Source organism: Argiope bruennichi, chromosome 1 (assembly GCF_947563725.1).
Source record: "Argiope bruennichi chromosome 1, qqArgBrue1.1, whole genome shotgun sequence".
Taxonomy (NCBI): Eukaryota; Metazoa; Arthropoda; class Arachnida; order Araneae; family Araneidae; genus Argiope; species Argiope bruennichi.
Genome location: NC_079151.1, coordinates 122,151,777 through 122,223,865, shown reverse-complemented (window position 1 = coordinate 122,223,865; position 72,089 = coordinate 122,151,777). Strand labels below are relative to the sequence as shown.

Sequence of the window (72,089 nt, the reverse complement as noted above, 5' to 3'; positions counted from 1 at the left end):
AATTTTTAATTTTAATTAATTGAAATTCAATCAAAATTTTAAAACCATTCATTGATTACTTTGGAAAATATGGGTGTAACCACTATATCTTTTTTTATTCTACCTTTAAAATTAAAAAAAAAAAAATTATCTTCCCGATGATACCAAACTAATTTAGTGTAATTTTTTTATTTAATGATATATTTGCCAACATAAATTTTAAACGCAATTTGTTGGTTAGTTGGTTTGTAATGATTATTGGCTCAAAAGTTTCGCTTGGCTTTACTAAATTAAACAAAAAGTAAGTTCTAAAAGAATATTATAAAAACATCTAATATTCTTTATAAAAACTTATAATATTCTATATAAAAACATATAATATACATTATAAAAACGTAATATTTTATAATATTCTAAAAGAATATTATAAAACAAGAACTGAGATAAAAATGCATAAAACATGACGATGCATGAATCATTGAGTAAAATTTTAATATATTAAATAATATATTTTATAAAAAAACATTGATTTAAAATACAGACAATGTTCGAACATTGATATAATAAGATATCGAAATAATAAGATGTTAAGAATTTGTTTCACAAACAAAAGAAAAAAAAAGAAAAAAAGAAAGAAAAGAACACTGATGGAAAGGTTTAAATTCTAGTTTTAAAAAAAAAAAGAAACTAACGACTTTTTAAAGGTTATTAGTTTTACCATTAGAGACACAATACGTACATTTTTTTTTTTTAGTCTAAGGAAGTTCAAACTCTTCTATCTGTTTCAGCGTCCAGTTTTAAAGCAACGTTAGAGCTATTTTGGGACGGATCTCGTAATTTTAAGCCGTCGGTCAGATGACAAAGATGACTCCTGAGTTGACAAAGATGACTCCTGTGGTATGGTGTCGCTTCTCCAAGCGACACCATACCACACCAACGGGAAAGCTTTGGCCCCAAATAGCGTGCATCATACCTGCCTACACGACGGTTCTTCGGTGTAAACGGGTCGCGAACCTGAAACCCTCCGGTTCCGAAACCGAGAGCTTACCACCATGCCACTGCGGCCTCGAACTCTTTTATCAATTCATCAAATTTTACACTCGTATTCTTGTGCCAGTATTAATATTTGTTGAAAAAAGTATTATTTTTTGTTGTTGTTTATTTAAGACAAAGATGAAATCTCATTTTTATTTGTATCAACAGGATAATATTTTTTGGACGGATATTTTTATTAAAAATCTGCTAAAGTAAAAATCGTTATTCGCAGAATTTAATGACTGATGTTATGCAGTCACATGAATAAAATTTAAAATCATTACCATGCTTTGAATTAAAAGCCCGGAATTTAAGCAAGTCATTTTAATTCTGATTAAAAACTATTTTAAAGTTGAAAACATCCAAGTTAGTTAATCCGTGTCGAAGAAGTCCCTATTCAAATAAAAATAAAATTTAAAAAGTAAAACTAGTGACTCAAAATATTTTCCTATTTTTCTTTTTCTTTAAAGCCCATTTATATCAGATTTGATCAGTAAGCACCTTTTTTTACTCTAACCCTTCAGCACTAAAAGAAATATATAATTTTTAAAAATATTTATTGAATTAATCTAGAATTTTAACGAAATTTTCCTCGCTTGAATATTGAGCACATTGAACTTACTGAACGTTCAAGTATTAAATATATAAATTAAAAAGTAAGAACAGTCAGGTGCTGTAAGTATAAATTTGGAATTGGCCCTTATCTGAAAATATCAGAGCTGCTTTGGTCTATATATTATGCTATATTTTTATAATTCAGTTACTGCAAAATATTTTATTTTCGAAATTTTTCTTAAATAATTATGATTTCAAGGAGTGGAACTAAACTGAAAAATAAAAGTTCTTATCCTATTGGCACAAGCAGTAAATTGTTCATTCAATACTTATAATTAGAAATAAATCTAGATTCATGTAAATAGTGATAATGATGGTTTAATACATTATTAGTAGATATCATTATTATTAGTAGATGTACATTATTAGCAGATATCATTATTATTAGTAGATGTACATTATTAGTAGATATCATTATTATTAGTAGATATCATTATTATTAGTAGATGTACATTATTAGTAGATATCATTATTATTAGATATTATTATTAGTAGATGTACATTATTAGTAGATATCATTATTATTAGATATCATTATTATTAGTAGATGTACATTATTAGTAGATATCATTATTATTAGATATCATTATTATTAAATATCATTATTATTAGTAGATGTACATTATTAGTAGATAATACATTATTATTAGTAGATAATACATTATTATTAGTAGATGTACATTATTAGTAGATAATACATTATTATTAGTAGATGTACATTATTATTAAATAATACATTATCTAATATCAAAATCGCATTACTAAACTTTTCATTCATCTGCAACTTTATTTAGCTCCTAATTAAATATTGATTAAGAAGACACAGTTTTAAACAAATTAATGAATAATAATTAATGTATATTGATCGGTATTATTGTTTATTAAATTTTTTTTGCTGTCATTGGCAATTTTACGTATAAATGGTCAGGTATTTGTATAAACCAATGGATGTTGTCTCTCCGAAACTTTCTCGCATGCTTTCCAATAAAGGTTGTATTCCCTTTACTCTGCATAAAATTGTGACCTTAAGTAAGGTCTCGAATTATAAGGTCATCCATCGTTCATCACTTCAAGACATTAGGGAACGATAGAAACGAATCGCATTTTTGCTTTCTAGCATTTTTACTGAATTGATGAGAATACGTATTTTCGATGCATTTTTGCCGACCAAATTGACACCAAAATGTGACACAAATCTATGTAGTCACAAGATAATACACAGAATTTCGTTGATTTAAGACATTTAGTTTATGAATTATTGCATTTATATGCATGCAAAAATACAGATCGGCAGATGGTCAGCCATTTGAAATCTTGTTTAAAATTTAATAATTTAATAATTATCATTGTTTTAGATGATAAACATGAGTGCCCTTTGCATTATGTAGCTATCAAGTTCACTTGTACTCGAACAACCAGATAAAAAAATTCCCTGTTAATGAATTTTGTTCAAAATTTCATAGAATACATATTCTACCGTAATTCCACATGCAAAATTTCAACCGTCAAGCTCAAATCGCTTTCGAGTTATTGTATTCACATACAGAGAGTTATAATTGCAAAAATAAGTTTTTCGGATTCAGGAGGTCTGAAACATAAAGATTCATTAAAATTTCTAGTTCAACTTTTTGACTATTACAAAACACCTTCTATACTTCGAATATTAAAAAGTAAAAATCAAAATAATATTTAAAAAAAAAATATTTTAAGGCATATTTGTAGTTTAACGAGAAAGGAAATTATCATAAAAATATCGATTTTAATAAACCTTATCATCGAAATAAAATATTCCCAAGTTAAAAGTTCTGATTTTCGGCTCATTACCTTTTTATAATTTTAGACTAAATCAGTAAGAAATGCGAAATAATGACCTTTAACAGAATAATTAGAGATAATTTCATTTTTTATTTACATTAAAATGGTTAATTTAAATAAAAAGAAGAGTCTGTGCAATAGCATATGTATTGCAATTTTTTGATTTTTTTTCTTCAAATGTTTCACCACTAGATACTTATTATAGAATTATAATTCCATCAATAGAAGAATTTTTTTTGAATATTACCTCTTGTCAATAAAGAATAGCCATATTGGCCACATATTCCAGACTCGGATAAGCTGGAATAGGCATGGTTTCAGACTCTTTTACGTAAAACAAAACAAAAAAAAATACATTTTATATGTGCCCTGTTACTGAATAAAATGTCCTTGAAACTTTTTAAATTTTAAATAAATAGGTCGATGAAATTAAGAACAGTAGTCAGTTTGATTCATTTGTTGAAAATTAGCATCTTTTTTTCTGATTTCTTTACCATGTGAGAGCACATAGATTCTGAGCACCAGGGAATAAAACCAATTTCATATCATAATTCCTTAGAATTGTCATATGAATTCATGCCTAATCTCATATATTGATATAGAATGAAACTGAATAGGTCTTAGATTCGTTGGAGTGAAAATGTAATTATGTGTTGTAATAATTGTAATTTACTCAAGATAATTAATATTTTATTAATATGCGAATTATGATGGATATTTTATTTATATGAATACAAGAGAAGAGTGGAGAAATCTCCATTAAATATTCGTAAATTGGAAATTATTCACAAATTTAAAATAAATATGAATTAAAATTGCTTCTATCAAAACATGTTGATTTTTATTCTGAAAGCAAAGATCGATTTTTTAAAAAATCCTATATTTTAATGCGATTTGAATTATTTTGGCAAACAATTATAACTCTTTTAAAAATATAAAATCTTATAAAATCTTTTCAAGTATAAAATCTTAAGATATACCTATATTTTCTTATAGATACCTAAATAAACATGGATAGTTCATAGATAAAAAAAATTCGGCATAATATTTTAATATAATATCCTTTGTAATCTGTTTTTAAGTGAATCTACTATGCTGCTGTTGAAACACATAAATATGTTTTTAAGCTCTCAAATTAGAACGGTAGAACACACGTAAGTAGAACACACGTAAGAACACACGTAAGTAGAAAAAAGTAGAACACACGTAAGTAGAAAAAAAAAAGTTTGTAATAAAAACAAAACTTAAATCCATTGGAAATCCGTTAAATTTTTGTTGATTATAAAAAAAAGATTAAAAAATGGATTCTAGGCAAGAGTCAAAAATTATTTTAAGAAATAACATCCATAACAATATAGAAAGATAAAGCTTTGTGCTTGTTTTATTGGTCTTGATAATATTTTTTAAAACTTATTCTTAATTCTTTGGGGCTAGATGGATTAAAAACTGTTCCACCTTTTGCTTTGCTTTTTATGCGTGATAGGATATATTTTAACACACTCAAAAATTTGAAGTAATTCATATTCATGTAACGCAATATTTTATTAAAAAAATTTTCATTCTGTTGGCAATTCTATGCACCAACGGTAAATGCGTAAATAAGTATATATATATATATATATATATATATATATATATATATATATATATATATATATATATATATATATATATATATATATATATATATATATATATATATATATATACACAAATAAAAACATCTCAGTAAATTGTATGTACTGTTGTAATTAAAACTGTGTGATGCAGTGAACGTTTTTTTTTGTTTGTTTATAATGGTATAAGCTATTTTATTATGAGTGAATAAATTGCTTTATAATTAAAAAATATGATATTAGATGTTTTATGTTAATTTTGAAATTGTGAAGTGGTGGGATGATTATATCATTGAAATTATTTTTACTTTCTTTCTTATTTTGAATAATGCTTTGAGTAAAGTAATCAAATTTTTTATAATCTATGCAACTAGAATTATTTTATTTAAAACAGTTAATTATATCAATGAAATAAATAATTTTTCATTTCTTATCAATCAAATCAGAAATTAGGTGAATATATCGGAACGCATTACTGTAGAGACGCAATAATTAGAATAAATTAAAAATGTAGTTATAAAATAAGATATTTTTAAACTTTTTAAAATAAGAGAAAAATTTCAGTGAAAATAAAATAAAAAAATTATTAAAAGACTTTAAAATTTTAAAAATTATGCAAAAATATCTGCTTAATAATATGTTTCGAAATTATTGAAGGAAAAGCTTTAATATTTCGATTATCTTCACGATTAAATAAAAATTCTTTGAAACATTTTTGAAAAATTCATTCTTTATTGATACCTACTATTCTAGAAGTAATTCCCTGCCATGTCGTATAGCTCGAAGTTCAATGGTCTGTAAGTTCTTTTGAATGGTTTTTATACCATGCATGTTTCAATTTACAGAACAAGAAAATGTCGAATCAATAGATTAACATATATTAAACAAATGTACAATATTTTTCAAACTTCCTGCAGACATTTTCCTCCCCAATTTAATGGACAGGTGCTTTTTTTAAATTATTAAATTTGATCCTTTTACATTCAACAAGTTTTAATTTTCATTTTTTACGAAGCATTTATTACGCAGATGGTTCAAATGAACCCATACGAAAAACATTATAAAAGGATTACTCCATGTAAAATATTTCATAAAATTAGTCCAAAAATTAATCTAAATTTCGATTGAACAGTTAGAAATTGTTTTGAGATTGATTTTGCTGATTGTTATTTTTGTGTATATCAAAAAAATTATGTGATAGCATGTTTTTATACAGTCACTTCCTTTAAGCATTTCATGTTATGCAGTTATAGAAATATTAAAATATTTTACTATTATAATCATAGTTTTTGATTAATTAATTAACTGTCAATGCAGTTTTCTCTTTCTTAATGAAAAATACACTAGATATTGTCGTTTGACAAAATACAACCTATCTCAATTTTCTATACTTTAGCATTTTAATTAAACTAAAATTTAATTCAGGCTGATTCGAATCATCGGAAATTCGGATAACTGAAAAAGGAAGAATGATGTTACAAATAAGAAAACATTTGTTTAATACATAGAATTAATTATTAGACATGAGATTAAAAAAAAACCTATAAATATCGAATAATTTGCCTAAAAAAGAAATCACAAATTAAATATGTATGAAGAAATAATACATGTATAAACATGATTGATTGCTTGGTAAATTTTTCATGGCACAAGGGTCAGTACTGGTGAAGTTGTGCCAAACGCTATATACATATTTATCAAAATAGCAAATCATGTGTAAGATAACAAAAATTTCAAATATGTGTAATAAGAGACTCATAAAATTTAACTTCAAATAACTGAAGTTCAACTGCAATTTCTAACACAAACGCCATACATACTTAGTAGCTTACTATGTATTAATACTTTTCTTTGTAAGTAATTCCATAAATTCTGTAAATATTGGTGTAGAACTAGATTTAAATTTAATGTTTAAAAATATACCGTACAGTGAAATGAAAGATTTCGTTTGTTTGAGTTCCATAATATTTTGAAGCTCCACCAAGATTTTGGCGAAGGATTATTTCTCAACCATAGATAGGTGATGAAGTCAACATCTAATGGAATAAATAATTTCTCTTTTCACATTAGATCACTTTCAGGATGCATGAAATTAGATCAAATTTAAAGGGGTTGGTCTCAGCTGTAAGGATTTTCGATGGCATCGAAACACGAATTTGATGACAAAGAACCTATGAAAATGTTCTTTTCACAAAAGCATGCCATCAGTTGATATAATCTTTCATGTATTCATTTGTAAATACGTAATGACCAAATTAATGAATTGCTTTAAAAAAATCTGTAATTAAATCTACCCACTTTACAGAATATAATTTTTTACATCAGATGCATAGATAACTTAATTCGCACCAATCCTTCATAATCTTGATAGTCATCTTAAAGAATAATTAATAATAAATTCAGAGATAATATATATTTCTTCAAACTATATGCTGTACAATCGAATTTAGTACAAAATGTCAATTTTAACCTGGCATCATAATCTTCGGAACTCGTTTTTTAAGAATTGTATTCAAGTCTTTAAGTTGCTACATGTATTCCCAGTGTTCGGAAGGATATTTATAATTGTATTCATGAAAAAAAAAATGTTAATATTTTTAAAATCCGCTTTAAAATTTTTCCTACTTAAAGAATGATTTCAATGCTATCAATTAAATTATTTGAAAATCATTAAAAAACAACCTTTCATTGTCTATTCCATACAGAATTCACATATCGACATTACTATTCAACTTTATCGAGAAAAATTATGAACGATAATTATTTATGTATTTATCTTGAAATACAAGCTTTTTATATTTAAGAATGATTACATAAAAATAATTATCATACTGTTATTTCTGAATATTCAAAGCTGAAACTGAATTTTTGGTTCATTTACAAGTATGATACACTGCATCGACAAAAATAGAGGCTATCATTAAATTATTTAATAGTTAAAACTTAGTTTGTTTGAAATTTTAAATATATATTTTATTTTTTCTCTATTTTTTTTGTCATTTTTGTCGTATCGCAAAATTAGATACTGAAATATTTTCAAAATGACATATTAATTGCTGTATGTGTTGCTCTACATCATCCTATAAATTAAAATAATTGAAATCGTGAACCAATGAAATTTCAAAATTATTTCACTTTTGCGGTCATCACTTAAAAAAAACCTTTGACTATCTCTCGTTGATATTACTCAAAAGATTGAAGGGAGGGTGTATTCATATATTGCTTTAATGTGACCTTGGTTGAAAGTTCTGGATTGTCCAAAACATTCACATGCAATTATGGAAGTATATTTTAAAGAAAACTATACAAATTATTTATTTTAAATATGCATAAAAAACTTTCATTTAAATAAGTCTGTATCGCTGCTAAACTGTCATAATTTATAAAAGACTGTTATTACAGCACCAAGTGCATACGCCATAGCATATTTCTATTATTTAGTATAAAAGAAAACTTTTAGGATTATTTTAAAAAGAAATAAATATTTGAAGTAAAATAAATTCACAATGAACTGAGTATATTGACTTTAAAATATTGTTAAAAATCACAAATAAAAATAAAAAGCGTTTTAACACTAAAAATGACTACCATTGATGGATTTTTTTAAAAAGAAATAAACAACGAATTTGTAGCACAGAAGTCTACTGTTTATTAAATCATAACTGATGCTTAAATCCTATATTGTAAATAAAAATCGTTTAAAAGTATCTTCATATGGAATTATGTACTTTTTCACTCAATTTCGAATTATCAGCAGATCAAATGTATCTGCTGCTGTTGCACTACTCAATGCCAGGAATAATTGCGAATACCATTATAATATATTTCGCATGTTTTCTTTGTCAATAAATGGGAAGATTTATTCAATTACAATAATAGCAATAAATTCCGAATTTTTTTTATTACTTTTACTTAAAATTTCTTAAATATAAGTCCATGATGATATAATACATTTCATTCATGCAAATGCATATAAAACATCAAGATGATGAATACATATCTTACATGAAATTATCCGGAATAACATTTAAAATGATGTATTTATTACAGTTATAGTTTAGTGACATAGAGGATGTTCAGTAAATATATTAATTTCAACTGAAAGCATTTTGGAAATATTTTTTACAAAATGACTAAAAAACATGTTGTTTGAAAGCAAAATAGATTAAACGTGTCAAACAAATATATATATATATAAAACAACAAATTATGATTAGATTTAAAATTTTAAAATAATATTTACATCAGAACATTTCAAAAATTACGTATCCATCTTTAATACTTTTCGATTCTGATTACTGATTAAAAAATCAGTTACTTTTGATTAAATTACTTTTTTTATCTGTCAATAACAGATAGTTCTGAGAAAAAATAAATGAGTAAAAATATCAAACTGAATCGCGAGAAAACGATAATTTAAATAATCTTTTTTTTTTATCATTGTCTAATCTTAAAATTTTGCGCTTATGTGAACCGAAACTTCTGAATTATTTGTAGAATGCAGTTCTTAAGATTGCTCATTAAAAATAATTCATAACATTTAAAATAAATAAAATGGATTATTATTATTAATAAATGAAGATAAATCTAATTATGAATAAATACATAGCAAATTTAATTGAAACATCGTTAGACAAGATGGTGGTATCCTTAATAATTTTGTAATACAAATATGAAGAATCTGAAAGAATTTTAGGAATTTCAAACACAGTAGTCTATTGTTTCGTAAAATCTGATTTAAGATAATAAAAATAATAAATAAATGTTTCTTCATTTTCTTTATTTTCCTTTAAGATTTCTTAGAAATTACTTTTACAATTTTTGTAATTCACTTATGGTATTAATTCAGCTTTTTATTAATTGCACGATTTCCCTTCTTAATATGCATGCTAAAAATTTTTAAAATATCTTTCCAAACTAAACTGATGCCATTTTAACAAACTTAGCAGTATGCCATTTTTCTAAATTTAGCAGCATGCTATTTTCCGTAAGATCTCACTTAGGATTTTGATGCATGAATTCAAATAGTAATAAATCAATTATTTTTTTTAGTTTCTTTTTAAATGTTTTATTAAGATTTCTTAAAAATTAACTTTACAATTTTTTCATTTCATTATGGTATTGTTTCAGCTTTTTTAAGTTAATTTCTTCTCTTAATATGCATATTATAAACTTTAAAATAATTTCTTTAAAAAAACCGCGGTAATGCCATTTTTCCAAATTTAGAAGTATGTTTAGAAGTATAATGCCATTTTTCCAAATTTAGAAGAATGTTATGCCATTTATTTAAATTTAGCAGCATGCTATTTTTTTTATAAAATCTCACTTAGGATTTAAATGCATGTATTCATATAACAATATTAATAAATGATGATGGTAGAATAAATAAATAAAGGATTTTATTGCTTTTTGATTTTAATATTTCTTATAAATTAATTTTACAATTTCTGTATTTCACTAATGATATTGTTTTGGCGTTTTTTTAAGTGCATTGTTTTTTCTCTGGATATGCAAGTTATAAACTTATACACAATTTCTTTACAAAACTATGCTAGTGCCATTTTTCCAAAGTATGTTATGCCATTTATTCAAATTTAGCAGTATGCCGTTTTTCTAAACTTAGTAGCATTTTCAAGATTCAACTATTCTCCATTTCTACCCTCTAGTAACAACGCCATCTGTCCCACGCTTTGGTGATGTCTCTTTTGTGAATAAATCCCAACAGCAGCCCACCCTTTCTTTGGCAGAGAGCCAAGACATACCACGCCATGTACGAGATTTACCTCTTCGATACAATGAATGAATTTTTCCTTTCAATAGAAAGAGAAAAATATTTACAATATTTCTTTGTTGTGCTCTATATATAATTTTATGCCAGTAATCTGATCTGCTATTGAAGGATAAAAATTTTTAGTATTTAAATATTTGAAATTAAAATTATTTACATTTTTTTTCCATTTTGGTATGAACTCTATTCTGATGTACTTTTATTAATTGGGACAGTTCCATATTTGTAAGGATGACATTTTATTTTCGGATTTTTAATGATTTCCCGATGTGCAAAAATTTAAAAATGTTATGTAATTATGTAATCTTAGTGATAACACAATGTTTTTACATTTTCAGAATTAATTATTATAATAAATAAATTTCATTTAATTTTTATTTTACTGACCAACCACTTTAAAGACAAATTAATTTTGCTTTCTGGATTTTATAATAATGAATTATGATTCAAACACTAAAAAGTAGAATATTCCAATTAAATTGATTCAACTTTATATTATGCAAATAAATACATGTTTAAATTTATTTTATTATATTCTTGCATACGAACAGAAAGCATTGTAATTATCCAAAAATTTCATGAAAATTTTTGATATATTTGATATATTTTAGACCTCCTTTAGTCGAAAGAAATCATTTTTGGATTTGGATTTGTCTGTATATGAAAGCTATATCTCACAGCTGAAAGAGCTAGACAAATGAAATTTGCCTAAATTCTTCATATCAAAATTTATAATTTTATCTGCATTTTTTTTTCTGAAGAAATATTTTAGCATGCATTTAAACATTATAACACAAAAATGCAACGAACTTTATGGATGATATTAAAATACGATTTAATCACTAAAATTGTAAATAAGAAACAAGTTTTGTATATATGTTCATTCGCGAGTAGAGCATAGGTCAATATTCATGCAGGAGTCATAATTTAAAAACGTACCAAGGTAGTGAAATAAAAACTTATACATAGTTTTGAAGCTGAAATTGTGGATATAAATATATTAAATAAGATTGTCTATTTATGCAAATATCTAATAATTTCATGGAAGGGGACTGAAAATGTAGACTTGATTATTTTCACTATGCTATGAAGCTAAATATAAAACGTGATATATTACGTAAGTGTGCCAAAAACAAAAGGACATTTTTATGGTCATTTTTTATTTGCAACTGCATAAATTGGCATGAACGAGTGTAAGCAATGGTTTTAATAACTTATGGCTCTGGAATCACTGTCTTTTTGTACATAATTAAGCTAAGAAAAATTGTACATGTATCAAAATAAAATATTAAAACTAAGCAGAAGAAATAATATAACTAATATTTTTATTGTTTTGCGTTACCTTACTATTCGCGTTTAACACTAAATACTCGCGTTTAACAGTTTTCTTCATCACGAATCAAAACGAAGTAAAAAAAAAGTCAGCAAGGCAAAAATCACCAAAATATACTGTATCATTAGATTAAAAATAGTTAATATGAAGTTAAATAAATTAAAAACTTAATGCGTTTGGACTTTATCGATTTTCAGTCGACGTATTTTCGCTGTTATTTTCTAATTTTACTATACAAGAACTTAGATATCATCTAAACAGTATGTCTTTTGAACTGTTTAGAAATGAAGATAACGGCGTACTCGCCGTATTATGATAACTTTCTCCTAGAAATTCAGCAAAAGAAATCTCATTAACACTATACATTGCTTTTATTTTTGAAGATGCATATGTTTTAATTTTATTCATAAAAGTTTAATACAGTATAACATATTTCAAATAACGAAAAAAATAATTTAACTGTCAGAATTTAAAAAATAGTTTGCTTTTACTTTAATAATTATATTTAATAAAAATAATAATTTCTATTTTAAAAATGATAGTAAGCAGCTGAATAGTATTGCTACATCTTTATAAAACATTTCAGCAAAGAAAAAAAATATTCATTTTAACTAGAAAAAAGTATTTTTATGTACAATTTTCAACAAATTTCATAGTTAAAATATTTGACTCATGGCTGTATAAATATTACTTTGATAAATAAAATTCTAAAAATAATTCCATGCGAAAAAAAAAAAAATCAGAAAAAAAAGAGCATGGAAAAATATCTGTAAAAATTAATTCTGAATTTAATATTTTAGTTGAAATTTAATTAATAATTATTATTTCTATTTTAAAATTGATTGCAAACAGCTGAATTGCATTACAAATATTTCAAGGAAAAAAAATCAATTTAACTGCAAAAAAAAATACCACTTTTATGCTCGAATTTCAAGAAATTTCATAATTAAAATAGCTTACTCGTTACTCTATAAATATTACTTCCATAAATAAAATTTTAAAAATAGTTTCTCATGAAAATAATGAAAGAATATTCAGACACTTAAAGTGCATGAAAAAGAATCTGTAACAATTAATTCGGAATTTAATATTTTAGTTGAAATCAATTAATCAAAAAATGGTAGTTGCTCCCTTTATACTGCCATATTAAAAATATAAACGTTATTATAAAAGATATAAAATATAAATTACTCATAAACGATAAATTATTTTACAGATTAATTCATAAATTATTGAAAACGATTTTAAAAGAAGTATCAACCTATTTTGCAATGTTGAGTTAAAACCAGAAATTTCGAATTCCTGCACTATTACAATCTATTTAAACGTTGGTATTCGTAGTCATGAAATGTGTCCACCTGGGGATGTGGTATTCGTTGATCGCCGCGCTCATCGTCAGGGATTAAAACGATAATTATCGAACAGAATATTACATACATAATGCATTTAGAAATACATGAAATATCTCAGGCAGATTTTGGGAGAATCTGTCGGTGTCGTGTTCTACATTTTCACCAAATTCATAACCTCGCTGCTATAAATCGATATTACAATGGAACAATTTGATATTATACCATTTTTTTTAGAGTTATGTACTTTATTAAGTACGTTAAAAATAATAATTGCTGAATAACATGTAAATGTAAAAAAAAAGTGCTTACGCTGTAAAAATCAGCATTTCTTGAAATTTGGGTTTTTAATATCTAGTTAATACACACTCTGGTCCATAAATACATGTATAAATATACAAAATAGGAAAACTCTTATTAAACTATAGTTGTTCAGTTTTCATATATATATAAGAGCTCGTAACATTTTGCAATAATTAGTAAACTTTGATTATAAATATACTTTTTTAAACATTTCCAATCTAATTAGAAAATATCATGAAGCAACACTTGCATGCTTCTCATTTACATGTCATTTCATCATAGCTTAGCCATAAGTATTGTAATTATAAAATTCTTCAGCCATACCATGCAAAAAATTATTTTGAATGAAAATTTGCTTTTTTTTTGTAGTTTCAAAAAGAAAAAACGTTTCTGTTTTCAGTGATATCTTTATTTTGTCTCTATTTCAAATAGAATCCAAGTTATAACAAACTATTGACATTTAAGTGATGATTATTTATAAGCATTTAAAAACTTTATATGGATTTTTAGAAGGAAGTAATTTTTTTCATAATTCTACTGCATAAGTATCATCATATCTCAAAAAATAATCAAGATATCTTAATGAAATTTATAATTAGTGCTCGTTGTGTTATGCAGAATGTAATGAACAGAATGCAGAATGTAATGGATTTGATGTTGAATGCTCTAGAAGTGATTTATGAGGATTTAATGTAAATATTGTTGGAAAAAATTCAATAATTTCATATATTACACACAGAAATTTTATTTTTGAATATAATTCTTAGTTAATAGTTAGTTACATTTTAAGATGTGTTACACATTTAATGTACAAAGAAAAATGAAAAAAAATTTAACAATTTTTTTTCTCTAGAACAATTTTGGTTGTACATAAATGTTAAAATTTACATCAAAATATTCATTTTGTTCAAAAGTTGCATATATATTTAATTAATTTCACTTTTATTTATCAAAATATTCATTTTGTTCAAAAGTTGCATATATATTTAATTAATTTCACTTTTATTTATCAAAATATTCATTTTGTTCAAAAGTTGCATATATATTTAATTATTTTCACTTTTATTTATCAAAATATTCATTTTGTTCAAAAGTTGCATATATATTTAATTAATTTTACTTTTATTTAACAAAATATTCATTTTCTTCAAAAGTTACATATATATTTAATTAATTTCACTTTTATTTGTCATTTTATTCATTTTCTTCAAAAGTTACATATATATTTAATTAATTTCACTTTTATTTATCATTTTATTCTTATATATAACAAATAAAATAGTATAAACATTATTATTTTTTTTTGAAAAATTCTCTCCAAATTTTCGAATAACTTAAATGTCGTTTGCTGCTTTCTTAAATCCACAAACTTCCTATTTCAGTCATTATTTCTTCTTTATTAATAAGAGAGGCTTTTTTCTCAACATTTTATAAATAAGCAGAAGAGAAATTATTTAGTGTAATTTAAGCGGTGATGAAGAAGCAGTGAAGTAGTTATTCCACAGTGGATTCCATTGCAAAACTTCGAAATTGTTTTGTTTGTCAAAATATTAATCTAAATAGCAATCAATGAATTCGTTGATCGCTGGATTTTCTTCCACTGTTGAAACTAAAACGCTTTATTATATTTAATATATGTGTTACGGTCAATGTGAACATTCAGTTATTATTAATACTAACTGGTCATTATTAATAATAACCAAACCGGTTAGTATTAATAATAACCGATTGTTCACATTGACCGCACCATATATATAGTTTACATGAAGTATAAGAAAATGAAATTAAGTAAGTGCGTAAGTTAAAAGATTGATAAACTGGGCAATTCTGTTTTTAATACTAGTATGATAACTTGAGATTTGACTCTATCAAGATAATTCATATGCACAATAGGCAAAACGGATGTAAGACTATCAAAATGTCGAGGCTCTGATGTCCGTCATAATTTGATATTTAAAAATATGTATTTCAAGGGGGAATATATACATAATCCTAAGTAATACATAATCCTAATTAAACATAACATGTATTATCGAAGAAAAAAGTGGATGGCAAAAGCGGCACTTTTGTTCATCAAGAAATCAGTTATCCACTCTGGCTCGAAAATAGAGAAAATGATCACAAATTCGAAATCGTTGCATGCGCTTGCTCGATCATCCACACACACTCATTCGTCCTCTACTTCTACTTGCTCAGACCAATCCTAAATATAAAATCATAAAATGGTTCTTACCTTACAAGTCTCCTTAACTCTATTAGATACAATTCGATCGGTTTTAGCCGCCATTTACTACAAAAGATAGCCATTTCTGTATTAAAATGTTAATAAGCCCTTTTCTCTGTGTCAGACGGACTTCCATCCAGGACCATTGCCTTCTTAAAAAGCATCCATAAAACTCAAAATAATTGTATTTTTCTGTCAAGGTCATTTTCTTCCTTTATTATCATTTACAATTTGTTGTTTGTTGAAATATCTGTCTGTTGTAATTAAAACAACAATGATGGCGGAATTACTTTTGTACCCAAGCTTCAGCTGTTTTAGAAACAATAAATAACAATTAGAAAAATTCATTCATTGTTGCCTGTCTACAGTTATTCCTTAACAATTCATTCGTTTATTGTTGGTTTTCTTATTAGTTTATAAAATTTGTGGAACAATGCTTCACACAGTTTTCCCAAGTCAAAAATTTATTTTGGCGTTTGTTGGAGGGTATTCTTCAACACGTTGATACCCACTAGAATCCTCAATATTTATTGCTTAGTCATGTTCACAAAAATCTCAAGAATTTTAAAAAAATTTTTACAGAAAAAGAGATGTGAAAATTTCAACTGTTCGGCAGTCTTGTATGGATTCCTTTTAGGTAAGTTTTCAATTTCGAATTAATTTTTTTAGTTATAATTTTGTTTTTAACACTTAAATCAATTTTTTTCATTTTGCTTTTATAATTCAATCACTGGCAGTCTTGGTTTATTGCATTTCAATAGATTGAAAACCTGATCGGACAGTGTAGCTGTCCGTTTAAGCCAATTCAGGACAATTTAGTCCAGAAAAAATAAAGAATGTGAATCCTATCCCGCTGCAAAAACTAATTCCCAAAATGTTCTTTATCAAAACAGCAATAAATTTCATGAACGTCAATCATTAACAAAATTTAAAAATATAAAAAGCGGACAGTTTTATATTTCAAACCTGATAGCATTAAACAATGCAGGGATCACACTAAACGGATATTTTTGTCAACATAAATGAATATTTTAATTCGAAACTAGAGAATTTTGATAGTATAAAGACAAATAATAATACTATTCGTGTTCACATTAACATGAGTCCGCTATGCCATTCAAGGAAATGTCAATACTTATTAGATAGTTTTGAACAAACATATGAAAAGTCACTGTAATATTGTTTTATATTTCTTCTAAACAATAATACTTACGACTTATTTCCTAATTACAAGAAAGCATATATCAATACTGTACAAAATCAAAAATTTTAATGAATTGGCATTTACAATTTTGAAATGACTTTCTCAACTAATATAAATATTATTAAATTCAGTTTAAACTATAACTAATTATGAAATAAATTTAGTTAACACTAATAATGAAATTATTATGCATGCACCACTAATGGTACATTATATTCGATTAGATGGTACAATTTTTACACAAAAAAATACAGAATGGTTCTTTTTGAAATTTCATTTTGATCTTCATTATTTAGATACATGTATAATTTTTCTACTTTTTCTAGGTTTATAAATTTACAAAACAATATATGATTAAAAGATATGTTTTCTGTTTTAGATACGGTACTAGTTGATATTTCGTTTCTTACCTTTTGCTCGTTTCATGTGACAGAATTATCATGAATACATTTTTAAAAAATGATAATTTTTTAATTTTAAAAAATTAATTCTCCTGGAAATTTTACAAGCATAAGATGTTATATATGTATATTTCCAACAAAACGATGAAATTTTCAACTGCGATTTTGTGAATTTCTGATTTATATTTAAAATTTGGGAAGATGATATCCTGATTTGAATTTCAAATTAATGAAGACAAAATCTTCTATTTCAAATTAATGAAGACAAAATCTTCTATTTCAAATTAATGAAAATAAAATCCTATATTTCAGATTAATGAAGATAAAATCATCTTTGTATTTCAAATTAAAGAATATAAAATCCTATAGTTCAAATAAAAAAAGATAAAATCCTATATTTCAAATTAATGAAGAAAAATTCCTAGTTCACATTTTAAATTAATGAAAATAAAATCCGATGCATCTAAAGTGATTACAATGAAACAGTACAGCCACCGTATTAATCCTCATTGATAATGAAATATAATATTTGCTATTACATATTAGATCCCACTATTTTCAATAAGGAACATGTATGATATTTATATTTTATTCTGATGTAAATGCTTTCATTTACTTACAGAATTAAAAGTCAATAGAATATAACATAAAATTAAAATTATTTACTCTTTAATACCACATTTAGGGGGCTCTGAAAAGCATGGCTCGCTAGTATTAAGATAATGATTCGGACTTACGTAGTGCGAAATTTAAAATATTCGGAATTTTTCTGGCAGAGAGGAACATCATGCAAAAAGTTACCTCGAATTTGATAAAATATGATTTTAATACCATCATCTGTATAAATATGGTATTAAAATTTTCATCTTTAAATTAGTGAAATTCTTCCCCCAAAATAGAAAATGAAGCTATAAATATCAGATTCATAGCTTCATTATAGCTTCATTCATTACTTGGAATCATTCATTACTTCATTTGCGAAAACCCAAAATTCAATCAAAATTATTTTCTTAAAAGCTATCTTATGTAAAAATGTAAAAATAAAGATTATTTTATCATCATAAGAATTATATACCAGTTGAGATAAAAGCTCTTTGGCCAAGTAGTGAATACTTAAATTTCATGTTTATAATTTATTCAATTTAATACTTTATTTTTAGATTAAAATAACTTCTATTATTTTATCGATGTCCTGAATTTATAAAAAGTTAAAAAATATTTAATTTAAAAAATATTGTGTTTATATTTTAAGTATTTCATGGAAAATGTATTCTTAAATGAATTATACGCTAACTTTTATACTGTTCTTTCTCAAAGCATAAATAAAATGGAAGGATAATTTTTTGTATAATACAATGAAGAACCCCCCTCCCCCCAGAAATGTAAAAACCTAGAAAAGTTATATTAATCGATGTAAGGTAGTGAAGAAGATAAATTGAAAATTAAACTGTGACTTGAAAGGAAATGCGTTAATGAAGAAAACAAGAGATAAATTCAAAGAAAAAAAAAGCACTTATATAAGCTATAATAAGGTGAACAGCCTTTGAAAGTCTACTCTACATAAGCTGAAACACGAAACATCACGATTAATCAAGACATTTAAATATATCACTGAAACGCGTAAATTTAACAAAATTTACATATATTTATTTACATTTAATAAAAAATTCTATTTTTGTGATTTGTAATGAAAACAACAGAAAGTGAAATAAATATTAAAAATTAGTAATCCATTAAAACACATTGTTTAGATAAAACTAAGTACTCACTTTAATGAATTTTCAGATGATCATTAAAGATAATACAAAAAGTTAAGGCTAGAACAGGGTCGTCTCGACTTAGACAGTTCCGCTGCGACTGTTCATCTAAATCGAATTTATATATTCGGTGTATGTACTATTTTCATTCAAAAGGGCCACAAAAACTGTATGTAAAACATTAATCTACAATATCTATAATTATTGTAATTAATTTGAAAATATCCAAATTAGTCCATTGTACATATTGTAAACAAAAATGAAATTACGTCTTATGGTGAAATTTCAAATTTATTTTTGTGTCTATTAATGCAGAAAATCATAAGGATGCATATATTTATTTTAATGTAATTTCATTTTATTGATATTTTAAAACTGAACTGTGCCCTTTTTGTGTTTAATAAATTTTAATCTACAGATAAAAAAAAATTGTAATAAAACTAGACAATGAAAGGAACGATTTTTTTAAATTTTCACATGTTGTTAAACATGGTAAATTGAAAATAATAAAATAATTAAATAACTAAAAATTTCATTTGTTGATAAAAATATTTTAATCAAAGAAGCAGTTTTAAAAAGAAGTACTTATGTAGTTAAACATCAAGTTCAAAATTAATAACTTGAACTATATCTGCTGATGTAAAATATTACAGAAAAAATTCAACTATTGCATTTTCTAAAATTATTTATTGCATCAAAAATAATCTGATATGCAATGGTATGTACATTAGTATTTTATTATTATTAGTAATGGTATTATAATTTTTTTATTATGAAAACAAGTACAGATTATGATAGTAATCTCGAAATGCAAAAAATAACAGTTGGTTTCCGATAATATTCTAGATTGTAACATCAATCTGTCTTATTTTTCACGTTTTAAAAATCTTTGCTGCTGCCATTCCTAGTTCCTAGAAATAATTCTACATATACGAACTTCATCATTGGACGAACATAGAAACTAATAATTATATTAAAAATGATTACTATTGTGATTTTAAGCAGATTTCAGTTTCGTTACAATGCAAAAGATTCGGAAATCGTTTGGTTCTAAAGTTGCATAAGCCAATATGTTGACTATGTCGCTTCATACTAAATGGTGAAATTATATTTGTCGAAAGGGTGCTATTATAAAGTGAGTCTATCGATGTAAATATGTCTTTAATAAAATCTTAACGGTGATAAGATGTAAGAATAAAATCCAAAAAACTTCAAATATGAAGTAGTTTTAGGAAAATAAATATAAACAGGCGTTACATTTTGAGAATTCTAGTAGAATAGGGTAAACAGGCGTCAGCTAGTTGCACTGCGATCATATTAGTATTTGCTCTCCAAACCGAAATTTATCTTATATAAATACATAGATTTTGAAATAATATTCTTAAAGAATAAAAATTATGTATGCTTTGAGGGGCAGAGTAAATTTTGATATATAAAGAAAAAGGAGAAAAAATATGAACAAAAAAATAACAGCAAACATAATAAAAATTGCTTATGCCTGTGGTTTCCAAAGTGTGCGCTGCAAGTCTGTGGGGACTTGACATTGTCATCATATTATATCATCAGAGATATCATATTTCATAGGAAATTGAAGCTCATGGAGTTTTAACTCTATTGGCTAGGACTTATTTCCGTAGGGTTTCGACAACTACTGTTTTAGAATATCTCACAAATATCAATACATATAAAGAAACGAAGGTAGCTAGCTATGTCCTGCTTAATTCTGTATATTTAAATAATATGATTAACAAACTCATGAATACAATTCATCATTATATAAATAAATTGAATGAAATTTAATGTGATTTAAAAAGTGTTTCAATCATTTTATCGAAGCTTTTCAAAAATACTGAAGATTTAGCAAAAACTCTAGCTGAAATTTCGCATGAAGCAAATTGGGAAAATATATATATTCAACAAGGGCACCCTGAATCACAAGATATCAAGAAACCACTGACTGATCTCAGAGAACTTTCAATGACTTTAATATAAGAAAGGTCTAGTATATAAGAATTCAATGCACTGACCTGCACGCTTTTTATTAAGGTGTACATCCATCATCTTTTACGTGGCAAAAATAACTTATCCAATTAAAACAGCAAGCACAACACATCGTCAGCCGATCCATCACAATCCCATAAACTTGTTTCAATCGATCAATCTCAATACTATAAACTTGTTCCACAGAGAGTTATAGCCACATAATCTGAATGAACCAGAAGTGCTAGAACCTGTCGCCAATAATAAAGTGCCAACAAGAGAAAGGTGCCTATTTAAATAATGTCAAGGTCTCCCAACCCCCTGGTAAAAAAAGGAGGGGTACTCTTTCTTTTTTTTATCCCCAACTCCCCTTGTCGTCTTTGGCCTATATCTTCAGGGAGCCTGAAGACATAAAGGGGTAAGCTTGCACCACCCCTTGCGGTATGAATACGAAGTGAAATGCATCACCTTGATCTATATCTTGGAGATTCTTTTGTGAGAACATTTCTCGCGTTCCCACTCATTCAGAAAAAGGTCACGGTTATAGCTAGTGATAGTAGATGGATGTAAACATTATGAAGCAATATTCTTCAAGCAAGTGGGTTCTTCTGGTGCATGACAAGGTGCAAGACTCTGAAAGCCTTTCTTTTTTTTATTAAATGCGTTAGTCATCTAGTATTGAAAGAATGTAACGGTTATAATATGAAAAAGAATGAAGTCCTGTGGTACTATGGTTTCATCAATACCTCGGACTTTACAGATGGCGTTTGGATTAAGTTTTTTTCTTCTGCTTTGTAACTGTCAATTGAAGCACTCTTTTTCAATGCCTTTCTGAGAATATGGTTAAGGGCTATTCCATTGGACTCTTTCTAACCATTGGATATTCAACCTCGTATCTAAATAAAGCATATGTGAAGCTTATTGGCTAATGCGTGGCATAAAAATGGTCTTTATGTGTATTCAGTGAGCGCAACAACCATTACATTGTCTCTACTGATAATGCAAATAAAAGCTGAAGGATATTTATAGCATCCAATCAGTATATAAACAATAATGCTTTTGGCTTTTTATTAATTGAGCATGAATCAGTTAAACGGGGCCTAAATTCAAGTAGATAAAAATACATTATCGAATTGTGTAGGAACTTAAAATTATTTCTAATAATAATAGCCTTTGTCAACCATATGGCTCGCTGGAGATTATGCCTAAATTTAATTTGATTTCAATCCTTCAGATATAACTTCATGTCTATTCAGTAAAACTGTGAGACATTAAAGCCGTGTTATTTTAATTGCTTCACACATGTTCGGTTTGTCGAGTGCATGAATTTTCCTAATGGAAACCAATGGCTTCTAGTTTTTTGCTGAAATAATGAAAATAGTTTGAATTTTACGGAAACAATGTAATCTATTGTTGGAAATTAAATAGAAAAATAATATTAAAAAATTGCTAAATATCAGAAAACCTTACTACGACTATTAAATTAACATCATTAAACCGACAATGTTTTTTAGATTTTGAAATGATGTTAAATTCATTTTTGTATAAATAGTATTTTTAGAAATTATCACGGAAAGACGATAAAATCCAGCTTAATTTTTTAGTTAATTAAAATTCACATTTTAATTTCTTAATTAATTAATTAAGTTTCACATTTCCATCTTTTAATATGGTATATGTACCAGGTAATGCACCAATGGTAAATACCCCAGATAACGTACCTTCCAGGTATATGTTCCAATATAAATATACTGGTACATATACCATATTACCAGAATATTTATATTGGAACATATAAATATTTACACATTTATATGTGTAAATTACATACACAAATGTATCATCTTAGTAATCTCTAAGTTTTCATTCCAACAGCTTATTATTCATTGCTTTATAAGAAATTCGTCGTAAATTCGGTGGAAGATTCTTTTTCAAATACTTTTGAGTATGAGATGTTAACTATTAATAATTTTGAATTTGCTCACTTTATATTTATTTATTTATTTCTCTACTAAAGTTTAAATATATGTTGACACATATAAATGTTTTCGAAAATCAATACACCTTTTTTTGCTTCATAATATATCCTAGCATGGGAGGCAATTATTTGTAAAATATTTTGTCTTCTCCAAGCCGCACTGATTTCAATTACCTCTATTTCGCTACAAATGGATACGAAATTTACATTTATCAAGAAAGTTTAATAAAACGTTCTTTTCAAGATTTAACCAGAGGAAGTGGTATCCCCAAAACTTTCTCGCATATTCTCTAATAACGTTTTTATCCCAGAGAGCGCCTTGCATGCCATTAGCGTACAATAGTTACGAAATATTATCCTTTGGCGTGAATTTCAAATTTTTACAATAACTATCGTGTGATCTTTGGCGAGTTGTTTGGCGATTAATCACTGGCAAGCAGTTAATAGTGTCCGCAAATTGAATTTATGTTTCAGACGCGTTTTTCCCAACCGATTGAAACAAAAACTTGAAACAGAGCTACAATTGTAGACGGAAAATGCCACACCAAATTTGATATTTAAATCAATGCGTTTTTTGAATGATTGCGTTTGCCTGTTTCAGAAAATACAGACAGACAACTCGTATTTGTATTTGGCTCAAAACTGGAAAATTGTCAAGACTATAGATGTTGATTACGTATTTCAATTTTTTTTTATTTACCTCTTTTCGTTTTGTAGTTTTCGTGTTAATTTATATTCGAACAGTCTTACAGACAGACTTCCTCTGAATGGATTTTGCTCAAAATTTGGTAGATATCTACAAATTTGGTGTAAAGACCATATACCAAATTTCAACCGTATAGATCAAAGCGTTTTTTTTTTGTTATCTTTGCCACAGACAGACAGACGGACATTGTCCAAAAATGAGTTTTTCTTACTCGGAGAAGTCTAAAACGTGGAGATTCGTCAAAATCTCGAGTTCGAATTTTTTGACGATTACTATATTTTCTTTATACTACGTATAAGAGAAAGTAAAATTTGAAAGCTTGGTTCCAATTTCACTTTTAAAGTGTAGTTTTAATATGATATAGCAGTGTCTAAATTTGATTCGTAATTAAGTAAAAAAAATATATTATCTTAAGAAATTTTTTTTAAAAACACTTCTTGCATGTTGCGACAAGATGAATTCTAACGATATTCGCCGATGATTACGAATTCAACTTGTTTGTGAAGGGCACATATAAGTTCGTTAAATATAAAATTTTTCATTTGCATAGAGTTTTAATATGAATTTGTAATTAATATTTAAAAAAGATGCATAAAATTTAAATAAAATGAAATATCATAAAGTTTATTAATTAATGAAAGTAAAGTTTTGTTAAAAGACGATTTCAGATTTAAAAAATTATTTAAATTAAATTAGTGCAGTTTTTCCTCCCTTCCTAATTTTCAAAGATAATAGTTTTTAAAGTAGCTAATGCCAATGGGAAAGTAGCTGTTTAATAACAGAGCATCATGAACTATTAGCTGGTTCAATCCGACATTTCAATATTATTTTATCTTGATAAATATGTTAATGATTTATTTTAGGTTATTTTTTACTTTTAATAACTCTGTGAAAATGCAAACGGTTTTGTTATTTTATTATTAGCCGATTTTGGCCACCAGCTGGGAGTTTTGGTTGTGATTAATTTTAATTAAATCTCTGATACATGACTTGATGTTCGTTATTTTCTCAACAAAGTATTCGTATTCATAGAATTAACAGCAAATATAGCCTAGTTATTTTGTCACCCTTACATTTGTTCTCTTCGCTACGCATATGAATACTCTTTCCACTGCGCGAGTCCCATGACATCAAAGTGCTCTTAACTATCATGTAACTGTTCTGTTTAGATATTTTCTTGTTTCCGCGATACTATAACTTCACTTTATTACACCTTGTGTGAATTATACAGAATGCTTTTTTTTAAGCTTTCAATATTAAAAGAAAATTAGATGATTAAATATTTAATAAAAAATTAAAACTGTTTGAATTTCAAGGCCATAATGTAATCTATTATTGCGAAAAAAACTATGAAACTATGCGAAAAAACACTTTTTTTTTAATTGCCAAATTCTAAGAAAAATTCGTATGACAATTACATTGGTATCATTGTAATTGTCATACGAATTTAATTTTAAGACGATGCAAAAAATTTTTTTTGTACTATATAATTTTCGATAGGTATAGAGGGGAAATGTCAAGACTTTGCTTAATTTTTAATTGATTAAAATTCTAATTAGAATTATAAAATCTCATTAGAATAAAATATTTTTTAAAGTACCAAAAGTATTTTTTGTTCTATAACATTTTCAATAGTTATAGTGGCGAAATGACAAAACTTCGCTTAATTTTTCATTAATTGAAATTCTAATTAGAATTAAATAATTTTTATATTACTAGAATTATTTTTTGTACTACAACACATATCTTCAATAGTTACAATGAAGAAATATCAAAACCTCGTTTACTTTTTAATTCACTGAAATTCTAATTAGAATTTTAAAAATAATAATTAGAATCAAATATTTTTATAGTACCAAAATTATTTTTGTTCTATAATATTTTCAATAGTTATATTGGAGAAATGTCAAAACTTTGCTTAATTTTTAATTAGTTAAAACTCTTATTAGAATTTTTAAAAATTCTAATTAGAATTAACTACTTTTTACATTACTAAATTATTTTTTGTACTATAATATTTTCTACAGTTACAGTGAAGAAATATCGAAACTTTACTTAATTTTTAATTCACCGAAATTCTAATTAGATTTAAATATCTTTTTCAGTACAAAAATTATTCTTATTGTACTATAATATTTTCCATGGTTACAGTGGGGAAGTGTCAAAATTTTCTTTGCTTTTCAATTAATTGAAATTCTAATTAGAATTTTTAAAACTCGCTTCGAGATGCACCTTATCAGCCTTCAAAGTATACTCGTCTGAAATTCGATAGTTCTAAGTTACAGATCTGTCTTGTAAAGCGCCAAAAAAATTACATACACATCTTTCTTTATTGATAGAAGACGACTCACAACTGAGCGAGTCTATGTTTATTCAATATTTTTTATACAAACGCTTGATCCTTATAAACAATGTGACGCATTCACTTTGTAACACCAAAATTAATGTAATGAAACATTTAGAAAGCTGACCTTTTATAAACGGCGCAGTATTATATTATTATAATATTTTATAAAATATAAAATTTATATTTTCTGCAAATATTTTTATTTGGCAACGAAGAAAGTAAAAACTTTAAATCGACCCATTTGCAGTCCTAGACAAATGCACAGTACATCTAATCGTAAATTTTCTAAAGAAAATCGGTTAAAACCTTTACATCGGAAGGCTGAATTTTAATGTAGAAATGCATTATGTATTTTTCATTCACACATAACGTGTGTAAAAGGACATTCTTTCTGTGGAAGGACCTTTATTTACTTTATAAACCAGCAGAAGTGGCCTTCCCAAAATTTTCTCGCATACTCTCTAATAAACTTGTTATGCCAGAGAATGCCTTGCATGGTATTAACGTACAGTAGCTGCGAAATATTAACTTTTGACGTGAATTCAGCATTTTTACGAAATCTATATTGTTATTCTTGGCGAGTTATTTGGCGATTAGTCCCTGGCTTGAATTTAATTGTATCCAAAAACGAATTTATGCTTTAGACACGTTTTTCTCAATCGATTGAAACAAAGATTTGACACAAAACCACACTTGTAGTCACAAAATTCTATACTTAATTTGATACATTTAAGTCTTTGTGTTTTTGAATTATCGCATTTCCATGTTTCTGAAAATACAGACCGACAGACGGTCAACCCCTTGTTGAATTTTGCTCAAAATTTGACAAGTGTCTACACTATAATTGTTAAATCTGCGTAATAAATTTTGTCAGTCTAGTTCTTCTCATTTTGTAATAACCGTGTTAACATGTATTCGAACAGTCGGACAGACAGACTTCCTCTGAGCAGAATTTACTCAAAATTTGATAGATATCTGCAAATTTTGTGTATACGAAATTTCAACGGTTTAACTGAAAGTGGTTTTGAGTTATCTTTGTCACAGACAGACGGACATTTCCCAAATTCTCGAGGAGTGTGGATTCGTCAAAATCTCGAGTTCGAATTTTTTGACGATTACAATACTTTCTTTCTCTATCCTACTTATATGAGAAAGTAAAATGGGTTTAAGAAAATGAGTTTCTATATTGAATCGACAATTCAAGAATGAAATAAAATTGACAATAAATGAAAAGCAGAAAGGAATAAATAAAATAATTTTATTTCGTATAAAAATAGAAAATACATATAAAGCAAAATAGCAATTACTAATGCAATAAAGCATTAATGTGATTTTCCTGTTAAATTTGAAATACGATTTTAGAAAAACACATCTAGAACCCATACTTACGGAAGGCTATTTTCGAAATGATGAAGCAGCTATCAATGGAGGGAGCGAAATTATTTGAATTTTTGTTGGTTAAGATTCAGGAAAAACATCTGAAATAAAGATATAAAATTAAATTTTGTTCATTCAAGGGTTGCTATTGTACCAAAAAAATATTGAAAATGCTTCAGATTAATATAAACTAGAAATTTTATGAAATATTTCCATGATCTATAAAAACATCTAACAGCACTCAAATTTGATTTTATATTGTCAGAAAATAATTTCTTAATGAGAAAAAAAAACTTTAACTTTGCCGATTTTTTTAAAACGGCTAGTGTAATTAAAAAAAGGATATACTTTAAGTTTTTTGCGATGGAATTTCTTCGACAAAAGTATCTGAAATGTTTCAAAAAGTCTTTAAAGGGAGCTGCTCATGAAAAACAAGAAAGTGACATAAAACATAAAAGTGACATAACTAGTGACATGATTAGTGACATAAAACATTTAAGAAAATCGCCCTCGTCGTCTAATCATGAACAGTTGGAACAGATCAGATAATTAGCGTTTCTGGATTGAAATTTAACAATAAAAGCACCATTGAGAAATTCTTACATATGGAAAACAAATCAGAATTGCGACGAAATAACTCATGTACTTTTTATCCAATAACGTGTCTTCTGTCAGTACAATTTTAATTCGTGAATCGTCAATAGTGACTCTAGATCCGATTTCACCAGATATAGCACCATTACACTTTTTTTTTGGATTTCAAACTGGCTCAACGCGCTTAACCTTTATCTCTCTGTTGATGCAACGAATTTTCATATAAAGTAACATTACCCTTACATTAGAAGTTCGTAATTATATATAAACACTGAAAGTTGCAAAATCCAATAAACCCTAAATTATCCGTTATTGTTAAATCTAAAATGGTGTTTGTAAAAAAGAAAAAAAATTTAATCACATATAGTGTTTTAACATTAAAAAATAGAAATAAGTGATCTTTTATGCAAAAAAGCAAACTAATATCTCGTATGTATTGAAATTAACTCTTCATTAAATCATATTTGCATATATACACCCTCTACTGTAAATAAAAAAACAAACAAAGGTACTTTTTGTTGATTTGTGCCATTTTGAAATATCCATAATCTTATTCAACATGATTATACAATAAAAAAAACTCTTCAAGAAAATGACACTTGGATACAATATCTACTAATACAAAAAGAATCGCAAACAGTGACGTCCTAAGAATTAATTGCGCGTAGGATATGCAACCTCAGAATCATTACGATTCTGTATAATCATTTTTGGTGGACAAGAAGTGAAGAAAGCAAATTGGACCTAGTAAAGGATGAATTCCTAAAATTTTATTGAATTAAAAAAAGCTTCCAAATATACAATATATAAATTTAAATGTTTATTGTTCATAAAAAGTTTACATCGTAGAACAAAATCTCGTTATTAGAAACATTGCTAAATAAATATATTAAATGAATGAATGTGAGAACCTAGCAAAATAATTTAAGCTTTAGTATTTAATAAAATAACTAAAAATTTCCATTTAAGTTTATTTTTAAATCGAAATTTAATCATAACTATTAAATCTGAATAAACATAGAATAAACTAAAATGTAAAACTAAAAAAAAGAATGTAGAAATAATAATAAAAATAAGTATTTTGATAATAACTAATGCAGGTAAAGTTTAACTAATAAAAGTAAAGGAATAAGAAATATAAAACAGAATTATTTCTAATAATTCTTGAAAGTCCTACTATAATTAAAACAACTTTTAATCTTTCTGAAGAGTTTTATTTCTTATTTATTACTATCATTTTTAATTTAAGACTTGATAATGAAAAAGTTTACAAACAACCTAAATGAAGTAAAAGTCAATATTTTAAGTGCTTACTTTGATAATGCGATACAAAACCATTAAAATAAATCTACCGTTTATTCCATGAACACGAATATTATTGGCAACTTAGCCTAGCTTTATATATATTACATCGATTTAATGAATATATTCAAATTATATACTTTACTGTTGATGCTATTATTTTATTTTGCAATTATAAAAGAAACTGAAAGATGTGAAGAATAACATCAGAAACTGAAAACACTCCAGTGGCACATCATTATTTTTCACACTCGTCATAGCACAATGTAGAAAGAGAAATACAAGAATAATATGTTTCTGCCGCTTTCCCCTCAAATTGTCTACCAAGACACCTATACCACCTCGCCATCCTTCGTCTCGGTACGCCACTAATCGCCAATCTACGGTACACCAAGAATCACAATCAAAAACCGAAAGGTGTCACCCGAATTGTCCCCTCGAACTGTTCCACAAGGAGTAATGGCAACAACAGAGAACAAATGACTGTGAACAGGACCGACACCCACGCGATTCATCCTTAACCCTCCAATCACTAATAGGTTACAAGCACTAAAGACTCCAGTCAAGACTGGTAACATCTTGGGTCGCTTTAATGATGTCTGTCCGTCCAACGGTTCATTCATTACACGCCTAATAGGTGGGCAAAGATGGACTGATGGATGAACGAGGACACACACATGTTGGAATGCCCCCCCCCCCCGTTGAAATTATTCGAACGACCAACATGAGCTCCTTCGAAATTAGTATTGTAACACAATTACTCGAATGTATCATCTGGTACATTTAGAATGAGGTTAAGTAAATGGTAAGAATTTTTATTTGGAAATCTTTTGACGTCTTATCATGGGTTTTTGTTATCGAGAAGCCCGGTGGTGTTGACGACACGGCAGCCTTGTGGGAACTTCGAGGGTAAGTTACGAATTTAAGTCTTAATTTCATTGGAGATCAATCATATAAGCATCATTTGGATATTTAAAATCTGTGAAGAATTATACGTCTCGTACTAGAGTAAAACTCTGGGCAGTTAGCACCATAAGTTTCAGCGTATCGTCCAAGAATGGTTTATAATTATTGTTTGTAAGATTGGTTCATAATAATGATTTATAACTCCGATTTATAAGATTTATAATTATGGTTTATATGATTAGTTTATAATTATGATTTATAAGATTAGTTTATAATGATGGTTTATAAGATTAATTTATAATTGTGTATTATTATAACGGTTTATAATAAATGTAAAATGCCTCATCTCTTCGTTTAAGTATGGTTCATAATTATGGTTTATAAGAATGGTTTATAATTGTTTTTACAGGATTAGTTTATAATTGTTGTTTATAATATTAATTTATAATTATGGATTATTATAATGGTCTTTAATAATAGTTTGAATTATTACAGCATTCTTCCCCTCATCATCTAAGAATGGTTCATAATTATGGTTTATAATTCTGATTTATAAGAATATTTTATAATTATGGTTTATTATAATTGTCTTTAATAAAAGTTTGTATTATTATAGCATTCTTAACTTCATCGTCTATGAATGGTTTATAATTATGAATTCCATTCCAAGATGGGTTTGAAATATTTTGAACTAGTATTTAATCTGCACAGTTTAATACATTGCTAGAATACAGTTACACGTCACCCTATCCAAAAGAAAGAAGAATTGAATAAATGTACTTTTGTTATTTTAGAATGTCATCTTAGTCTTAGTTCAAAATTTCAATTTTAGTTTTTATATCTCCAGTACTATTAAAAGAAATCGAATCATAAAACAGAATCAAACTAGCCCTATATTTTAATCACGGAAACCCAATATGATTCTACTCCAAAGTTAATAAGGTTGAGAAATATAAAAATTATAAAGATATAAACTACCTAAATGAAATTTTTTCTATTGTACAATTAATGAAAAGGAAGAAGAGCTAGGAATTCAAAAAAAGTCTTTTAGAGCTGTAATTAAAGATTAACTTTGGAGAAACATCATATTATTATGAGATACCGAAAAAGACTAGGTATTGCACTATACAGCTCATTTTTATTAAATGAAAAATTTGGTATAAAATTTATCTTTTCAGATTTTTAACGATAATTAAAAGTTTACATATTATCATATTATCTGTATACACATAAAAGCGACCAAATTAAAATTCTTGCTTTTTATATTACTATTATTCTTGCTTTTTTAAAGTATCCCTGTAACAAGAAAACATATGTACACCTACGCGTCGTCTGTACATGTTATATATATATATATATATATATATATATATATATATATATATATATGCATAATTCCTTCTATTTCAGAGGTTCTTCTGAGAAGATATAAAATAAACACTAATTAATTCTTCTTATGAGTGGGCCATTTTTAACAGCATTATCAACAATGTGAACAGAATGCTAGAAAGGCCACAAAGAACATCTGAACTTTTATTTTACTGGCTCAGTTAATTAATTACATTTTTAAAAACTGTGTTTGTTCAGTGGTGAAAAAACGAAGTGATAAAGAAAATACTATATTTTAATGTTATTAATATTTATATTTAATATGCATATTAAATAATACACAATTTCCTGCAGCTGAAAAAATATGCAAAGAAATCCTGATTATACTGCAGCAATAGTTTTTTTAAAAATTTATATATGTTTTCAGCTGTAACAAAATTGGATTTGGATCTTTTTATTTAAACATTTTGAATTTTTTAGACATATTTTGAATACGGCCATGAGGAAACATAATTTTGTTGAATGTTATACTTTTATTTCTTTTGCTTACGGGACATAAACAAAAGATTTTGTATATGCATAATAATTTAACTCAAGGAATAAAAATAATAATAGCAAGTATGCGCAGATGTTTCAGATATTAAGAGGTGCAGCTTTATTTGCTCGTTATAATGACATAATTTTCTTTTTAAATGAATGTGGAGTGTTTAAAATTTTGATTATTCATCTGTGTAATTTTTGTGCATCATTTTTCGATTGTTTCCGAACAGTACTCGGCAATTTTTGCCATAACAATACTTTAAGTGTAAAGATGCAAAACATATTGTTACAACAAAATCATCTATACATATGGAATGCAATGTTCGTATACATGTTTGTTATAAAATAAAACATACTGGGTATATTTATAAGCAGGTTTTTTCTAAATGGTTCGCGTTGTCTTGAGAATATTTAAAGCTATTTAAATCATCAATCTGCTTAGTAGAAAGTTAGGAACTCATAATATCAACTGTAACAGAACTATTATTTAAATGTAAATGGTGTCAAGAAACCGTGCTTTTCATACTGAAGTATTTTCGCTCATGCGTAAAGGTAAGTTCTAGTACATCTATATTCTGACTTTTATAAAATGAAAGTTAAATTGTTTGTTCTGTAGTATTCACTTTTTTAATGTTTTGTAAATTTCTTAATTCAATATTAATTGCAATGATTTTGCAGCGTTTTGAAATGAAGTTATAATAAAGTCAATCATTGCAAATATGTGAATTAAATTTAAATAATCCATCTAAATTATGGAAAATCTTTCGTCAAATACTCTCGTGTAGAAAAATCAATGGAATTCTTTGAACACATGCCAAATGAAATCACCAATAACATTCCATATGCAAGAGCACTGAAATGGATTTAAAGTTGTATACAACAGTAATTACTATTTTCTAATCCAAGATATCAAAATAATAATGCATATGTAAATATTTAATTTTAATTAAATAGATTAATTGATATTACACATTAAATGACGTTCTCTTAATCTATATATATATTCCAATCTAGAAATAGCATTGTACTGTCGGGTTCATCTAGCATTATATAAACTTCATGTTTTGTTTTCGTAATTCATTCAAAACTAGCTTTTTTTATTCTTTTTTCATTATGTTAAAGACGTTTTCTTCTCCGTTTTTATAGCTAAAATTAGTTGATACTACAATTGTGGTAGTTTCCTAAATATGGTAAACTTTTCAATCAAAAATTCGCATTGGGTCTTACGAAGTAATAATTTTTAATAATGCTTTTATTAAAAGCTTCCATTTAAGAAATTATTTCTTAAATAGATCACAAGAAAAAATGTTATTTCAAAAGTTCTAGTATTAAAATGACTTTCGTACATTTTCTTAACAATTTTAGACTTAGTATTATTTACTTAGTATTATTAATCATACTAGAAGACCTGCCGTGCTAGAAGTTCTTTATACCGGATAATAGAAAAAAAATACAGTGTCAAATGCAAAATGAAAATAATGTTGAAATAAAATATTAGCAATACTGCCAATTAAATAAAGCCAATAATTTCAACTCCATAAATAAAATTGTAGACACCAGCTTATTAACTTTTATTACAATTTAGCATAAAAAGTTGTAAATAAAATGCGAAATTTATGGAACAATAACTAATTTATATTCAATCTCTGCTATATTCCCAAATTGATAAATTAGTCAATTTCAATATAAAGAAACCTGGCTCACAAAAAAAGTAGAGATCATATGTTAAATGAAAAATTAAGGAGCAAAATAAATAAATAAATAAAAACCATTTACGTTACTTCTCCATTTGTTTCTCGAAAAGTTTAGAATGTTTATTTTTATGATGATTAGTTTTATTATTATTACAGAAATTATGATGTTTTATAATCGAAGAGATGATTCACCTGCTGATGCATCGTTTATTTTGTATACTGGAAATCTTCTAATCGGAAGCTATAGGAAAAATAATTTGTAAAAGAGCCGAAGCGGAAAAAACTTAAAAAATTAAATTAAGTCTATAACTACGCATCTAGATAAACTAAAAATGTCAAATTAAGTCTATAACTACGCATAATAAACTTAATTTTAAATGTTTTAATTATCTACTCATAACTAGATAAATTTAAAATGTTAAATTAAGTCTAAAAGATGCTTATAGGAAGAAAAAAAAAACTAAAAAAGTTCACTGAGGTCTAACAGTTTTTTCAGCAATCCAAATAAATAGTATTAAAGTACAGTACCTAATATTTATAGTAAATTAATCTGCAATAACACACATCAATTAAACGGAAACTCAATTTCATTACATATTTATTCTTAATTAATTGCTTATTTTTTTAAATTTTAATATCGATTAGTTTTAACAACTTATTCCCACGAATGAGAGTAACTTCAGAAAAAAATATTTCTTCATTTTCAAACTTTTCTGCAATCTCAAAAGCGACAAATCTTAATCTATTTGCTAACGAAAATAAATATAAACTTCCGGTAGTTAAATGTTTGTCAGTTTTGACACACAAATGTTGTACACAGGGCTAAATGCTTAAGAAAAGTAATTCTCCTGGAAAGAGGTTGGACCGAGTTCAAACTCACTAGTTTCTGAATGCAATTTTTTCTTTAAAACGAAGCGGGAGATTCAGGTATATTTTTGGATTCAAACATTCTTAGCATAGCAAAAAAATGTTAAAAAACAAAATCTGCAGATATTCTTAGGAGAGCCATCTTAAAACATTTTCACGCATTGAGGCATTATACTGAGGGTGTAAATCTTATTTATAAAGGTGCAATTTGCAACAAAGTGTTGCTATGCTGACTTCTATAATCAATATAATATATTTTTTTCATGAAATATAAAAAGCATACAATAAAATAACAATTCTCAGTTTCAATTTCTTTTAATATTAAATGAAATAACAGAATATTATCAATGGACTTTAAATCTGTAATCAGAACACTTCCTTACTAATTTTTTTATACAATTTAGTACAGTTTTGGAATGAAAAAAAATTCTATTTTGGAAAAAAAAAGGAATTGAGAAATTTTTCTGTTGAAAATTTGCTATTAATTTTGAAATATTTGAATAATAATCTCTAAGTACCGGTAAAATTTCAAAAACAATGAGACATTACAGACAAATATATTTCATTAAAAAAAAAATTTATTTCTATTTTCAAACCACAATGAAGTTTAGTGAGAAATTTATCTTTAAGTTCTAGAAGTTTATCTTCATAAGCTTTTTCTTTAGTTTATCTATCGTTTTTTTTATCTTTAAAGATATTCAAAAAAAATATAGGATTTAAAAATGTCCTATTCGAAGCTATTTTGATTTTTCCAATCTAGTTCAACTGATTAATCAATCTAAAGAAATATCAATTTGAAGATTCAGGCAAAATTTTTTTTTTAATCGGATTATAAAAATGAGAACAATTTTTCAGTGATTTAGCTATCTGTTTATTGATTGATTTATATTATATGAGCTACAAAACAAATAATATTTGTCAACGATTTCATTTTTTTCAGTTATATACATTTTATGATAAATATTATATATATTATTTATTAATGTTGCAATAAAATATTACTCCATTGCTAACGATTTTTTTTAATTTTACTTTCCGCAGTTTAATTCAACTACTTATGGTATTAATAAACTGTGGTGTTTGTTGAAAATAATTGAAAATAATCTATTTCTAAATTTATCAATGTTTAAATACATAAAGATAGCAGTTTTAAACAATACTGAATTCAAAATAAAGCAATCAGTTAAGTATTATAATAACAGAACCATACTTATTTCATCGTCAGTAATAAATTAAATTAACATAAAGCTAATTTATTTGAAAGTGCAGATATGGATAAAATTAAATTTTAAATCATAAAATATGAAAATGAAAGAAATAGATATCTTTTTTCCCCTTCAAAAAGAATTGGAACTGCGGAATTATTTAAGCATCTGGAAATTATATTTTGAGCATGATTTTGACTTTTTTACACTTTTTGACACAGACTTTGAATAACAGATTAGAAAAAAAATATTGATGGAAGAAATATTTCAAAACCTTTCTTAACAAAAAGCCACTTTAAAAAAAATTACTTTCAGTTTTTAAAGTGGGTAATAAAGTTCGTATATTTGAAAATAATAGATGATAAACTTACCAAGAACTTGTTAAGCAACATCGCTGGAATAGTTGAAAACTAAATGATTTTAATAAAGTGTTCCAAAGTGTCCAAAGTGTTATTTTTCAACAAATCATATTCCACATCCAGAATTATATCTTGCTGTCATTTTGTTCATATTTTTACCTGCAAAAAATATAAATATTATTAAAAACTTTTCAAAATTTTTCAATATTTTTTTGAATATCTTAAATTTAAAAATAAGATCTCGGTAGTTTAATAATGATAGCATAAATTTAAAAGAAATTGGTGGGGATGCTTGCTGAAATCTTTTTTTTATTTCACTTGATTAGCGTCTCTTTTTTTAAAGCCTTAGATATATAATATAATGGAACATATTATAAAAGTGCATTGTTCTAGAAGAGCTACCTCTATAATAAAAATATTGTTACCAAATTGTACTATGTGTTATCCAAGTAACCTGTTATAAGAGAGCTAGATCAAATTGTGCAATGTGTTATCTGTTATGGGAGAGCTATCTCATGTGATGCAATATGTTATCAAAGTGCCTTCTTATAGAAAAAGGATAACAAATTCAATCGCCCTTTTTGTAGTGTGATCACAGAATAGTTCTATAGGTGCAGGAATACAAAAATACCTGAGTTAAAATAGGATGATTGTCATTATTTTTGAATCAAGTCATTAAAATGGTCTGTCTGCCTCGTATTAAGAAACGCGTTATCAAAATGACTTATAATAGGAGAACTATCGCACATTGTGCAATGTATTACCGAAGTGTCCTGCTATAAGAGAATTATTTCATATAACATGTTATCAAAGTGTCTTGTTATAGAAGCGGTACCTCACAACGTATTGTTTAAGAGTCTTAATAATGGAGAATTTTCTCATATGACGCTACATTTTGTCGATTTATAGACGAGCTATCTCACAATGTCGTCTTTTCAAAGTGCCCTATTATAGTTGGGTTAAGTGTATGTAAAACTGACAATTTTGTAAATTTTGAATTGAAGTAATTGAATGTCTGATTGATGCATGGGTGTGCAAACACATGACTCTTAGGTTACCCCGAGTTAAGGAAGCTTGATTCGCGAAAAGAGGTTTAACACGAACTTATATGTAAAGCAATTGCGTTATATATATAAGTGTCTAGTCCACTATCTTCCAATCATGAAGTTGGCATTCTACCATCATGTCGACAAGTGTAAAAATATTATTCAACTGAACTCAAATCATAAGAAACCAATTTGGGCTAGAAATAATTGAGCGATTTTGTTAAGTATCGTGTTAAAAGAAAGCAACGTAATCATTTATTTTGCAATGATCTATTTCATTTCTGCTTTTTTAAAAAGTCTTCAATAATAAGACTGATACGGTGGCATACGAAATAGTACGTACTTTGCTGTACCTGATAGAATGTCCATAGGTAACAACAGCTTATTCAAATTGAATTAAGTAAATAGATTCTCATTATATAAATTTCATAAAATATTCGACAAGTTTTTAAAAAAGATATTTTTAAAAGATCATTCGGTGTTCTTAAAATTAAATTTTCTTTTATACTTAAATTCCTAAAGTATTTTAAGTTTTTAAGACTAATGCATCTAACCTTTACATTTCTTATCTTTTTACACCAATTCATTATATTCGGCTTTCGGAACTCTAATGTTTTTAATAAAAAATTATATTCACACTTTAAATTGTTAACGCTTTTTTAATATTTTTGAAATTGAATATATCCAGCTCGATATAACAGTAATATATACATATATATTAAATATCGTAGATAACAAATCTTTGGGACAATAATAATTTTTTTCACTCGCCAGTGCAACAGTTCTTTGAATCAAATCAACGATCGTCAATAGTTTATATAATTCATTCAGCTAGTCAAATCGAATCTTAGCTATCATCAGAAAGTATAATATTAGTTTTTCTCTTTATGTAATAAATCGTTTTTGTTTAATCTAAAATATTCGTGTAATGATTAAACATAATGATATTCAAATTGAATATCATTCATAATGATATTCAAAACAAATGATATTCAATTTTAAATGTTTCATTCATAATCAATCAAAAACTTTGACTTAGATGTGCTGATGACCACATTTCTGCTTTATCTGAATCTGAAAAAATAAATTTTTGGAATTATGTGTTTCTTTTTGTGAATACGATAGCTTAAAAATACTTTGAGTTAGAGGTATAAAATTTGGTAAGTGGTCTTTATGTCCAAAATATAAATTTCTGTAAAATTTTCAACGAAATAAATTCACAAGAAATTTATCTACCTTTTCCTTCAAGCACAAATAAACTATAAAATGCAAAAAGCTACATGGACAAAATTTGGTGCACAGTTTTAGTATCTAAAGTGAAGATCGGCATGAAATTTTGAACCAAATCGTGACCAAATCCTGAACCAAAGAACTGACCGTCTGCGAGGAAGTACTTTGCATGCACGTAAACGTAAGAATTCAAAAACACAATAATTTGCAGGCTCTCATATTGATATATGATCTTAAAAAAATTGCTGAAATTTGATATGTGATCATGTGACTTCAATGATCTGTGTCGAATTTTGGTTCTGATCAATCAAAGGGAAAGTGTTCAAAATACACATTTGGTTTTCTTCATTATAATACCGAAGCCAAAAAGGCTCATGTGCTGGACATTGAAAATAAAAATCTGTGCAGTCGTAGCTTTAGGCCTCACCCAAGGTACACAATTTTTATGAAATGGGAAGAGGATAACGCTATTATTAGGGTGCAAACAAGAAAATGTTGGGGTGGCCCTTCTCATTTGATTTTACAGATGTGTTGATCGAATTTCTATTTGAAACTACTTCCGATTCTTTCACCATAATACATAAAATAAACAGGTATTAAAAATACCTTAATGTAATTTAATAATATAGTTTAAAGAAATGTCATTAGGTCATTTTCCATATTTCTTATTTCCATTCTTTGCATAGTTAAACCAGCGGAAGTAATCTCTTCGAAACTTTCACGCTTATTCTCTAATAAATGCACTTAAGTATTACTAACTGCATGCTTTTGACGAAAAAGTTACGAAAGAGTCTATTAATGTACGAATCTTTAGTAATAAATTGATAAATTGCGGTTAATACATAGGGAACAGAAAATCGAATGAAAAATTTAGAAATCTTTTTTTTTTTTTTTCATACCAACTGAAACAAATATTCTGACACAAAACTGCATATTAAATTAAATATATGAAAGCCATTGCTTTTTTTTTTTAGTTATTTGGGTTATCGCTTTCACATACTTGTATGAGTGCAAGTTGACAGACGGTCAATCTCTTGCATCTGATAAGAAATCTGATAAAAATCTACACTTTAGATAAATAACTGTAGAAAATTTTATTCTTGTTGGTCATTTAAATTATCGAGTTAATTTATATTCGGACAATTGAACAGATGCATTTCTTCTAAATGGCTTTCTCCCAAAATTTGATAAAAATGTGTAAATAGCACAAGGATCATATATCAAATTTTATCTGCTTAGCTCAAAGCGCTTTTGAGACGCATACAGACGGAAAGATAGACAGATATAATACCAAAGCTTTGTTTTTCAGTTTCAGGAAAATCTCAAACATGTACAGTATTTTATATTTGTATATTTGATATACGAGAAAGTTAAGGTGTACGTACACACTAGAAGATTTTTTTTTTTAGATTTTAACTTTAAAAATACAATTTTTTCATTGTAGGTCATTAATATATGTTTTAACTCATTTCAGTGAGAAAAAAACCATATTACACTAATTATTAATTAATTAACTAATATTTAATGAGCTAATTAGCATATTTTTTTGAAACATGATATCTTAAATTATAATTTATACAGACACACAATTCTAGTTGGAAATTATGCTTAATATTAGTCTTCATGTTCTCTGCCTCAATCAAGTTATAAAAATATATAATTTTTTTTTTAATTTTTATCAACGATGAATAGAAAAAGCGAGATTTTTTTCTGTAATTTTAACCTTTAAATAGATATTAAAAATTTATTTCTATAAATATAACTTTGATTGAGGCACAAAACATCCGCTATTTCATACAGATTATTTTGATATATAAATAATTGTATTTGGTTCATTTCTTGTTGAGTTATGATTGTTTGAATGAAGCAACATAGTAGAAAAATGTCATTCTTCATAAAATGAGTTTTAAAAACGTAACTAGAGTTTTTAATGAAAGCACCTCAAGAAAAATAATTATAACTCGAGAAATATTTCGAATATTGACAACATCTTGGTATCGTTTGAAAGCTCAAGGATCAGAGAACATTATTAAGCAATAAAAAATATTCGATATTTTGAACAATTTTCGAAGTTTCAAGTGTGTACATACACCTTAAAAAAATCTTAATAGCCATTAGAGATACTTAATAAAGAGTTGTATAAAACCATAAAAAAAATTTTTTAAGGATACAAATTAATTTTATACTTTTATTAAAATTAACATATAGTGTCGATAATAAAAGCTTATAGATTTTTTTTTCAAAATAGAATTACAATTTGAGTATTTCTTTTTAAAAATCACTAAAACATAGAAAATAAACAAAAGGACTTTAAAAATAAAGATTATCATTTTTGTTTCTACATTTTGTAATAAAATCTAAATTACGATACAACAAAAAATGAGAATTGTATTTTGATTTATTTTCTCGATAAAAATTCAAGAAATATTAAACATTCAAACATTGTTACTCAAAAAGAATAACTGCAAGGAAACTGCTATAATCATTATAACTATGTGTTTTTAAATTATAAATTTTTCGGGATTTTTTTAATTCTAAATATTATACATTTTATTAACATCATTTGATATTTGATTTATACATAAATGAAACGTTCCCTTTTATAACATACAAACATTATAAAAATTAATTATTGTCAAGGAATGATGAAATATTAAATAAAAAAAATATAAGCATAATGATATAACAAACCACTGAGAATGATATCCCCGGCACAATTTTACATACATTCTAATAAAAGTACTTGTTTATTATTAATCATATGTCACTGGCGAACAATAACTACGAAATAGTCTATTAGATTGCGATTAATCGCTAAGATGCAGTTAATATATACATATCCGAAACCGAATGTATATTTTAAAAGCATTTTTCCTAATCACTTAAAACCAAAATTTGACATAGTACTACAGTTGCAGTCACAGAATCACATACCAAAGTTCCTATATTTCCTATATTAACTTATATTCGAAAGGACGGACAGACAGGCTTTCCCTTAGTGGATTTCGTTCAAACTTTGATACAAATCTACAAATTTAGAGAATAGACCTCCTCTATCTATCTGAAAGCGTTTTTAAATTATCGTTTTCAGACATAAAGAACGAATTACAAAAACATATTTTTTGGTCTGAAATTTGGACATTCATCAAAATCTCAAGCTTGAATTTTTTTAACAATTATAACACTTTCACCTTGTATGTTTTGTGGGTAAGAAAATGAAATATAAATATATATCTTTATAATATGGCATTTTATATGGTAATTTTATATAAGATATATAATGTATATACCTTAAGTTATTTATAGCATTATAACCAATGATTTGATAATTAATCTGTTACACCGCTGCCTCGCATTTTAATAGCTCTTTAATAGTCCTTCAATAGGTACTCATTTCTGCTATAAAGGTTGTGAGTTTAATGGTCACATATCAGCTTTATTGTCAGATTATAGTAGGTTGGGTTTTGAGGGTTTTGCGTCTATTTATATGCCAAATAAAGGCTTGGCCCACACCGTATAGTGTGGAAATTTGTGAAGTATCTTTTTTGTCATATATCTGCAGAATAAAAGTTTCAAATCCATTTATCTCTTCAATAATTGAATTTAAGAAATCAAAATGATTCATCTATAAGAAATCGGGTTATTCCATTTCAGCAAAAAGAAATGTTTTGAAAATTGTTATGATTTTTCTATATGAACATTTTAGCACTGATTTGTTGGTACATAAAATACATACACTGGTTGGTACATGCACTGATAAAACATTGCTGTACATTGTTAAAAGTGTTATTTTTCTGAATTTGTTAAACTCACATTTGTTTTTCTAATTTCGGAACATATGATTCAAATAATGATACACATGCGGATGTAAACTATCATCACATTTTTTCTCAATTTTTTAATAAATTTCTAAGATTTTAAAGAATAAAGGAAATAATAGTAAAGATTGGTGGTATACATAGGACTAGGTGAAATTCGGACAGACAGAAAGAAGCATAAATGAAGATCTGAGGAAAGGAAATCACATGAACCATTTAAGAGCAGAATTTCGAATATTATGTGAACGATATACTACGATAACTCTACGATATTTTCAACTCCTAAGTTTGTTGTTACGCCTATTTCTCTCTTGTAAAATGCATAATAAATTCCAAAATTGAATCATATTTGTGTAAAATATTTGTGAAATATTGACGGGCAAGAATTTTGCTTCATATTTTTTTTCTACGTGCATAATTATCCGTTTTTTACAAATATTTTGCTCTTTTTTTTTCTTGTATTGTTTACGTTTAGTGTTATGTCCATTGCTTTTACCGCATTTTATTTTTGATTTTTAATAATATTATTCCATCACCTTTTTATACTTTTCTTTTTATAACCGAGATTTTTCCTTATACTCTATACATTTTGGCGGAAACTTCCAATATGCCAAGGTATTTCTTATTCTTTTTTCCTGTTTTATCCTTTTTTTGTGATTTTTTTTTGAAATAGTTTCTCAAACATTCACGATTGAATTTGTCTCTACACGTTTGTTTATTCATTGTGATAGTGAATTTTCAAGATTCTAAACTTTCATCGTGAATTTAAACTATTTTTTTTAGATATCTCAGGATTTGAAAGAAAGATTTGAAAAAAAGAAAGAAAGATTTGAAAAGAAGAAAGAAAGATTTGAAAAGAAGAAATAAAGATTTGAAAATATCTCAGGATTTAATAAATTTTATATATTAGGCATAACTGTAAAAAGGAAAGTTCAATTAAATAAATTGAGATAAACGATTTTAAAAGTTTAAAGATAGTATTATCTATTTATTTACCAAGATTTTCAAACTACTTATGCGGTAAATACAAACATTAATTGCATAAAATTAATTCAGAAAATGCTTATAATTTGTAACATAAATATAAAATTTAGAAAGACACGAGTGTTTAAATGCTATTATTTATTACTAATACTATGATTTAAATGCTTTATATAAAATATTTTTGTCGTTATAAATTTGGGAAACTGGCTACATTATTTAAAAATTTAGGTACAATTGAAGATAAATATTTTTAAATAGAAAACATGGGGCAATTTCAACTTAGTATTCGATGTCGTTAATAGACAGTTGCCAAAATGGTTGAGAAATATTTAGGTTTAATATAAAAATAATAAAATATGGAACAGGAAAGGCAAATGTAGTTCATACCTTGATTTTAAGACAGTATTAATTTGAAAAATCAACTCTCAATGTAGCAAAAATTCAAAGGTATAGTGAAATTTGTTTTTAAAACATAATTCAGTTGGAAAAATTCCAAGTTGAAATTCTAGATTATAATAGAAAATATTAAGATTGAAATTTAATTTTTAATAAAATTACTTAAAATCATAGCAATAAAAAGAATAACAATATTTTAAAATCAACGTCGCTCAACATGGAATATAATTCAGATTCAAATTGCTGAAATTTTAAAGTAAGTAATTTAAAATAAAATCGCCTATTTACAATACATCATATTATCTTTTAATATGTTAAAAATTGCTAAAAACAGTAATAAATGCATGGAATCAATATTTCTATGAAAATAAACGATTATATATCTTTAAAAAATTGCCTGATTTTGTAATAATCAGACGATTGTTATTTCGTAATATTTTTCCTTCATTTTAACTGAGAGCATTCAATAGTTTTATCATTTAAATTTGTGTTATTTCGCATTACAAAAGATTGCAAAATATGGTTCTCTTCCAAAATTTCATTCTAAAAAATAAAGAACCTTTGTTCACAGATGTACAATAATATTTAAAACCTAAAATTTAAAAATCTAAATTTTAAATAGCTACAGTACTAGAATTTGTCACACACACACACACGCATATATATTTAGTGCATATGAATTAAATACATTCTGATATTTTCCTTCACATATCGCAAAATATGTAATAAGAATTTATTGATTTTTGTTTATAAAAAAAAGTTAAGACATTTAATATTTATCGTTCATCGCATAGAATATTATCTTACTTTCTCCATCAAAATTACCAAAATAGCCTGAGTCAAAAGTTTATAATTAACATGCTGCTTTTTAAAGAAATAAAATAATGCATTGAAAATAAACAAACATTTTTTTCATAATCTTTCATGCGATGTGTATTTACAATAATTCAAAAACGAAACGAAGTGGATGAAATTTACCAGCTTGTCTTGTTACTACAATTGTAGATTAATCGGATTTTGGACAAATTAATAAAAAAAATCAGTGTGCATGTTGCCAACAAAATAAAATAAAGAATAATCCACATTTCAAATTATATTATTTATTTACATTTGTCTTACTATTACGGCGATTAAAAATATTAAATGCATGTATCCGTGTAGTATTAATCTGATCATTTTTAAAATTTCGTTATAAAATATTGTTAAAAAACAGCTCAGCTTTAAAATATACTTCATCAAATATATAATTTCTATTAATTTTAAGATGGAACAAAAATCATTTTTTCGAGACAAAGGTTTCGAAAATATTAATAGAATTCTTGGCAAAAAAATGGCAATTACTGTCCATCAGAAGCTGAAGTAATTTTAAAATCTTTTATAATGTTTTTATAAATAATAATCTATAATATATGTTTGCATTTAAGTTTAATTATTTTTTACACGTTTTATTCTTTGTTACACGCATAAAAGAAAGTCCTGAAAAGAATGAGTCTGAATTTTTTTGCTGAAGTATTCGATTAAATACAATAAATAATTTCAATTAAATGGGATAATATTTGGAATAAAAAGAATAAATAATTTTAATTAAAAAGGATAATATTTCGATTATGAAGTAATAAGTATTTTGTAACCTGTCACATAATTTTTCCACAGTTTGCAAAATATCGTTATTTTTAATTTTTCCTCATAATAAACAAATAAATACAAAATAATCATGATAAGGAACATTTTTAGATCATTATCAAGATTATTTACTTAGAATTATGAGCCTTTTTACATCAGATAGTATAAAATTTTCATTTAGTAGAAAAATAAATACAAGTGAATAACTTTAAATTTTCTGCTACAATAGTGTATACTTTATGCTTTATTGCCAATTAAAAGCTTGTTTCATGTTTAAATGCGCTAATACAACCTTCGTGAATTATTCATGTTTGTCTTATCGGAAAAATAATACAGCTCAGAGTTTATTTTCGAAGTTATTTTTTCTCAACAATATGCAAATAATTTTTCCACAACAAACTTCGTAATTTCGTCCAGTGGGCATACAAAAATGATTTTGTTCCGTGACTTAAAAAAAAAAGGCAGGTAGCACAGAAGTTCTTTTTATTATGGAAAAACAGCTATTATCATTCAAATATTCGTTTTTGATAAAACTGACGTGCTTCAGAAACAGTAGCTATCGATAATGTACAACATGCTACTAAGCAAAATGAATAAATATTCAAATTATCCTTGATAAATATTTATGATATGGATTTGTGTCTAATATTCGTAATAAAACAAGGTTTCTTTTAACGTTATTGTTATGCCCTCATAATATTTTCATAGCATTGCTGATACTACAAATGTAGAAAAAGAAATTCGAATATCTAATACGAAACATTGTCATATGATAATATTCCATCTTGATTCTTCTATCTTTATTTTATTTTTGAAATTTGATTTTAATTATATATATATATATATATATATATATATGTGTGTGTGTGTGTGTGTGTGTGTGTGTGTGTGTGTGTGTAATAATTTCTGATTAATTTACATTTTAAATATAATTTCCTAATCACTCGAACTCAGTCTTCTTCACTGTGGCTTTAATTTCTAAGTTGAGTGAGCTTTTCCTTTTCCCATAAAAATAAAAATAAATTCCTTTCTAAAACTATATAAGTTCATAATACATTCTCATCCCCTCTCTTTCCTGCATTCTGTCTTCCTATTCGGTATTCCAATTCGGTATAAACATATAGAGCATATAATATGCACACACAGAAAAAATGCATTGAATATAGTCGAAAAGCGGATGAGTATAAATTCAGTTACTAAAGCAAGGGAAAATATGTTGCAAAGTATACATAAAATATTTTTAAAAATGTATTAATATTGCAGAAAAAATTGCACATAAATAGATATTATTAACATTGGAAAGCTTATTTTTTCATTATAAAAAGATATAAACATGACTTGAGCAACAATGAGTTCAGAATTTATAGATGTAAAAGAGCAAAAATTTCCATTAAATTTTAATTAAAATTCTAATAATAATTTTATAAAAATCTACTATGCACAAAGTAAAACTATGTATAAAATTCGGTAATAGTAGAACCAGCGGTGAATCCTACAGATAATTTCTAACGATTTTTTTCACCAAGATACTATGCAATCTTTAAACCATATCATGTTAATACTGCGATAATAATGATTCAGAAGCAAAGCTACTGACAGAGATTTTATTGAGGATGTGATTATAGAATTTTGATTTCAAAATTTTTAATATAGAAACTAAACACGGACCATTTTCTAACGATCTAAACATTTCAAAATTTCAAATTCACCAATCTGTACCTGAAAAAATATATATGTAATGCAGATTGTTATATTTTTTGATACCGTTTATGTGACATTTTTTCATTTTAATAAATATACAACTAATCATAAAAGAAAATGGTTGAAGAATTCACGCTTAAATAAAAACGCAACTTTTAAAATTCGGGACAATTTCTATATGAGAGAGAATAAGAGGTCACTATTCCAGTGTTTGATATATATAAAACTTTCATTAAATTTTATTAAAAAAATGATTTTATTAAAAAATGGTCTTTTTAATTAAGAGAAGTTGCACATATTTGCAAACATCATTTAATTATTTTTATTATGTTACTGATGCTTACTTTCTACTCAAAATTGGCATAGAATAATATAAAAGATAATAAAAGGATAATAATATTAAATATTTCTTTCCTCCAATTCGTTACATCCTTTTTAAATGATGGAAATAAAAAAAAAATAATATCTCATTTAAACATTTGATAACAATATTATTTGGCAATAAAAATAAATGGGAAATGAAATGAAAAAATCTAAATTAACCAGCTTTCAAAACGTTTACATATTTGATTGATAGAAATAATCGTTGTGAATTTGCATTAAAAATAAAGTATTTTTACAATCATCAATTGCATATTTCACTCATTTAAGATTTTTTTGTTTATGAATTTGAAAAGGTTGATTCAAACAAAAATGTTCTAAATGAGTTTTCCCCCTTGAAATGTGTGTAGATTCCAAAAATTTGAAATAATGTTGGCACAGCAATAGCTCATCAACAATTATATCACAAATTATAGCTCATAATTTTCTCACTCAATAATTATATTTAAACCTATACATAAATTTATAAAAACCGATTTTATACACATTTGGTATTCCACATTTCACATACACATATATTCACTTTCAGTGTTTATTGAAATGATAAACATCCTTCCCATTATTTATATGAACTTTTATTATTTCTGAGACGACTGTTTATCAAAAAGAAATTATTTTACTGTTGCCAAGAAAAAGTAAATATGGGCTGTTCAGAACAATTACACCAATCACAAATGCAAAACGCATTTTTTTTAAACAACGATTGGGAGAAAAAAATATGAATATAATATAAAAGCGAACTTCAAACTTTGTTTGCATGTGACTTCTGTTGGTCACAAGGGTAATATCTATGCGACAATACATTTCACGGCAGACAATGTAAAGCATATTTGCTGCTATTGATGCCGTATCCATGCACTATATATGGTATCTATATCTTCTGAAATTCTTTCTTGGGTCTTCATTCTGTTGGGATATTTCTAAGATTCTGTTTTAATTTCGGTTTTGTGAGAAAAAAAAATCGAATTCAAAGTAAATATTTTACAAGACAATGAAAGGAAATACCACATGAATGTTGCCCTTGTGACCAAGGGAAGTAACATAGGCTTATATTTCCGCATTGTGTACGAAATCGTTCTTTCTATCATAGTCGACAAGGAAGTTAAACCCATTTAAAAATCTGTATAAGTGTTTTCAATATCCCTCTATACAATTTCTAAACAAAGATGTTAACACCGTGATTGAGGTCTACGCCAGAGCAACAGTAAATCTGTAGTTGTAACAAATAAACAAGTAATTATTATTACAAGTACAAACTATTACAAGTAAAAAAAATGGAACATTTTTAAAAAATATATTATTTTTCAGTTCTTTGCTTAAAAAAGATAAATGATTCATATCATAAAAAACACGTATCTTTTTTTAATAACTATTTTTGCATATTATAAACACAAACTATCTAATGCTGACACACAAAAAAAATTGGTAATGTATTCTAAAATATATTTTATTGGACGCTTTAAAGGACATTTTTTAGATAATGATTCAAATATTTTTTGAGGTTAACAAAGAATTTAATTTAACTATTATTAAATAAAATTAAATTGAACATCTTTTAAGAATATCTTGAGAATTTATTTATTACTTTCTACCGATAAATAATACCTGTGAAATTTCCATACCATGCTTTTTGCAATGTTTTAAATTATGGAACAGGAATATAGGCTTTGGAAAGTTTAAAAATATATTTTTCAATCCACAGCGAGATTTTGAATGAAGAATAAATTTAAAAGTAGCAGATGATATTTCTCATTTAGAATAACAAGCTGTTGCCAAAAAGTTTTATTCTAAAACCTTTTTCTTTTCTTAAAATTCTTCATCAAAATCGTTCTAAAAAATGTACATAACGTATACCGTATAACGTATACTTACTATAACCGTATACCGTATACGTATACAGGGATTTCGCTGTCAATCAGTGAACCACAAATAGTATATAATCAGATAAGCAAAGATTATCAGCAAGAAAAAAAAATATAAGCGAAAAGAAAAATACACGCTGATTGAATTAACCTTTTTTCCCAACCTAAAGAACATTGTTAAAACGACATTTTGTGGCCAAAGTGCTAATTGAATGGTTTTTGTGTACGTGTGTGGTTTTTGAAGATTTTAAGAGAAAGTGGTTCTAACCAGAGGTCATAGAATATCCTATCAGAAACATTAAAAAAAAAATTGATGAATTTAACGTAGTTATTCCTCAATAGAAATATTTATTGGAATAACATTTTTTGTTTCGAATTCTATCTTTGAATAAAGGTATGTTGCTATGCAAAACTAATTCTTCAAAGACCTGGTTTTTTAGCTGTATTTTTTTTTCTTAGGAAAAAGGTAGATTGAAAGCAGGATTAAAATATTTTTAATCATCTAGAAAATGTGATTAAATTAAAAGAAATCATTCATGTTTAAAGATTTTGAAATATTTTCTCGTCCTGAATGAAAAAGATAAAAAAAGAATACATTAATAAAATTTAAAATTATGCCGTTTTATCCTATTACGTGTTATTAAAAAAATATTTTTACATTAATAAAACGACAGCAAAAAATTTTGATGCAATTTAAAATTTATGGGAAAAATTTATTATTTTTTGATGATCTTTTTCAGTACTTATAATAGTTTCTGTGGAAAGTACACATAAAAACAGTGACTAATCCATTATTTCCTCAGACATCAAAAAATTATTAACACCTTGTACTATAAGTTTGATATTTTGCATACTTCGTAGCATATGGAACTATAATACTTTGCATGATGAATTCGATACTTTATACATGGTAGAACATGGACGATAAATCGGACACTTCGCATTATAAATTTGATATTTTATACTTGGTAGTATATGAAACTATAAATCTAATACTTTGTACAATGAATTTGATACTTTATACTTGGTAGAACAAGGAACAATAATTATATTATAAACTGATACTTTTCACTTTGTAGTATGGTGGAAATACAATTCAAGAATCGATCATTTATTTGTGTTTTGAATTCTAAAAATAAAATATTTGAAAAATATATTTATATGGCTTAAATTCTTTTTAATAATTTAAATTAACTTGAGAAGGGTAAGACTTGAATAAGGTAAAATTACGTCATGCGGTTTGGAAGATGAAGAAATTAATAGCAAGCGGAACTATGTGCGAAAAATCGACAGTTAAACATTTCATATTCGAAAGTAAAAAGACAAAAGATAATTTTTTCTTTGATGCACTATATTTGCTCAGTGACGAAATATTTTTTTCATGTTAATAAATTATAGCGAAATGACTTTTTTCATGAGATATATTCATTATGAGCGTATGATGTTCTTATCTAAATGATTATGATTCAAATTAAAGTACTATTCAACTACTATTCAATACAGTACAACTACTACTATAAGTACTCTTCAGTAATAATGGGCATTTATTTTCAACAAATATAGTTCATAAAAATAATACATTTACTAAAGTCACTCATTTTGTATGCTATTTTTGGGCAAAACGAAGGAAAATTCTTGAAATCATTAAGGTGTAAAACCAGTTCCAAGGATAAAATATCAGTCAAACATATAAATCTTTTTAATTTGCTACTAATTTTGGGCTGATTAATTTTGAGCGAAATAATTTATAGATATTGCTAATAGAACTTAAAAGCAATCATCAGAATTTAATTTTGATTAATAAAATTTTGCTGACACATATAAGAAGTAATTTTTTTTTCAAAAAAAATTATAAAATATGTTGTTTATAAATGGTTTTAAAAGCCAATTCTTATAAACAGTCAATACAAAATAGTAGTTTTGACCTTTCTGGACCAAAATAAAATTGAACCTTATAATTATCTTTAGACATTAATTAAAATGAAATAAGATTTTAAGAAACTACAATCGAAACATGGGCATAAGTATCTGTACCATAAATTTAAAGATATCGCTGAATATTATTGTACTATGTGTTAATAATCGTGATATAATTTAAAATATTGCCTTTTTTCTTCTTTTGTAACAGAAAATGTCTTATAAAGATTTATTAAGTTTTAAGAATATTTAGTCTTGAAAAACACCGAACAAATTTTAGATAAAAAGGAACAGTATTATTTTACAATTATATTTGGTTATAAAAGATTTTTTTGACCAAAATAAATCTTAGCTTTAGAATAAAATTCGAGTCTTTTTTTTTCTGCATTTGCATGAAATATAGATACATATGCCAAATTATACCGTTTGACTAAGGCAGGAAAATGAGCAGATCATCTCAATAGAAATAAATAGCCTGGTAGCAAAATATATAAATTCTTTTAATTATAAAATATTTGAATAATAATAACAATCAAATATAAATAATCAGATTCCAATCTGTTTCATAAAACTCATTTAGTTGTAAAAATAGCATTGAATGTTTGTTTAACTAACATTGTGTAAAAAAAACCCTAAATCATAAATCATTATAAATTTAAAAAAATCATTAACTTATTTTTTAATTTAAAAAAATTAAAACCAAATTGACCAGATAATTAAAAGAAGCACTGCTTGGGGATCTATATGCTCTGTCTAAAGCCTCAAAATGTCAGAATACACCACTGGAATAAATATTGGCGTATTGTGAATCTTGAAATTCTCTAACACAAATTGTTGAAACTAAAAATTTGTACTATCGTCAGAAAAATCAATATTTGAAAATGAATATAATATGATATAAAACAAAAGATATACCATCATACTTCAATAAAACAATATCTTCATAAATATTTATCGTATATTATTTATCGTTTTCATATATTATGTTAACTTCTTTCTAGTTTTTAAATAAGTGATGAATTCTATAGTCTATAAAATACCGGTTAAAAATTATAATCGATAAAATAAAATATACATAATTGATTAGTTCCATTTTCGATTCGTTTTAACTGCGTTTCGTATTCCAAATAAATCTCTTTATAAGTTTTCAAATACAAATCATTTTTTTAAAGTAACAAAATTAAACATTTCTTTCAAAAAAATGAATTAGGAATAGAAATTCTGATAACTGTAGATGCAATTAATTTTATAATGAAATAGAAAAGTTGTATATTCTTTGATATTAGATAAGTTTTTAAAAAATCTTTTTCTTGTAATGTTAGTTTTAGTGACATTAAAAGGGAAACAATGTGCGAAGATTTTTTTTCTATATTAAAATGTATCTAATGATGTGATTCATCATAATTCATGCATTAAAGCAATTTCTGGATTTTACATCTTAAAAACATAACTTTTTAATTCTTTAGTTTAATTTTGTTTTGCGATTTCCAAAACGCCATTTAATTCATTTTTAGTGCATCGAAATTTCAAGGTCGTGAAATTATGACAAAGTAAATACCTTTCTTTTGAAAAAAAAATATTTTAAAACAAAATAAGAGTAATATATAAGTATTATTTGCATGAAAGTTTTAATCTCTACCGCCATTTTTAAGGTTTCAACTGTCTGTTGAGATTTTTTCTTTTGTTAACAATAGATGGCGGCACAAGTAAAGAATTTTCCCTAAAAATGTTCTGGCAGTGTATTAAAAGTATGTGAATTATTGATTTTTCTCAATGTCGTTATTTAAAATTTAAATATCTAAGATTATACAATGAGTCGAGTAAATATTAGTATTTTTTATTTACATTCATTTTATTCTTTTCATTCTGAATAGTTCTTTCTCCAATTACATTTGAAAAAAAAAAAAAAAGATTTCTTAACGTAAAGATAAGTAATATGTGTTTCATTAATTTGTTTTTTAAAATTTAGCATTACATATCTGTATCTATTTATAAACATAAAAGTATTTAATTTGCAACAAAAATATGAATCCTATAATTTTCATTAAATAATAATGGAATTACAAAAGAGATTAGAGCAATAAACCTACAAATAAAAAAAACTGGGAGCCATTTTGGTTTAATATATGTTTGGTTAACATATATTTGGATAAAACTGTGAAAATTTGAATCCATTCATGTTTAATTAATTTACTTATTAGTAATATGTATGAATATTGCTTATCGGGAAAAAGCATTGCTTATCATATGTGAGTTCTGTTGGGCGTGAGACTTCTGTTTTAATTGTGTGCAAACGCCATTATAAATTTAAAAAAAAAACTCCCAGAATATTGAGAAAATAATTCTTTTTTCTATAATGATTAAATACTCATAACACGTTTACTTATACGACATTTTTGTATTTAATCCATTTGAAACAATGTGTATTTTAATCAAAATAAAAATAACAGTTCATAACTCTCTACTGCCTGAAGCTTATATCTGAAAGTGAAATGCTTATAAACTGATGTTAAATAACAACAATCATTTGCGTACTCATTCAAATAATACATGTATTCAAAATCGAAAAAAAATTTATAAAAGATAATCCGCATACAAAATTCAGTTCATGATATTTTTGAATGAATTACTGATTATTACATTATCGCTCAGAAACGTTGGGTACAAAACTGCGTCAGAAATAATATTGTTTATCAGGCAAATAGTTAGATTTCATCAAGACTATACTGATATACTTGAATCTAGAATATACTCGAAATATTCTGATCAATATTTTATTTTAATTTTAGAAATCTATATCCACAAATAAAGCTCGTCAGTCTATGAATTTAAAAGCATCCAAATAGTAATTGCAAGAAAATGCATAATTAGTTCGAGAAAAGCAATATTCTGACATGTATTCCAGTTCGGAACTCTACGAGAAAAAATTTAAGATTATAGTTGTTGTTTTTTTAACTAAATCCGTTTATTTATGTTGTAATGAACACAATTAAATTCTTTAACTTAAGAAGACTTTTTGATACTTGGTTAGTGTTCTGATATTACAACAATATTTTGAAATCCATAATTAAATGGTAACTGATTTTTACTCAAATAAAACAAGATTATTATCATAAATTTCACATATACCAATCGCCAATGAACAAAAATGTTATTGATAAAGCTTATTCAATTTACATTACTTAATTTACAGCTTAGCTAGTTTACATTTCTACATCTAAATAAATAAAAAAATTTGAAACCGAAGAAAAAGAATATTGTAGTTTAAGAGTACATACATACATATGAATTTTAGCAACACAGCATGAAAATTCATTAAACTAATCACAAGAAACATTAGGTTTCTTTCAAATTTCTGAAAGTTAAGTTCTTTAAGTTTCTGAAAAGAGAGAGGTGTTCTTTTACTGAAGTATTACATCTTTAACTAAAAAGTTTTAATTTTCATATATCTCACATTGTAATATTTACAAATGGAGAAAAAGAATGGATTCTTTAATTAAACTGGGTATATAAAACTTATTAAAGAATATAAGTAAGTACTTGAAAATTCTGAGTATTAAAATCTTTCATAACCGAATTGAATGGCTTTACACTAGTTTTGCTGAAAATGTTAAATATTGAGAATGTTTGTTAAAATAAGTACTGATTTTTTTTGTTGCTAAAATATGCTTGAAGAAACATTGTAAGCATTTTGATTCAGAGTATAAACTTTTCAAAACAGAAGTGTTTTCTAAAAAGTGAAAGTGCACTAGTTTTGTTTTTTATTCTTATTAAATTTGTTTATTATTTTTATAAATTTTTGTTTATTATTCTTATTAAATTTTATTAAGAAAAAAAAATTTTTTTTTCTAGATGGTTACTTTATTCAGAAAATAATTAGAAATAGATTTTATTGGTAATCTTTGGCAACTACTGAAATATTTTATGTCTTATACTATATGCATAAGATTCATATTTAAAAATACTATGTAATAAAGCACACTTTATAAATTCAATCTAGAACACTTTCTTATTTAACAGAATGAATATCTTTAAAAACTTGTATTTTAGGAATACGTCATTTCTACGTGATTAAAAAAATATTATCAAAGTTTAAAATATGCCCTAAAATTTATAACACAACACATTTTAAAAATTTATGAAACTTTATTACTCAGTAGGAACTAGATCTGATTTATTTGATTTCTTTACAAGGCCTTAATGTTCTTTTCGGCAAATTATAATTTCGTTTGGTTCTTATAAAGGAAATTGCAATAAAATCAATGAATTATTAGTAAAATGAAATCTTTTTGCTCTCATTTCTAAACAATTCTACTTTAATCGATATTTTGCACTTATAAACGTAAAGTTTCAGAAAAATTACAAAAATTTCAAGTTTGCAAAAAGCTCGTTTAATAAGTTTTTATTTTGGAAACTAAAAAAACAATTTTTTAAAGAAATTAATATATTGGGAAGATGTAAAAAGTGATGTAATGAAAATTTTAAAAGCTTCTTTGTTTACTTTTTAAACTATTCGTATTTATGAGAGAGAAAAAAAAAGTCGTTTGGTGAAAATAAAATAAATTCCATTGGTAGTTATTTACTTAAGCTGAACATTTTGGTAATAACCGAAACTCTGAAAAGCTCTACTTTCTAACACTATTGTATTTTTTAAAGCTTTAAAACATTTTAAAATCAGCCAATAGTTTTAAATCAAGAAAAACGAATCAAATCATTCATAAAATGGTAAACAACTCGAACGAAAACAAATGATCTTTTTTCAAAATTTGCTTCAAACGATTATTTAAATAAAGAAGTTTAACAGAATTTCTAAGAATACTAAAATGCATATGGCTTTATACAGAAAAGGAAAAAAAAAGAATATTAAACAGATATTAGAGATATCTTTAGAAGATCTTATAGCTTATCTTCTTTTGAGTCACGATTAAGAATAATCTTATGTTACATTGTTGCAGTCAGTATTTGCATAATGATATCTTAAGGAGTAATGATACAATGTAAACTGTATTAGAGCTCTGCATGGATTATAATGATAACCAAATTACAGACCAAAATACGTATTTGATCTTGTGTAATTCACGTGCAAGAAAAACACCTAGCTTTATGAAGAAAGTGAACTGTAACAATTTGAAATAATGATTTTGGAACGATGCGTTAAAAATGCTGTAGGCAATCATCTTTCCTTAAAGTCTATACAACATCAGAAAGATAAAAATACTTAAGTCGTTTGACTCTTCATTAATTTAAGACGTAGCCATTTTTAATGATACTAATTTTTTGTTTCATATTTCAAATTTGCAGACTTCCTATTGAATAATGAATGTTTCTTCTACTCTATGACCTATTACTATTCGTTCAAGTTTTTTCCTCTTAATTTTAATTTGATTTTTATGTTTATAGTTAAAAGATTGGTAAAAAACGAATCACAATATAAAATTGTTCTAATGTAAAGGCATTTATTTATGTTTTATCATATTTTCTTACTTTTTATAAAACTTTTCTTATTTGCAGTTAATTTTGCTATTACAAGAATGCATTAATATACGACATTACTTGATATATTTATTAAATCTGCAAACAAACTTTTAAACTAACATAAATGTTAAAAAAAAACCTAGTGAAATTTTCGATCAAATATAAAGAAAAGTAGGGAAATTAGATCGATAATTAAAAAAAAAACATGAATATTTATTATTTTTATACATTTTGCACTTAGTAAATTGTTCACTTATTATTATTTTGTACATTTGAAACCAATATGAATTTTTATATATCTGGCAAAATGCCATGAAAAATTGATTAAAATATTACTTGCAGAAATGTCTTTTAAAAATTATCTAAAAATAAATAGCTATTTCATTTTTTTCTCTAATAAATATATAAATATTTATATAAATCACCTCCAGAACTGAAAAATATTTTATTAAAAAAAAATGTAAAAGAAATGCCAAGCAATAAATTTTTAAAAATGCCCAGCAGTAATCAAAGGATTAGAAACACTATTTCAGAAGAAATTTTCCAAGAAAACTATTCGAATGACTTTTATTAGAATAGTAGCAAATTAAACACTTTAAACTGACTATATCAATGATAATAAGACAGGTTTTGAAAATCTAAAATGACTGTGAAATAATTTACTTTTTTTAAATCTAAAACCGCCAAATGTTTTTGAAATTGGGTAATTTTAATTCCTAAAATATGCCTATTGCAGTTTGAATTTATAAAGATGAAGATTTTCTAAATAATAATAAGTCCATTTTAATTCGAGATAGTTAAAACATTTTGTTAAACCTTTGCATTTTTGTAAAAACTCTTTCTGTTAATATTTTGTTTCTCAAAATAAGTCATTACTGAGATACAGGATCTGATTATAAATTCGCTTCAATAGTATTTTGTCAAACTTTAAATTCTTTTATATTTTCAGATATGTTTAAACAAAATAGAAACATATCAGATTAAATGTTTCTATAATCTTCCAACACGGTTAAAGTAGAAAATTTAAAATACCTCATTCAGAACAATTAAGCGTGTAAATTCAAGTTTATTTCATGATTTTAATGCCTGTCGTATTATTTATTATTCCTTGGTGTGGCGATTTAATAAAATCTTAATTAAAAATTTTATCTTTTAATGCCAAAATGGATTAATGCTACATTCATTTAAAAGTGAATCTGTATAAATAATTGCATTTTTTTACGTCCTGTTTGCATATTTAAACAGTTGAATCACAGTTAGGCCTAATATTAACGTCTACTATAATTGTAAGCAATAGAATCGGCTTTTGAGTTTTTCTTCATTGCTAAATTATATAATAAGTTCAGTATTAAAATAATTATAAATAAAACATTTTCTTAGCTGTCATATTTTAAAAGATTTCGAAAGATTTTTTAAAAGATTTTCGAAAATTCAAAGAGCTTAAAAAGTAAAATCAATATTTTAAATTATTGAAATTGGAGCCGACAAAAACTATTTAGAAAACAGCTGAATTCACACATTTTGAATAGCTCTTTGTTTTCAATTATTTCATATGCAGGTTTTTATTAAAAACATTTTTAATTTATTATTTTTTACTTTAAGAAGGTTCAAATTTCTTATCAGAAAATGACTTAATTCAAAATGTTTTTATGAATTTCGATAAGCCAGAATCAGTTCTTTGTATTGAAAAGTTTAACTGAAATTTACGTATGTCCATGACGTAATAAAAAAGGATGATTAGATAAGTTATCAAATTTCTAAATTTAAATTATTGAAGTTATTGACTTTTATGTGAGCAGTTTTATGCCTTTTGTTATAAGAAAATGTGTGATTATCAGTATCTTAATGTTAAATCATGAAGGTCAGAAAGGTCATGTTCATATTAATAAGTGCAGATAACAGAGAATTTACAGACTGAAAGAAACAATTATTTCTTAATTGCTTTAATGTAAAAAGTTTTATTAATTTCACACTCAGTATAAGGAGAAAAATTTATTAATAATGCATTACTAATGAAAAATAATGATAACATGTGTGATTAATGTGACGCATAGTTAATGAATTGATAATGTAAATTCAAACTATTGTTAATAATGTTATATTTTTATGAGGAACCAAAAATTCAAGACACTTAGCGTTATTTCATACTTAATGGAATAATAAAACATGATTAAATATATGAGTAAGACAAAATAATTGAAAATAAAAAGCATAAAAGATTGATACAGGTTAATGATAAAAGCTAATATATTAAGCAAATAAAGTTAATGTTTTTAAAAATAATTTTCAAACTGTATTTGGAAATAACCTATAACTTATGAATTCAAATCATATCTTTCATCAAATGTGCATCAATTTTATTATAATGATTTTATATCATTATATTTTAATCAAAAAATAAAAATTTAAGGCTGGAAAAACCAATCGATGTTATAAATTCACAGAAATCAACTGTTGAAAAATCTGATGCAATTAAATAAGGGATATAAAAATGAATTTATTAGGGCTATTACAACAAGAAATCTGATAGAAAAAAAAGTTTCCTTTTTCTTACATGAAATTCAATCAAAAACACGGATGAATATCCAGACCTTGAAAACAGTACTTATTCATAACAGAACTTTAAAAATATCATTTTCAAAAGCATCTAAATACCACATTATAGATTATCTATGCGTATGTGCGTGCGTATGTTACAGCAAAATTTGCGATCTTATGTATATTCTCACAACATTCTATACGTAGCAAAAATCTGACGAGAAAAATTAAAATTTATTAAAATATTATTTAAAGATATTTAGCTAGTCAATGCTTTCTCTTTCAAGGTTAAGTACCTCAGATTTCTAACTCTGTGAAAAAGTTATATATGCAAAGCAATAAACCATTCTTCTGGTGTGTAAATATATTTTAACGGAAAAAGATGATGCTGAATTTTCAAGTCGAAAAACGAGTCTTCTAGGCTTAGTTTTAAATATCAAAAGGACGACGACACATTCGAAACAGGATAGTCAAGGTCAAGGAATAAGTTACTTTTTGTTCTTTCTTTACTCTTTTGGTTTAACTTTTCGGTTATCTCAAGCGAAATGTAACAAAAAGATGCAAATAAAAATATAGAGGAAAAGAAAAATGGGCGTTTCTATTGAGTGTCTCCTTCGCAAAAACCTTCAAGATTTGACATAAAACGATTTTTTTAATGTGTCCTTTCACCTTTTAAAACAACGTGTCTAAAGTTACAGAGCTAAATGAATTTTAACTGATTAATGAGTCATCTAGTATCTAACTCATAGTTAATTAGAATCTAATTCAATTAAACTTAATTCATATTTAATTCATAAACATTATATGCAGTAGAGAATAGAAAACTGACAATAATATTGCGTAGTATGTAAAATTAAAACTTTATGCGAGGAAGTTATAGTATTTTCTTTATTTGTCTTTTCATTACATTGTTTCATTAAAAAGTTGGTTTAATGCATTTTTCAAATGCCCACTGATCATAAATTCTTTTTAACAATGTCAATAACTCTTAATCACACATTGCTTTTAATAAAGCGAAGAGTGAAACAAATATATAAAATCGTTTGCAACGATATAATTAATTTGAAAACATAAAGGAATAAATATAATCGTTAAATGGAATTATTAACTTACATAAACAATTAAACAATTCATAAATTTAAAAGTTTTATGAAAAAAATTCTACGAATAATTGATAATTATTTTATAAGTAACAGCTGTTCTTTCAGCTTTGAATAACAAATTAAAAGTGTAAAAATTCTTAGTAATTTTCTTTGGACTTCTAATTTCTATAGATTTTTTTCTTGATAATAGACATAAACCACAAGAATTAACGCTTTCAGTGAGATGCCAATTAATGCAAAAACAATTCTTAAAATAATTCTGCAATTACATGTAAACCATAGCAAAGCCAATATGTGAATTAATAATTTATAAAGCCTGCAAAATAATAATTTATAAAGCCTGCAAATTAATAATTTATAAAAGCTTGTAAATTTTTAACAATTGCAATTATATGCTCATTTCTTGTGTTCTAACACAAAAATAAATGAACTGGTCTTTATCCTCAATACAAATATGGAAAAAAGATTCGAAACTTTAGTTTTTGATTGATTTAAAAATTTAAATTGAGTTTTCAAAAAGTAAAATTTATGAAACTTTTTGCAGAACTTTGCCAAAAATGATGATTTACTTGAGGGAAAAATATCAGATTATCTTTTACAGGAATGCACCAACTGGCACTAGATTAGGGTAATTTAATGAATTCAACATAACTCTAGAAAATATCTAAAATTGAGTTGATTGAATTATAGACTAGGTTATTAAGATACCGAGAGAAGGCTATTTAGAAATCTAGATTTAGAATCTTATTCTTATTTAAAACCTTAGAAATCCGATAAGCATTAATAACTATATAGACGATTTTTTTTACGCTATATAATTGACTTAAATTTTAGAAAACGATTTAATATAATAGATCATTTTTCTATTTCTCCTAATTTTTATTTTTATTTTTCTAGTTCTTCTAACTTTTTTTTTTAAAAAAAGAAAATTTAAAAATTAACTGAAGAAATAAACTATGTTGTGTATTTTTCTTTTAATATACGTAACAAAAATAAAAATTCGAATCGTTGATTAGATACGTAAAGAATACAAACATGCTGTTAGCTCTGACGGATTAAAAATGATTTTCTTATGCTAATAATCTGCAGTTAATTTACGTATGCATCGACATGAATCGCAAATTAATGATAAAATTTGATACATGAAAATGATTCGAATCAGCCAATGACAAACTAACAGATAATATTTGATTGGTTGTTTTTGATTACGTTGTACTGCCTTAAGGTGATGTCATTGTTGTTTCAGAAATATCGATCTATTTTATGCAGAAAGAACACATTTGTCAAAGATGAGTTATTTATTGCTTCCTGTCTCCGAAAGTAAAAATTTGTTAATGACAGTTCCATTCAAATTAATTCGACGAATAACAGAAGCGCTTTCTTTTTGTTCACCATTCGATTTCTGCTTAAGTATTTATCATCGCAAATGTATAGAAAGAAATAATGTTAGTTGATTAGTTTTGAAATAAAATGAAGAGAATAGAAAAAAAATCAATTAATTTTTTTTCTGTTTACTTTTGGTTTAAATATAAATAAATTCAGAAAAAAAACCCGAAAGATTTACATTTACCAACTTGGAAAAATACAATTTGCTTGGCGATATTTAAAAGGGAGAACAATATTTTTAGAGTAATTTTTAACAATTTTTAAACAGATCCGACGGCAAGAATTCTAAGTTATTATTGGCCTCCTGGCTATTGGTATTTTTTCATAAAAGAGATTCAGCAAAAAAAAAAAAAAAAAAAAAAGGAAGACTAACAAATAAACTTTAAAATCTCAATAAAAATTAAGAAGAAAAAAAAGAGGATGTATTATGAGCATTTTTATACTCTTAAAATAAAGATATGAAATTCAAAATTCAAATAGATAACAATGGAAAATTTCATTTTTTTTTGTTAGACACATTCTTTGATTAAAAGCGAATTTATTTACAATATACAAAACAGCAACAGCTTCAGCCAGTTGACATGGAGTTTTAATTTAATGATTTAAAGTGGATTTTTAAAGCAGTTTTAAACTTTTAAAGAATACTATCAATATGTTACCAGATAATAAGTAATCTATTATTAGTTGTACTAATTAAAAAAATAATTTTAAAAATCTATAAACCGAAGAAAATCATCAAACTACGCTTATAAGGCACGACTTGATAAATAATTTATCAGGTTTTACATTTAAATATGCACAGAAGAAAATACAGACAAATAATTTAAAATAAACAAAAACGAAATAGAAATTGTTTTTCCTTCCCAAAGTAATTTTGTTTGTTTATTTGTTTAAATTCGTAATTCTAATTCTTGAGCAACGAGTAAAATTTCAGAATATCGCATTATTTTTGAGAATCTTATGGACTTACTCATAAAAATTGGGCAGACACATTAAATTTAATTTATACTATATACTTGAAAAAGGGAATGCCAGAGAATTTATTTAGTATTAGGTTGGAAAATTTCCCCGTGAAGGTAATTTTTAATGAAAGTTAAAATGATTCAAAAAGTACAGGTGACCGTGAAGGTAATTTATATTCGAAAAGAAAATTGAACTGTCGAAAATAAAATTCCGAGTCTCCATGCCAAAAAGAAATTTTGTTGACATTATAAATAATCCAATCTACGTAAAAGGTATGTTTAATAGCAAAAGTTCAAAACTATTAGTGAATAATAATAATAAAAACTTTAAAAACAACTACTTTGAAAAGAGATTGCAAAAGAATATCCTATATTTGATAATCAAAATTTACAAATATATGAAAATCGATGAAATAAATAAAGTATGTCACTTTTTTTAAATCGAATTAAAACATAATAAAAATAATATCATTTTATTTAAATGTTTTATTTCTCTAAGCTATTTTCCAAAAAACGAAGTAGGGTTTTCTTTTATAAAAAAATGAATGAGATTTTAAAAGCCACTTAAAATTTTATTATTAAAATTTTATGGATCGATAAAACATTCCTTTAATTTTTAAATAAAACAGTATTTTGTTTTCTTTCACTCTGTCTCGCCTCTTATTCGTCAAAAAATACTGAAAATCAAAATAATGAAAAGCTTATAATGTTTATTTATTTATTTATTTTTTGATTTTGCAGTTCGAAAGTCAAACACATTACGTAGATAATATACTTATAAATAATATTTTTCATTTGGAATAGCAATTTCTCCTACAAATGTAGAACATTAATAATTTTTAAAAATATATTTATTTAATTTTGCTGTCCTTAAACATTTATTCTTTACGCATTTACTTAAATAGTTGTTCTTTTATAGACGTATTAAAAGCAAGTGCTAAGCTTAGCATAAATAAATGTTCATTGTGAATTAACTCACGTACAATAATATTCGTGCAAAAAGCTAATTCAGACTCTTTCTGTTTATTTCAGTCAGCACAAAGCCATTGTGCAGGCTCATATATATATATGCTACTTTATATTTTTACCTTAAGGTAATTACTAAACATATCATTTTGTGCTTAATGTTAATGCATTCAATCATCAGTTTCGAAGACAGGTTTATTTTCACAAGCAGTAACATTTGAGAAATGGATTTAAAATAAAATTACAGATGCACCACATGAATGTTAGTTTGATATATATTTAAATTTTACCTAAAAATGCATTTAAATTTAATTTATGAATCATTTGCGTGTATATTTGCGATACGAATTACAATCATATCTATTATTAACAACTGAAATGAAATATACTTATTGTCACGAAGAATTATTTATCTCACAGGAAATGATCACAAAATAACTTTTCAAAATTTTTTAAGTTTACGGTTTTCTTTCTTTTCTTTTTCACAATTACAATTTAACGCAAATCAGATTAAACTGAATTTTTATAAATATTATTAATACTTAATTACTTGTAAATACCGAATTTAATCCAAAACTTTGTTAAATAGAAATGTGTGTTCAGTTTAAACAAAAGAAATTGATTAAGGGCGCAGTAAATAATTTATAGCGAAATTTAAATAATAAACAAATTCCTTGAAGAAATTCAGAACATAAAAGGAAAGAAAAGTGCTAGTACTTTATTGATCGTTTATCGAGTAATAATTTCTAAAAGGCGACTAAAAAAAAATAATGCAAATCAGCAAGTGACTAATACAAAAAATAATGAATTATGAAGTATTGGATAGAAACTTCTTTAATGTCAGAAGACATTTTCCAAAGCAGCAAAATAATGGTAACTCAGTGCCTTTTTTAACAAATGCCTAATATCTTGTATCGATAAAATATTTATGTTTACAGTAAAACGATGACAGTGGCAAAAATAAATATATTTTTGTTAACTTTAATTTTATTCTAAACACATACTTGAGAAATCTGAAAAGATCTAGAAATATCCATAATTTAAAAATATATTTAGAAGGATATAGCTATTACATAATATCTAAATTGACATAGTTTACACCATAAAATTTTAAAATGTACCCCAAGTGACATAATGTGTTTCAACTGTGAAAACACAATATCGCGAACCAATGTTTCTGCGCATTAACTTATCAAACTAACAAAAATGAAAATAAAGGGATGATAATTAAAAATATCTCTATATTAATTTCAAAATCTATCGAATGTTGAACCAGAATTTTAAAAGTAAATTTTAGAAAAAGACGTGATCAGAATTTTAGAATAGATGTTGATCAAGAATTTTAAAATTTTAAATAAAGTAATAATGAAAAAAGCATACGGCTTTTGAGGGAAAAAAAGAAATTACTACTATCTCCGATAAAGTTAGTAGATACTGATGCTTTGATGCATTCTACACCAAAAATATCAAGAGTTAAAAAAAAAGAATAAATAATTAAAAAAATTTAAAAGTCCATAAAATAATTTAATTGGAATTATTTATAAATAATAAAATGTATATGGACTGGATTTTTTTGGATGGACTGGATTTATGTAACTGGATTTTTTTTTTGTATTTTTTATTATACACAAATTCAAATGAAACAGAAAATTAAAAAAAAATGTAAGTAAATATAAAAAGAATGACCAACAGCAATATATTTATAAAAAATAATAAAATATGTTTTGCAGGTGTTTATTTTAATGTTTGATTTGTAATATTATTTATTTGTATTTTAATTCAAAAATAATTGAAAATATCTCTGACCTTTGTGTATTTTATTATATTAAGATAAAAATCATATGTTTGAACAAATATCATGCATAAATAAACATTTCAATGAAATTATTCAATTATAAAAAACAAATATGCAAATTATATTAATGAGGCACAATTGTCTTAAATAAATAAACAGAAAACATCATTTCAAATTAAAGCAAAATGATAATATGAAAAGAGCTCCAATCCACACAAATAATATTTTATTCTTTTAATAACAACAATAAGCACTCAAAGCAGTTTCGTCCAAACGATAAAATCAATTCGTCATTGGCATTAAAACCAAAAACAAGCCATGCGCTCACTAATTAAATAAAGTATAATCTTCCGCACCAGCATTCATTTGAACTTGGACTAGTTAGAATCAAGAAAGTGTTTCGAGTAACAACACAATAAAAAAAGAAGCCTCTATTGCAGTATTAAAAAAAACTATCTTTGTACTTACCTAACGGACCGTACCCCTTTGGATACAGAATTTTCCTCCAGTTCCCCTCTCTGCTGTGTTGACACCTTTCACAAACTCCATGCTTCCTACACATGTTTTAACCGTTGCCATCTGCCGAAATCTGTAACCATGGCATTCCACAATATACCTGCCTCCCTAACCCCCCTTTTCTATATACTATATAACTCATCTCCCCCTCCCTGCTTCTTGTAGGTGAAGGTTAACTCCTAGCACGTGATATTGAAGGGGGAGAGAGAATTGTGTGACCTACTTCTTCAATAAAATCCTTAAAAGTATGCGGTACGCAAAAATCGTCTTCGGTTTAAAGGGTAAAAAAGTATTTCCGTCGCATGATATATACATGGAATATTTATTCTTTTTATATTATTTATTTCTTGGCCGATACACTCTTCTGCTCTAACAGGTTTGTAGAGATAAACTAAAAGAGGAGAAAGCTTTTCTTGACATCATCGTCATCGAGGTGGAGGGAGAGGGGAGGGGGGTTGAGCCTTGAGGCTGGACGGACCATCCCTCCCCCTCCCCTCCACCCCTTGCTTTCTGACCGTGGGAGCGAGGCGGACCGATTATGAATTTAACCCCATCGTCCCGGAAGAAAAAGTTGATGCTGTCCGTGATCTTCTAAGGTAGATGTAGTTTGAGGCGATGTGTGGATGCGTGGCGAGTGGAGTGTCTGGCAAGTTGTGTGCGGATGTGTGAGTGCACACATATCGTCATGCGTCGGCCCTTGTTACAGATTGCGAAGTCGGGACCAAGGTCGTTTCCTCGCGGCGTATATGGCTTGTTTTCTTAGGCTGCCAGGCAATTTTTCTGTCGAGCACTCCATCTGCGCGATGAATTTAGATTTTTTTTATTTTTATTTTTTATTATGCCCTTCATTTTCGGAAATAACCGTCTGTCTGGACCTCCAGATGATGAAGATGCTCTATCGAATTACATAAAAAAATTTCTGCAGTCATTTTTGCACCTAATGCACGTGAATTAAGTTTGTAATATTTATGACGAACAAATTTAAGTTATTGAATGCAAAATTTGCAATGAATTTCAAAAATTGCATTCAGGGATTATTGCAACAAATTTAGTGGATATTACTCAGGCCGTTCTCGAAATACAACCAACAGCGAAATCAGACCCCTTTGGAGGGCGGCCCTGGGAGAGCACATTATGAAACCCCTATGTTAACATACTAAACGACTTATTTACACCTTTCTATATTAACACATTAATTTTTTATTTTAGATTAGTTATTTTTTTTAATAACTTTGAAAAAAATTTATGTGCTTTTATTTATTTGTTTATTTTTATTTATAACCATTTATGTTCACACACAAGCAGACGTTTGCAGCTTATAAATATTATAACAATCAAGTGAAGGAAATAAGAATCTGCCCAATTATATTTGATAAACTGTTGATTTTAGCGTAATATTTTATAGTTCATACTTGACAAAATATTGATTTTATACTAATTTTTTTAAAATAATTTCTTGACAAATTGCTGATTTTAGCTTAATATTTTATAATTCATTAATGAATAATTTTAGAAATTTTATTTTGTTGCTAGGCTAATAATATTTTTAAAAAAATTAGCCTAGCCCCCTCCCCCTTTCAACCCAGAAGATCAAGATAATTGCCTGGGCACGCTACTACGTACAATTTCGTTCCGACTCACAGCTCAGTAGTCAGATGATATTTTTTAACATTATATCATTCAACAGATTCACACAAAAAAATTCTAAAATTCAATATTGTTATATTTAATTATAGTTGGTAATGTAAAAAACAGTAAAGTATGAATTAATTTCTAGGCCACGCCACCGAATACAATTCCGTTCTGACATTATATAAGTTAATAAGTTATATAAGTTACATTACATTACATAAGTTATATTTATATTTTTCAACACTTAATCATTCAAACTGGCTCACACATGCAAAAAAAAAAAAAAACCCTAAAATTCAATAATTGTATGTTTAATTTATCAGAAATAAAAATACTGCCTAAAATTACGATTTATTTTGAAATTTGAACTTTATTTTTTTTATAGTCATAAAATTCATAGATCCCAGAAAGTATGTAAGAAGAAAGAAAGTACGTAACATAAAAAAATGATCAGATTTTCTGATCTTTCATTTTGTTCTCTATGTATATTGTAAAAATAGTAATTCGTAACAAAGAATCAAAAACGAAGATTGTACGGAAAAAATCTGGAAAGGAAAAAACTCAATGATCGCAGGATATTATATCGCTGTTATTCTTTAAATTAGAGTGATTACTTCTACGCATAACAAGATCTGAATAGGAATATGCATCATTAATTAATTTATCAGTAATTAACTATAATTTTCCCCAATCCAACTCATTTAATCTTATCGATAAATTTCATTAATTTATTAAAATCATTTACTTAAAACGGGACAATCCAAGTCATCTTATGAAAAATATGAAAAAATTCAGACATTTTTACAAGCAATAGTTAAAAACCTGTACGTGTGGTCATTTTAAACTATATAAAATGGCAAACAAAAACATACATGATAAACAAACTGAAACAAGAAATATACGCAGAACTCTTTTTTTTTGCTGTACTTTATTTCTAAGAAAATAAATTTGGGTTTTAAATTAAATTTCGGTTCAAAAGAATTATTATATCTCATTTTCAGAACATCTAATTTTTATTTATAACAAAATTTACTCAAGTAAAAATAAATCTACGAAATTCATGCACAATCCATGTACTGAAAGCTGTATTAATTACCAAAATTAATTATGCTGAAAATTGCATTGAAAAGTAGAAAATAAAAGATATTGAACACTTCCTTCATCTTGTTATGCTTTCTTCCGACAGAATTATTAATAACGTTTTTCATTGCTCATAAGAAACTCAATTAATTATTTTTTAAAAAATGTTATTCATTTATGTTCTGTGCCAATACTTTTCACCATTTACAACGCTTTAGAGCTTCTTTTTTAAATATTTAGATGCTAATGTTTATTAATTGAAGCGTGCATGGGAAAAAACCCCTGAAAACTCTCTACAAGGCAAATCGTTGGACACAGATTTATCAAATTTGATAGGTAGTTATTTACTGAGTTATAGGCACTCAAATATTTACTGAGATATGACTTTTTAAAAATTTGTATCGCACAAAAATTGTTTTTACACCACTTTGAAAAACAGTGCGTATGTTATCCTCTTAATCTTTTCTATATGTTGTCAAATAAAGATTTTATGTCCCTACTCCCTAGTGCTCAGATACTTATTTTCAGTGTTCCCTCACATAGGAGTTGCGTGTTTCTTAATATTAAGAATAGTAAAGAAAACCGGTACGTCTGTATCAATCATATGCTATTGTCTGACAATAGTTACGAAAGTATTTATTTAAGTGCGAAAACAAGCGATTTCTTCTGGCTGATTAATCGCTAACGATTTTTACAAGTGAAAGATAAACGAGTTTGTATTTTTGACGCATTTATTTTTCTAACGATTGAAAACAAAATTTTAGACCGAACTACAATTGTAGTCACAAGATTGCATGCCAAGTTCTATTTATTTAAGTTCTTGCATTTTTAATTATCACGTTTACGATTTTTAATTATCACGTAACTACGATTTTACATTTTAGATGTTTAACCTGTGTATTATATTTTATCAGTTTAGTTCTTCATACTTTTTATCTGCCATGTTCATTTCTATTAAGATAGCCGGATAGTCAGAATTACTCTGAATGAATCTCGTTCAAATTTGATAGAAATCTACATATATCAAACAGAATACCCACATAACAAATTTCATTTGTCTAGCTCAAAGCATTTTTGAGTTAATCGGGCTCACACATAGACAGACATGATTCCAAAAATGAGTCATTCCAACTCAAGGAAATGGGGAGAACGCCAAAACCTCTCGATTCGAATATTTTGAAGATTATAATATTTCCTCTGTGTATATATTCTACACGAGAAACTAAAAGCGAAATAAGATATCCAAAAGAAATTGATTTTCTTTTTTTACAGCAAAATTTATTCATCAGTACAAAATGTTCTTTAAAGTCTATTAGAAGCTTACTTTCTATAAGCATATGAACATAGCAGATAGACGAAATTTATACATCAATACAAAATGTTCTTTGAAATCTAGTTGAAGCTTGCTTTCTATAAGCATATGAACAGAACAGATAGAGGAAATTTATTCATCAGTACAAAATGTTCTTTGAAATTTATTAGAAGCTTACTTTCTATAAGCATATGAACAGAACAGATAGATGAAATTTATTCATCAGTACAAAATGTTCTTTGAAATGTATTAGAAGCTTACTTTCTATAAGCTTATGAGCAGAACAGATAGACGAAATTTATACATCAGTACAAAATGCTCTTTGAAATCTATTAGAAGCTTACTTTCTATAAGCATATAAACAGAACAGATAGACGAAATTTATTCATCAGTACAAAATGTTCTTTGAAATTTATTAGAATCTTACTTTCTATAAGCATATGAACAGAACAGATAGACGAAATTTATTCATCAGTACAAAATGTTCTTTGAAATTTATTAGAATCTTACTTTCTATAAGCATATGAACAGAACAGATAGACGAAATTTATTCATCAGTACAAAATTCTCTTTGAAATCTATTTGAAGCTTGCTTTCTATGAGCATATGAACAGAACAGATAGACGAAATTTATTCATCAGTGCAAAATGTTCTTTGAAATCTATTAGAGGCTTACTTTATATTAGCAAATGAACAGAACAGATAGACGAAATTTATGCATCAGTATAAAATGTTCTTTGAAATCTATTAGAAACTTACTTTCTATAAGCATATGAACAGAACTGATAGACGAAATTTAAATATAGCGAAATTTAGAATTGTAGAAATGTAACAATTTTTAGGCAGAATATGACAATCTTTTGTCTTTCATCTGTTTTTACATTTCTGAACTTGAAACTCAAAGTTAGAAGAACGAATTTCTATAATTGATTTTAACAGCAAAAAAATGTTTTTTTGTGTCAAAATTATGAATTCAGTCTGTCATAGAATAAGATCTAATATGTATTTTTAATTTTTTTCATTTTACTTCGAAGTTCAACCCAAAACGCCCTTTTTTTTAAGCATTCGAGAAAGTCGTGAAATGAAAACACTCTAGTAGATTTTTTTTCTTCTTGTAAGTAGCCTTTTATTGTTCTGGATTTATATATCTACTCAATACATATACTGATTATTTAATATTTTTCAATAGGCTAATATAGACATTTAAATTTTAAATGGACTTGCCAAGATAAATATAATTTTGATTTTTTTTTTATTTACACTAAAAAAAAAAAAAATTGTCAAAACCTCTGTTTCGGATTTTTTAAGGGTGACATTTTTATACATTAAATACTAATAAAGTTCATTTAATAATGAGCCTAAAGTGAATAAATTTAGAAGAATTTTAATTCTAATCAATATCGATAAAATTGCGCCTGGTGGATTATTTCTTTGCACTAGCACTTCAGTTGCAAAAATGCAAGCATTACAGGATGAGAGAAATAATTCAATCAACCAATTGTGCACAAAGCAGCATTTCGTGCATTCTTGTGATTCTTAAACATTAAGCAAGATTAAGAATGGTAAAAGATGTTAATATTTGAAATAATTCGCATGAAAAAGACAAAATGCGTATAAAATCAAGGTGCTTTGCAAAAATCGTATTGAGATAACTTTTCTCATCTGCATATAAATTATTATTTTATTCTTTTGAAAAAGAATTATTATTAATAAAATTCAAAGGCAATTTAAGGTCTGGAATTAATTCCGTAAAATGACATCAA

At 26.0% G+C, this 72,089-nt stretch overlaps 1 long non-coding RNA gene across 1 annotated transcript; it reads right to left on the bottom strand.

Moving 5' to 3' along the window:
- Positions 1-27,808: 27,808 nt before the first annotated feature.
- On the bottom strand, positions 27,809-66,903 carry LOC129987051 (uncharacterized). The gene is made up of 3 exons (XR_008785570.1): positions 66,255-66,903; positions 36,616-36,762; positions 27,809-27,908 (listed from the first exon to the last, which is right to left on the bottom strand). It is a non-coding gene; the product is annotated as an uncharacterized LOC129987051 (long non-coding RNA).
- Between the last annotated feature and the right edge of the window lie 5,186 nt (positions 66,904-72,089).